The 72,089-nt window shown below is 37.8% G+C and overlaps 2 protein-coding genes and 1 long non-coding RNA gene across 3 annotated transcripts; 1 reads left to right on the top strand and 2 right to left on the bottom strand.

The window, feature by feature from the left end:
• The first annotated feature begins 31,069 nt into the window (after positions 1-31,069).
• On the top strand, positions 31,070-32,005 carry LOC100729494 (olfactory receptor 11L1-like). The gene has a single exon (XM_013152395.2). It carries the CDS (start codon positions 31,070-31,072, stop codon positions 32,003-32,005), a length of 936 nt encoding a protein of 311 aa, XP_013007849.2.
• A 14,514-nt stretch (positions 32,006-46,519) lies between these two features.
• LOC100728653 (olfactory receptor 10A7-like) lies at positions 46,520-47,595 on the bottom strand. The gene has a single exon (XM_003461453.5). The coding sequence runs from the start codon at positions 47,593-47,595 to the stop codon at positions 46,630-46,632; it is 966 nt and encodes a 321-aa protein (XP_003461501.4). The 3' UTR covers positions 46,520-46,629.
• A 2,514-nt stretch (positions 47,596-50,109) lies between these two features.
• LOC111756760 (uncharacterized) lies at positions 50,110-52,282 on the bottom strand. Its single transcript, XR_002791187.2, has 3 exons — positions 52,159-52,282; positions 51,532-51,719; positions 50,110-50,551 (listed from the first exon to the last, which is right to left on the bottom strand). It is a non-coding gene; the product is annotated as an uncharacterized LOC111756760 (long non-coding RNA).
• Positions 52,283-72,089: the final 19,807 nt, after the last annotated feature.

The raw sequence follows: 72,089 nt of genomic DNA, 5'->3' as shown, positions 1-72,089 counted from the left end.
TAAAACAATGAGGCTTCCGCTTTTACAAAGTGAATAACTAACTAATATTGGAAGCCTCTGGTAAAAGAGACAGGCGAATGATACATACATGTTTTGAGATAAGAGTTTTTCATCCTAGAATCCTCTTCATATTAACCCGTGCCTGCACTTGTTCATTAACACCACCACCACCACCACCGCCATCACCCCCCCCCCCAGCGTGCAAAGATAAGCCTGACTACACTGGCCCTGCCCTGGCCTCTTCTTCCCTTCACTAGGATTGCTCTGCAAAACATGACAGAAATACAAAGGCCAGGCTCTATCTCTTTCCCACTCACTCTGCCCTTTCTATAAAAGCAGAGTTCAACACACATTACAAGGATTAAATAAGGGCACTGTGGAGTTTGTCTGGTCCCTCATACTGCCTGAGCAGAATAAATGAGTTCTGGAAATGTCCTATTGGCTCAATACCAATACGGACTCATACCAGCCCCCCTTTTCAATCGTGGGGCCGTGATGCCCTCTCCTCTGCCTCTCTAACGCTGATGAGTCATTAAATTCATCATTTCTAATTGCAATAAATTAAAGTAAAGACTTGGACTTTCTAACGCAGAAAATTATATTTATCCAGTCCCTTATTGAAAAATGCATCATTGACGCCTTGCAGTCCCTGAGCACTCTGGGAATTGTAGATTAATTTTATTAAGTTGTTTTGCCTTCAGGATACCAAGCATCCACTCTCAGCTTTATTAGTTGAGAACCCATCAGGCACATATGTTAATTTTATACACAATCTGAAATTTTCAGCCGCAAATCACCTCTCCCTTTGTCTTTAATGAAGTCACATTGATGCTGCAAAATGTTTTTTGGCCCATCAAATCTCTGGATTCTCTCCAAACACCCTGACCAGTATCGCTTTCAATATGACCCAACTCTATTAAAAATTGTTTCCTTTTATTTATTATAGTCCTGTCTGAGGTTGAACATAAGATTTAGGATGTGTAGAAAGAGGGGAATACTTAAAACTTGGATGCTTATGAGTTTTAATATTAGAACTATGTTTTCCTTTATTCCTCTTAAATAAAAGCTTCAAATATAGGCTTCTCAAGTCAATGTTCCATGAATATAATCAGCTTATGAAGTTGTCCAAAAATTTGGTACAGCCTTCAATGCATGGGGATTTCGGTGTTTAGCATCAGCAAATTTTAAAAGGACTGCAGGTCATGTTTTGTAGGCTATCAGAATCACTCCTAATGCATTCCTCACAATCATCTTTTGAGTCGAAAACTATTGCTCACAAATTCAGTTTGCTAAAGCTTCCTGAGATATTGTTTCTGTGTTAGAGCTCTCTATCTAGTGAGAGAGAGAGAGAGAATGTAACTAGGGCTGGGCTGTTCCTATAGGAAATGAGTGCACTAGGCTTGTATATCCAGTTTCCCTTTGAACTACACGTCCCCATAAATGGCCGAAAATAGATATTTGAAATTAGTAATGTACAACAGATATTTAAAATAAGAAATTAATGTTCATGTCATAAAATTTAAAGAATCCTTTTGGGTTACAATCCTCTTGAGAATAAAATTATTGGAGAAAAGCACAGCACAAAATCTAATAGCAAATGGTAGAATAAGGTGTGTCTGACTCCAGATGATGAAGAAGCCTAAGCTCAGTGACAGGAGCTGGTGGTTGGGACAATATGTGGAAGCAATGGAGGAAAATGTCATTTGTTAGATTACTCACTTTTAAAAATTCAATGAGTCTCTCTCTCTCTCTCTCTCTCTCTCTCTCTCTCTCTCTCTCTGTGTGTGTGTGTGTGTGTGTGTGTGTGTGTGTGTGTGTATGACTAGAGACTGAACCCAGGACCTTTACACTAACCTACATCACCAGGCCCGTTTTATTTATTTATTTTTATTTGAGACAGGGTCTTGCTAAGTGGCTAATTTGCCCAACCTTCTTTTGAACTTGAAATCTCTCTGCCTCAACTTTCCAAACTGCTGGGATTATAGGCATGATACAGTGTCTGACAAGTTTAATGGTTTTTACTTTAATTTTCCTCTCCCTATGTCATAGAGTGGGTAATGTAAGTCTTTTCTCGTGCTAGAATAACTATTATGAATTTTTGAGTTGGAAAAGCAAGTCAGGGACCCAGTGGTAGATTACACCAAAGAGAAACTGGAAGGGTCAGAACCCACATGATGAATTCCTTGCACACACAACTCAGCAGCACACTTTGTCCTTTCTCAAACTCTTAAGGAGTGTGCATACCCTGCAAAAATTAAAATGTCATCTTCAGGCAAAGAGAGGATCTCACAGACCAAAATGATGAGTCCCTAAACCTACAAATACTGTGAGCAAAAGCCACATTACAAAATGGGCTCACCAAACTCAATTATCAGGAAACAAAGTAAGCAAGAAGGAAAGAATAAAGAAAATTAAAGAGGAAATTGATAAAGAATTAATAATCATACAAAATTTCTCAAACACAAAAGTCTTCAAATATAAATCACACATCTGGCCTGGGGATATAGCTCGTTGGTACAAGGTATGCCTAGTGTGTCTAAGGCCCTGAGTTCCAGGCCTAGCTTTCACAAAATGCTCTCTCTCTCTCTCTCTCTCTCTCTCTCTCTCTCTCTCACACACACACACACACACACACACAGAGATTCCAATCACTATGAAAGATAATTTAATAAAATAATTTCCAGTGCTACCAACACAAAGCAGTGATATATGTCTGAGGTGATAAATACTCCAATTACCCTGATTGATCATTACACATTATATTTCCATATTCAAATATCACTGTACCCAATAAATATGTGTGATTACCATATGTCCAAAATATATCTTCAGAACATCCATACCTGAGCTATGTCATGGTAAGATTTTATAAAATTAAATGTATAACATTTTAGAAAGCAGCAAGCAGGACTGAAAACTGAGATAGCAGATTTCTCATTAGCAATACACAATGTTAGGAAATAGTAATGGATTATCATTAAATTTATGAGAAAAATAACTTGGAAGCAAAAACATTATATTGAGAAAGAATAAAATTTAAGTTGAAATGGCAAAGGCTGTTTAAAAATGAAGATATTTTTCACACATGCAAAGACAGTAATTTTACCAACAGTAATTTATCTTCGAATGAATTATTGGAGGATTATACTCTAGCAAAATAAATGAAGCTAAGGGGTTGATTTGGAGTAAAAGAAACAGTGGTAAGTAAAGAATTCAGTAAAACTTATAACTACATCTAAATAATTGTTATTATTGAGTATATGAACTCAATAATTTGAGTATATGTATATGAGTATATGTTATTATTAAGTATATGAACAATATGAAACTAAATCCCAGATGATCTCTGAATGAGAGATAATTGGATTTAGGAGAAAAGAGTAAAGGAAGGAAAAATAGTGCTGACTGCCTTTTTTCAGGATGAGGATATAAATAATCATAAATTCTATAAGTGTGTAGAGAATAAATGTTAGCGTAAATTTCAGGATATCAAGGATTACTACTGGAGTATGAGATCTACTAGAGAACACAAAACAAATTACAGAAATGTTACCAAATCTTGTAAATTTCTAGGAAGGAAAAATTCAAGACTTGACAATAGAACAGGCACAATAGTATGGCAAAAATAATCATAACTATTAGTAGCCACATTAAGTAAGGAAGGTTTGAATTTTCTTGTTGAAAACAGTTAATATCAGATTGGACAAAAAATATTTAACTAAATCCTGCTTAATAGAGACACACTTTAAACAAAAATTTTGAAATAAATTAATTGAGAAAAATACATGAAGAAAATAGGAACAAAAATGTCAGTGTAGCAATATTAATATCAGAAAAATTAGAACAATAACAAACTTACAAGAGTCAAGTGTGATATTTCATATCAAGTGAATCCATTAAGAGACTATATCAGTCATTAGACTATAAAAACACAACTTGAAATAAATATGAATAAGAAAGTAACAGATAATCCACATCCCCTGAAGGAAACATTTCCATCTCTTTCTCTCAGAAACCCCATAACAGATCAAATAGAAAATAGAAATAAAATTGAAAGGAATTCATAAAGCACATTCAATGATTATGGTAAAATAGATAGATATGTGAATATATCCAGCAAGTACAAGACATGCCCATAGTTTGACTGTAACTATGAATAAAGTTATGTAAACAATATAAATAAATTCAGGCAACTAGAAAACATCAAGGTTACATACCCTCAACACACATCAAGACAATCAGAAATTAGCAAATTAGTTAACGAAAGCTCTAACAATTTTTACACAATTTTAATATTTCCTTTTCAATGCACTTTTGAAGTTTGACTCAGAGATCAGATTTTAAAATCACCAAAACTGAAATTAAAAACTTTTTAGAAATGAACAAATATGAAAGCACTACATCACAAAAACCTGTGCAGAATGGGCAAAATACCACTCAAAAATATACAATCTAAATAAATTTATTAGAAACGCAAGATATTAGGAGAACAACAAGATTAACACAAGAGAAAGTAGAAGTGAATATTATTGTAAAAGCATAAATTAAAGGAATTTTTAAAAGCACCATGCAAAGTATCAAAAAGACCATAGTGATTCATGAAAGCTAGAAAAATTTATTTGGAAAAGCTACTGAAATCAGTAACTTCTGTCTAAACAAGTCTAAACAAGAAAATCAGAGAGAAGGCATAAATAGTGTTTGGTACAATGACTAAAATAACTATACATTTGGAAAATAGTGCTGTATAAAATTGACCATTATTTTATTTCAATAATATTTTGAAAACCAATAATTAATTCTTTTCCAGGTAAAGATTGTTAAAATGACTTCAGAGCAGCAGAAATACTTGAAGTAACCAATAACTAGAAAATAGTCAAAGATAAACCTCATAACAAAAGGCAGAGATCCCAAAAGTTTAGATAGATTAGTTGTATCAAATCCTCAGAGAACAAATATTATTCTAGTCTTCCATGAAATATTTGGAAGCATAGAGAAAAAAGAAAATATGCTCAAATCACTTTATAAATCTAGTATAATTTTTGTGTCAAAGTTGGACAAACATAACAGAAAAAAGAAAATTTTGGGGGGATCAATCTTGCTTATAAAGACTGATTTAGAATACTAAATAGAATATCAACAATTTCAATCCAGCTATACATTAGAAACAAAACTATCTCATGAGTCATGAGTAATAAGGCTTTTCACATGAAATAAATATGGTTTAATATTAAGAGGCCTATTATTATAATTCGGTACATTAACAAATTCAAAGATAAAATGATATAATTACTTCAATAAATGACGTATTTCATGAAACTTGATATATTCAACATGTCACACATTATTTGAGCAACTCTGATCTTAGTGTTAAGGAAACACTACTGTTTTCATTAAATATACTGAGATCAAATTTGAAGCATGCATTTTTCATGTCATGTACTTCTTTGTTGATTTCCCCTCTTTGACTGTGTGTGTCTCATATTTCCAGTTAGCTAATCTTAAGGATTTTTTACCCTTTTCATTTCTCTTCCTCCAATGTTCCATTTTTTTATTGTTTTGGAATTTAAATTCTATCTTACAGTTTATCTGATGACACCACTAAATTTTTATTAGCATTTCTTCTGTGAGTCCTCTGAGATCTTATAAAAACTCTTACATTTTTGCTTGGTTACATTATTAAAACTTTCTTCATTTACATTCATAAAACATCCTTAAATATTTAAAACTTTTGATCAAATCAACACTAAATGCATATAACAAAGATACATATTTTCAAGTGAAAAAATAACACTTCTTAAAACTACTTCCTATTAGTGTCAATATAATCCTGATCATTATACTTTCTAGAAATTGATGGATTGTAATGACCCTCGTGAAACTTTCGGTTCAGCTAAATCTTTAGGCATATATTTGAGCATTTTATATCAACCTAATTAACATCCTTACTAGTAAAGAAAACTGCAAATAACGTCAAAAGGGAATGAAATATCACTAATTTGTGAAAGTATCTATCATAAACATAGAGCAAATATCGGATGGCCACGATGAAAGAGCATTCCCGTGAAAGTTAGAAAATGTGTGGAATTATCTTTGTTGCAATTTAACACTGTCTTGCAGGTCCAAGCAATTCAATCTTACAAATAAAAATAAGATATAAATACAAATATTAGGAAAGGACAAAACTATTACTATTTGCCTTATAAAGATCAAATAAATCCATGAGAACTTATTTCTAAATGAGAACAAGCCTTTGTTTCTTTTTAACTCCTAAATCCAAACAGTGTCTGGCACATTGTGAGAATTCAATTAATAGCTTTTTAATGATTAAAATAAAGCAACTGATTAGAAAATTTCACAATAAAAAGCTATCATTCACCATAGGGAAAAATAATTGAATACTTAGAAATAAGTATGATAAAACATATACAAATATTATTAATCTACATAACTGTTAATCTAGATATGTCACCTTCTTTGGATTAAAGAAACACCTAACAGAGCATGTTCCTGGGTCACGGATGTGTGCCGTTAGGTACTATATATGGTCACTTATTTGTTCCCTTCTGGAGCTGTTCCCCTGCTCTGTTTCCTGGCTGCCCTGAACTGAACAACTTTGCTCCACCGCACTCTCCTGTCTCAGTGCTTCTTCCTCAGAGCCAATCAAATATGGACCGAATCTCCTGAAACCCAAAACTTAAGTAAACATCTCTTTGAGTTGTGAGTACTGGCTACTGTATCTCAATAACAGAATGCTAATTAATATCAATCCAATAAGACATATTCAAAGACCCGTCTAAAAAAAATTCTGGCATCAAGAGTGATGGTGTGCACCTGAAATTCCTGATGCATGAGAGGGCAAGGGAAGCAAATTGATTAAACACAAGAATTTCAGACCAGCCTGGGCAACACAGTGAGGCCTCTGAAAGAAATGGAAAAAGAAAAGCAAAGAAAGAGAGAGACACAGAGAGAGAGAAAGAATTGTAGATTTTACAGAAGGGCTTATCATATAAATAAATAAATAAATTTCTAAATGGGATTAATCAGCGTTGCAAAAATGTCACTTCTGCCCAAATAATTCTGTAAATTAAACATAATTACAACCAAAATGCTACTAGGAATATTTATAGAATTTCAAACTGACTTTAAAATTCACTGTGAAAAGAAACTGCCAAATAAAAAAGCAACTATGGTTTTGGAAAAGAAAACCAAAAAGGAAAAATTTATTCTACTGAATATCAAAGTATATTAAGAAGATACAGTTATTCAAATGGTGTAGTACTGATACAAGAATAGTCAATGAATAAATGCTGATGAGACTGCAAGAAAGAGGAACCCCTCTACATTGTTTTTGGGCATATAAATTAGTACAAGAATGTAGAAATCAGTGTGGAGATTCCTCAGTGAAACAAAACTAGAAATACCATTTTCCCAGTTGTTTCTGTTCTAGGTATCTTCCTGAAACAGTAAAAGACATCCAGTGATACTCGGATACCCGTGCTTATATCAGCACAACTTATAATAGCTAAACCATGGAAGTAGCTGTCCATCAACCCATAAATGGAGAAAGAAAATGTGATATTTAAATACAATGGAGTATCACTTGACCATAAAAATGGATAAATTTGAGCCATTTGTAGGAAAATGGATGCACATTGAGACCATAATGGTTAGTGAAATAAATCAAACACAGAAGCTTAAATATCACATTGTTATTCTTATATGAGAAACCCCAAATATAAACAATGTAAAGAGCAAAATAGATAACATTAAGAGGATAACATTTTGTCATGTGGGAATGGGATTTGGAGATGGGAAGAAGAAAAGGAGAAGGGGAAGTGGAAAGGATTAGGATGTGATTATGTTCTTGTACCAAACAGTTACCATGATTAATGTATTCATTATGCATTGTAAACATATATCAATATAAAAAGGTCAGCGATCAATAAAACTGAGCCTAAGATATTAAATCACTTCCATGTAAATAAAAAACTCAGCACATAATTAATAAAGAAGCATCTCAGATAGGCAGAGAGAGTATGAACTCTTCAATAAGTGTTTGGACACTTGATTATAAAAAATACGTGCATATATATGGTGTGTATATATGTATAATATATGTGTTAAACATATTTATGTTATATACATGCATATATGTATACACACATACAGAAACAGGCAAAGGCAGAGATATGCAAAGAAAGAGAAGTCAGACCTCACAACGTAAACAAAATAAATTCTGGATAAATTGAAGAACTCTGTAAAAAAAGCAAAGCTATTATTTTTTAGAAGAAATAGTAAAAATAACTTAAGGGAAAAGAACAACATTTTATGAAAGACCTAAAACCCAGAAATAATAAGGAAAAAATTGCATTACATTAACTAAATTAAAACTTTTTAACTTCTGTACAATAATGTCCTCAAGGATCAGAAATGAGATCTGTTACACAGTAACACAATTACAATTTAGGTATGCTTTTACAGTTTTGGCATATGCATTTATATGAAAATGAAAAGGATAATTTTCAATGTCAGTACCAAAAATGAAAGCAATCTATTAGTATCAGTGGATAAGGAATATGAATGAACAATTTACCAACCAAATAGAAGAATGGACAACACACAAGAGAAAATTTTAGCATTACAAGTAACCAGAGATAACTTTTTCACCCATAAGACTGGCAAATGAAAAAGTCTGACCACATCAAGTGTTGATAAAGTTGTAGTAAAACTATCAAGGGCTGTGTATTTTAGCATTAGAAATTTAGGAACAATTTTACTAAAACTAATAGTTCAAAACTTAGCCAGTCCAAATCAAAGGATGCATCTTCAACAAAACAGAACAAAAAATACTTGTACAGACACACACAGGATCCCAAAGTTTTCTTTACAGAATTGTATCTATGATCATTTGTAAACAATTTAAATGTCTATCAGTGTAAAAATACCTAAACAAATATTAATGTGCGTATACCATGCAATAGATTAAAGGAATGAGATAGATTTATATGAACTTTCATGAAGATATCTCAAGACATGCTGTTGAATTTAAAAAATCACGTTGCAGGTAAATGCACATGGTTTGTTGTCATTTGTTTTTAAACAAATAACTGTTACAGAGCTATACAAATTTCATGTCTTTTACTACATTGCAATCATCTGTAAAATTACACTATAAGCATAATTTATTTCTTGAAAAATATGCAAAATCGGAAGTAGAAGGGAGATCTGGTTATTGTTTGGCATTTTATAATGAAAAAACATCCACATATTACTTGTAAGACTTTTAAAATAAATTTAGAAAAGAACAAAAAATTTAAAACTACAAGAAAGGCAGACAGGGACGCAACCGTAACTACCACATTTTATAAGTGAAAAATTGAATGATTGTTTGTAAGTTACACCAGTTTAATTAGTGGCAGCACTGGAATTGGAGTCCACACTCCCTGTGCCTCAGGCCAGGGAGCACTATATATTAGCTAGAGTCCCACTCGTTCCATTCAACAGAAGTCATTTTGTAATGTTTTCAGGATTGTCATTTGGGGATTATTAGACCAGTGCCTTCTTTGTAAATGCTATATGGGACAAACAGAACCTTTTGCCTCCTGTGGAATGGAACACAACAAAACATCATTTTCTCCAAACACTTATTAACCTTAAGACAAATTACCTTGGTAATCACAATAGTGGATATTTTCTCTGTGACGTGCATGGGGAAAACAATTACAATAGATCTCATCCAAAGTCTCATGGTACTGAATGATTACTTTTATTAAATATGTTTCTATTAGGGTTTAGTGTTTTATTAATCAATGTTCTCTGTAAAATTCTGAAAATATTTCCAGTTAGACATTCTGAAAACTTCTTCAGCTCCTAAAACTTGATCTTTGATAATTGAAAGAGTAGATAAAGGATACAGGATATTTTCCTTGGGTCAACATATGGGCCTCTATGACATGAACCCAGATAATCATTGCAGCAATTCTTTTCTCAGATGGCCCACATGAATTCTTACTTCTAGTCCCTCTTGGCTGGAAGACCACGTTCCCTGGTAACATCTTGTCAGTTCTCATCCCTAAGACATTGTTCACTTTTGTGTCTCTCTCTAGCTCAGACTACTATACCTCATCCATCTACCTATTCTCTTTAAAATACAATGTGGTGGTTGATTTTTTTTAAAAGCACCAGTTTTAGATCAAGACTGAGTTTCAAATTTGTCTTGCATTTTTGATATAATCTTAATTTATTCAACCAATTTCAGATTTTCATCTTTAAAATATTAATAATATTTCATCTTACTTTGCATATATGTGACTCAGCACAGTGTCTGGAACATTCTGAAAAACATTATCTGTCTTTCAGCAATCATCCCACAACCTCTTCATCCTGAAATATGTATAAGAGGTCACCTGCACTTGTGACTGACATCTCGGTTTGCCTGGCCACAGAGGTCTTGCACGAGGAGAAATCAACTGGTTTGAATCACCAGCTAGAATCAAATCAATTGTAATTCAGTGCATCATGATACTGTCTTTTTTGTCTTCTGGTCCCAAAGGTAATGGCAGCTCACTTTCAGTTCTGAACTCCAGTCTGCACAGTCTACAGACTATAAGTGTTCAGTGACAAAGGACTGCGTGATACAGTTAAGGCAAAGATATTTGTGATACAACTACCACAGATAGAACTGTGCCAACTTTGGGATTTGTTAGGGAAGACAGCCCCCTCTACAGTAACTTCTTTCCCCAGGGTTCAAAATTACAGTTGCTTGAAATTTTTCCATTAGAATATTAATTCTACAAAACCTAGAATTTGAACATTTTTTCATGAGATTCTAAAAAATAGATTGATTATGAGCATGAAAATTGCAAAGAGGGACTTAAGTCTCCAAATTGAATGCCTGGTATTTTTAAAAATGCAAATGCTTTCTAAAGTTTACAACATTAAGCTGTTTTCACCCATTCACACCACAGTCTAAATTTTTCTACCAGGTTTGTTCCAAGGAAAACCACCAGAGAAAACAAGCTTTCAAAGAGGGATGTTAGAGACAAACAAAAAAAGGTCGGTGCAGTGCACTTAAGTGCCCACTCCTAGGGAAAAGGACACAGGAAGAGAGTTGTGTAGCAGACAGCATTGAAAAATCATGTTCCGATGTAGGTACACTTATTTACAAAGCAAGTTAATAGAAAATGCATTCCATTTACTTCTTTATGCACAAATATGTTTGTATGAGACAATTTCCGTTAAAGGGAATCACATTAGTTAGATGTGCACTAATTTCCTAGAATATTTTTTCAGAATTTCAATGGGAAAGATCATTTGAGCATCATTATCTTTTTCTTAAAAGACTCCAGTTGATGATTCATATGGTGAATGTACCTCCCTGCCTCCCACCAAAACAGCAAAAGTGTCTTGTTTTGTCTTTATTTTTCTGTAACTGGGGATGGAACTCAGAATGCTCTACCACTGAGTTACATCCTAGGACCTTTTTAGTTTTTATATTGAGACAGGATCTCACCAAGTTGCCCAGCCTGACCTTGAACTTTCAATCATCCTCTCTTAGCCTCTTGAATACCTAGAATTATAGGCATGGGCCACACTACCTATGACAAACCTATTTTAAAAAAACAGTAACTTTGAATATTTGCTACTTACTCATAGGAACCAGGAAAAAGGAAGAGGGAGAGCATATAACTGGGAGGCAGGAAATTTGATTCCTGCAAATATAAACCCTTACCACTGGTCTCATTCCCATTCTGGTCAAAATTTCCATGCTGCAAATCAGTCTGTAGCTCTGTCACTGCTCTTATTATACTAACTTGTCATTATGTACTGCAATTTCTCCATTCCCCAGGAGACCATACACTCTAACAAAGCAGAGACTGTGGCTTTATCATCAGTGTATTTTGAAGTCTTTGCATGGTGTCTGGCATCTAAAAGATACTCACTGAGGCTCAACAAATGAACAAATGAATGAACAAACGGGTGAATGCAAGCATGAAACAATGAGCAAGAATGAAGACATCATACAGAGAATTCCTGGCACAAGTCATCCAAAGACTAGGGCAGGAACAATACAAGACTGAGAATGATCCACACAATGAATGTAATTATTATGTACTGAAAACATGCACTAATAAAAAAATAAAAATTGAAGATTTAAAAAAACAAGATTGAAAACGAACTAGTTATCATTACCCTGAATGGTAACAAATTGGAGGCCCCAAACTAAAGTCCTACTGCAAAGCCTTACCACAAAGCCCCTAGAGTTGTAACTGTCAAGTACAATGAGTCTTCAAAGATTCCCCCACCACTCTCCAGCAGCCTTCAGTAACCAAAAATAACACCTGCTCCTGGAGATGCATCCTGCTAGTCCCCATACTCTGCTGACCAAGTAGAAGACCTAGATTTGGAGCCAGAAGACTGGAATTCAAATCCTGATTGGGCCACTTACAAATTGTAGGCCCTTGGAAGAGGTCACTGGAGTCTTGTGAACTTTGTCTTCTGCAGATCACTGTGAGTAAAAGTCTCCTCTGCTAGGTTATTGTGCAGATGTGGTGGGTCAATGTAAGTGAAAGCAGACAGTAAGAATTTAGAAAAAATCACAACGTCTCTCTTACTCGTGTCCTTCATTGTTACTGTTGACCCAGATTAGGAATCCCATGGGGCCTCTGAGACTCCAGGAACAGACAACAGACATTTCATCAAATGTGACATCTCAGATGTCAGCAAAGGCCTTGAGAGCATGTGTAGGAGGAGGATAGTGGCAGATAGGAGCAGGCAGTGGAACTATGTAAAAGTGAAAATAACTGGAGAAAGAAAATAACAGGCAACTTTATAGTACTTTATTTACAAGAAGAGAGAGAAAGAGGTAGCTTGACAAAGCAAAAATTGAAGTTTAAGAGTGTCTAGAAGAAGCTGCAAAAGTCCTCAGAGTAAGAAGAACATGTCTCTTGGTTTTCATTTGAACTCCTAACCCCTGGTGGGTGTCTGAAATAGGACTTTAAAGAGGATCTAAGAGGAGTGAGCAAAAAGGTCTCAGCCACATCACCTCCTGTTGCATCTCCCTCAGCCACAAATGCCACCAACCAATGATTTCCATAATCCCAAAGTGGATTGGTATGGTGGATTATCAGAGTTCATGGAGAAGAGGGCATATTTTTGAGGAGAAAGGCAAGACTATAGGCATGCTAGGGTTCATTTCACACCCACGCCCACCATGGCCCTGAGCATGCTTCTAGAAATAAATGTCAAGAGGTGCCATACTTCCTTTCAGTAATGTCTTCCTTCATAGAAAATTGGAGAGAAAGGTTCTCAGCCTTCAAAGGACTGGGAGAATTTCTCAGATCACTGAATGACTTTAGATTTACCCCGTAGAACTTCAACCCCCTATGGACTTCATAATGTCCCTAGAAGATAAATCTAATGCATCTTCCCTTTAGAAGCTCATATTCACTCTCAATGCTTCCTCTTCAGAGGCTTCCTTTGGGTCTAAGATAGTCAACTGGTTGCCATGGGAACCTGCCCCTCATTTGCCTCTAATCACCTATTCTAAAAGAATAAAGCTTCAATTCCTATTTCTATTAGATGAGATCACATCAATCAGTTATACTAATTTCTTATACTGTTTGGGAGAATTTCACCTGGAAATAGCCTTTTTGATTTGTTAAAAGAAGCCAGTTGGTGATATAGAGACCGCATACCACCACCACCCCTGCTAGCCCCTGTGAAAACCTGTCTTAATGTACTGGAGTCAGTAACATGATGATTATAAAATTTCAGAGCTCTAAAGTGGATTTAATCCGTTAGATATCAGAGTTGAAACTTCTATATTGTCAAAAGTAGCTTTTAAAAATAGAAACCAGAAAAATAAACATCTTCAAATATTATTTGAGATGAACTACTAGCATACACAGTTGGCAGAGAGTCCTGCCAATGAGGAGCTGGCCTTGGAGCCTTGCATATCACATCCCACAACGCTGTGTAAGAGCAAAAATATACTTGCCTGATGTCCTGGATTTGATCTGAACAGGAGATGGAAATCCCACAGCCTTTCTTTCGTCCCACCCCTTTTCGCACTTAGCTCCCATTACTGGGAACTGAGGTCTTTATGACAGCAAAACTGTGTAGACAAGGCTGCAACCAGAGATTTGGGCTGAGCTGAAAATCACAGCTTTCTCTCCCTGACATGGCTCTCAGCTCTCCAAGCCAACTGACCTTGGCTCCACGATAGGATACTCTCGGTATTTCTTCTTGCTTCTGTCCCCGTCGATCCCTTCTTCTCTCCTCACCCCCATCACAGGCCCGCATAGTGTGCAAAGCATTCTAGCTGCTGCTCAGTCAGCTCCAAAGCCATTCTGCTGTCACAGCCCCTGACATCGTAAGCTTCCCCATACAGGGCATTTTGCCCTGCACAATACCTCTTCTAGAAGCTTAATACATACAGACAATAAGGCAGGCACATTTGCATTTTCAATTTGGGGAGAAACTGGGTTAAGGGAACTTCAATGCCTGAATCATGGACAAGGAACAGGAATAGAGTCAAGATCGGGGTCTACTAGGAGATGCCAAAATCAATGGCACAAAGACACTGGACTCTGGGCACTCTGAGAGATGCAAACAGGGAGGCCAGGGCCAAGAGACAAGGCTCTATAGGCAGGGCGCAGCTTGCATTAACCTAGCCCTTGCTTGTGACGTATTTGTGATTCAGTGTGCAACTCCTCAGTGCTGAAAAATGGCGCTACTCCTATCTTATAAGGACATAAGAAAAAGGAGGGAGACAAACCACGAGAGCTCTGGAACACTTGTAGGAAAAATCTTAGAGGTACCTGCAGTGCAGTGGAATTTTATTAGCGAGCATTATCTCTTTTGCTTTCAGAAAATAACAAATGGCCTTAATAGCTTAAGGCATTGTTACCAGCAGAATATATACTACAACTTCCTTATAACATTTTTCACTGTGGAACAAAACAAGGTAGGTCCATCAAGGACCCCATTAAAGGAGTTTTAGTTACTGAAGTATCAAAAGCGTCTTGCCATTAGATGTCCCCAGGGCTAAGAAATCTGAGGAAGATATTATTGCAATGCTGTAGGTAAGAAAAGCATCCAACAAAAGGAAGGATTTTCTTTCCTTTGCAGCAATGACTCCATCATCTGCCAGCATGACATACACTGGCTCAGACCCCTAGTGACCCACAGCAACAGATCTAAAATATAAAGATGGACCAAGCTTGACTCAAGGGCAGTATCCCTGTCACATTAAACCCAAGGAAAAGAATACGAATAAACTGATAAGCCCACAAAGAAAACATCAGTTATGTCTATGCTTATTTGTGTCTTAACCAGTTTTACAAATACTTGACATAACTTCACAAACAACCAAGGTTATTTCTTGGTACAATTAGACTAAAATCTGTTAACAAAGAATAAAAAACAATGCAAAAAGAAGATGCGGACAAACAAAATACACTGATCTTCCCTCATCCCACCATACTTCCACAATGCAAAAACAGTTAAAACTGCAATTTAGAATTGAGTTTCCTAGCAACCAAGGTGAAAGTCAAAATGTGATGTTTACTGAATCTTATGATAATAACATTCATGCTAGTGTTCTTACAGATTTCTGAAAGATATGACCCATTTGCTTCATAGTTGAATTAAAAGGGTCACAAGAAAATAAAATTGAGCTAGAGAGGATGAGGATCTCGAAAAACAAATATTTCCAGGGCTGAATAAAGGAAGATTAAGTGCACTTTTGTGGAGCCATCAGATCAATAGATCCTTCTGGGTAGCCCTTGGGCAGCTAGGCATTTTATATGCCTGAGTGCCACTATTTCCTAGAGCTTTTCAGGCCTCCAAATCAGCAGCATTTGAGGTAAAAGACTTGCCTGAGGTTGGTTTCTTACATCTTCCTGGCTCTCCTTTAACACTGGTGGCTGACACAGCTCCAAATTTTCTGGTAGAAACCTCTCAGCATGGATCAGCTTGTGCCATCAGTGTTACATGTGTATTCTCCAGATTTCTCATCTGGGCTCGGAATGAATGCTCAGTACTTCCCTTTAGAAGTGGCTGGTCCTGCTTCCCCAATTTTGAGCAGGCTCTGGCATTCCCTTTGGCTTTCTCATCACCTCTGATCTTCTCTAGTAGAATCAAAACTCAGATGGAAGGGGGTGCTTTTCACCGATGTCATTGTTTGGCAGAAGAAAGCAAGCACGTTCATGAAGAGAAACAAACTTTTTTCTGGCCCTGATCTGGCCCTGAGGAGAGTTTGTCCTGAGCTTTTATATAAGATGTGCTGAGCAATAGAATAGATGAAGTTCTGGAACAGGAACCAAATATGGGGAGCCAGCTACTAACTACAAAAAATGTCAATTCATAACCTGCTTCTGTGTCCATAAATCAAAATGTCATGAAGCTGCTGATTCTCCAAGACCATGAAAATTTAGTCTGAGGCCAGGCATGCCACACACTCCTATTAAAATGAGTCCATCCATAGTTTCTAGAATGTGCCCTTCCAAATTTGCCATTCTCCACTGTCTTTACAGGGCTTCAGCCCAGATCAGGCACTAATAATTTGTTCCATTGTGTGAGACTAGGAAGAGAGTCTTGTGGAAAGTGGTTTTTGAGGATTTTCACATACTACGTAGTAATATTCAGTGTCAAGGAAAAATGGCAATGATTATCAAAAACCAGTACTAGACCTGGAGCTTGAAGGAGTGTTAGACAACAAGTTTGCATTAGTTTAAACCACTGAACTAGTGGGCATTAGTTATTGGAGCAACAGGAAAGTAATCCGAATATCCTATGTTCTGCCTATGTCAAGAAATTTTCCCATTCTATTCTCTGTCCCCTACCATGGAAAAGTACTCCATAGTAAAGAAAATGTTGGGGATCTACTTAGCAAAGTGGGAAACTCAAAGAAAGCACAGATTTGACCAGAGAGGAATTCTGGCATGCCTCAAGAGGATAGAGAGAGGCTACGGAAGAGGGAGGAAGGAGTCCACAGAGGACTGGTTGCCTGTGGAGGGACCACATTCAAGCGACGTGGCCTACTCCTCAGGAAAGGCTGTCAGTGATTCAGACGTAGGGACCTAGGAAGTAAAATTTCTCTAAAGCCCTTACTCTCCTTCCAAAAATGAACAACCGTATCCCTGTGTAACCCACATAGATTGGGTTTGGGAAACTCAGATAAACTCTGAGTTAAAACTTCAGCTTTCCAATGTCAGGCAATTTACTTTTTCTCTCTGAGTTTCCATTTCTTTCAACTCTATAGTGAGGACAGAGGTATTCATTTCATAAGGTTGTTTGAGGGACAGAATGTTACTGGGATTGAAAGAAGCAAGCCCTTAATTAGTTTTCACTTTGTAGTCCTAGGCTCCTTGTTCCAGCGAGCTGCTATTAAGCACTGTTTTCTGTTGTTCAGTTCCCTCTCCTTGCTCCTCTTGCCTGTTCACCGTCTATACATAGATGCCGTCCAATTTGGCATGTGGTCCTGGGCTCAGATTTAGGATCATTAGAAAAGCTGAACCCAAAACAAATGTCCTAGGCCTAGAACTAGCTGAAACAAGAGGCTATCCAGCACAGTTCTAAGTTGCCATGACAACTAATTCTCATCCTCTAGCCTAAAACACCTGACTTTGGGGAGAGAGAAAAAGAGAGGGTGGGGAGGGACAGAGGCTTGTGCTGCAAGGTTCTGCTTTGGGAGCACAGACAGGACTGGCAAATGTCAGAGTCTCTGAACCGAGCTGAATGTCTTCCATGCTTGTAAGGTCTTCCAGATCTTGGTCTATCTTGATTACGATCTCTCCTCCCAGAATTGCTTTTATTAATGACTAATGATACAAGGTCAGGAAGGAGGCTCTTCAGGGAGAGAATATCAGTACGTGGGGAAATTAGATACTATTGGCGTAAGGGAGAATTGCAGTCTGAGATATTCCCCACAAGCTTCTAAATCCCTCCATTGAGAAGAGAATTAGAACAGGAGCACATGTGTGTGGAAACTGGATTTTTTTCAATCTATAATTGTAGACTAGATGGCTAAAAGGCCAGGCACTAAGTTAGTTTGGACATGAAGACTTTTTTGAGCATATAAATGTCTCTCTGCAAAGAAATGTTAGATGGTTAAGGAAACAACTTCAGAGATTCATTCATTCATGTGTGTGTGTGTGTGTGTGTGTGTGTGTGTGTGTGTGTGTGTATGTGTGTGTGTGTAAACTCGTGTACATGTGTTAAATATATGTGTCCATGACAGGTGGGAGGATTGAAAACAGAAGTGAATTGCTTTACTGTACCAATATATCTAGAGCCATCATTGGTTCCCAAAGTCTTATATACACAAAACAGTTAAGGTAGTCATATTACTAATTGACATTAGTTCATTGAAAATAAAGGTGTATGTTTATATTGTTTGATCAATTTTTCATGCCTATAGTTTGTAATATGAGCTATTACTCTGAAAATAACAACACACAATGTACTAACCATCGTCACTCTCCTACAATCTTATTTTGAAATTTTGTACCATCATTTTATTGTGTTTTTCTTTAAAACAAAAAAATAAAGATATTACATGCAAAATGAAAAAAAAATCTTTAGAAAAATGTTTAAATTAAAAAATATTTTGACTTTATAAAAAAGTGAGATCACAGATGAAAAACAGAGAAGGACATCATTTGAATGTAGCTTTTGTCACTGCCTCTTAAACAGTGAAGACCTGGCAATTTGGAATTCTTTCAACAATCATTTCTATATTTTCCAAAAACAAGAGCCCACTACATTGCCTTCTTACAACTAATATGTAATCTATTAACAGGTGATTTCTTACTGTTATGTTTTTTTTTGTAGTTCTGTAATATGTGTAACCTTACACTGCTTTGTTTTGTTTTGTGTTTTTCTCTTTTTCCTCTTAAATTAAAGAAAAAAAAAAGACTTCAAAAAAGCCTCCACTTCCTGATGGAACAGGAGTATGGATTTGGAGACCAGGTAAAATTTCACATATCAGATCTCACAAAAAACATACCTATCACTTTAGGCAAGTCACTTTAGCAAGCATTTTTGGCCTTGATTTATCCTTCAGAAAAATGCAAGTGATAATACACATATTGTAAAATTAAGAGGATTAACAAAAATATATGTAATGTACTGCTTACATAAAGAGTGTCTGATAGCCCTTGGAGGCAGTCTGACTCACAAGGGGGAAAAAAAACTGCAGCAAGCTGGCCCTGAGTTCAAATCCTAGTACTACCATTTATTACCTTGGCTACCTCAGCAGAAAATTTAACCTTTATAAGCACATTAGTTTTCTATATATGGCTATGGGAAGTCTTGTTTATGTCTTTTATAAGCTACTCCTCTCATGGCTCTTGAGTCATGCCTACAAATGTAATTACTGGATCACAACACGTGCATGTGGATAGCCTTAGCAGATACGACTGAATGAAGTTTTACTAAACTATTGTACCAATATAGCAGCACGTGAGCAATCCAGTTGTTCCATATCCTCAGTGACTTTGGTGTCATTTGTTTCTCATCCAAATCATTTTGGTGGATCTTGTTCTACAATTCTTTTACTTGCTGTCTATGACATCATAGTCTGTGCCAGAGTGGCTGTTTTAAATCTTTCCAACTTGTTCACTTATTTATAAAAAAAAAACCTACTTATTAACCACTTTCCTTGTGCCAGACACTGTACTTCTGATGCTCTCAGCCCCATTTCTTCTTGTCCTCCTTTCTGAAGATCCTCAACTGCTAACACTGAGAATGTTCAGTGTGTGGTACACCTAATTCTTTGAAATTTCAGACCGTTTCTAGTTTAATATTGGCTATCACCAAATTTCTGTATCTTAAGGTGATTTCTTTTCTCTCATTTCATTTTCCAAGGAAGATGCTGATCCTATTTGCCAAAGCAAACATTCCACGTAGCTCTGGGCCCTTCCTGTTTTCATCCTTAGTAGGATCTTGTTCTAGCCACTGTCACCACTGAGATCATTTTATGACTTCAATCCTTACCTCTACATTAAGGAATATTGGTTCACAAATAATTCCTTTAGCTACCAAATATTTTAAGTTAATCTTCATCCTAAAATACCTTTTAATAGCACCCTCATTGCTTTAATCTCATCACAAAAATTCTCCCAAGCATTTCCCACACGAACTGTCTCCAGATGGTCACCCTTCCTCTTCCTCGTCCTCACTCTTAAAGTCTGGCTTTGTCTTGGAACTGTTCCCTATAGATCACAGAAAACCTTCTACTCACCAAAATCAACAGCATTTTCTCACTCTCCTTTCTCTCTCACCCTTTTATTCCATTTATAATGTTGATCTTCTAGAAATATCTTTTGCACAATTCTCTATTTTTCCCTCTCTCCTCATGATTTCTTGCCTAGGCCTGCACTAACTGTATCCCAACGCCAACTTAATGATGCCATTTCCAAGCGTGCAATCACAACTGTTCTCCTCATTAAATTGATCTCATTTATTTCCATCAGTGTAGGGATCACATTTTAGAGATTTTCCGCAGTTTCAAAGTTCAAAATTCTATGCAGGGTAGAGGTCCTCCCACACTGTGACTAACATGACCATTCCTCTAGTCACAAAGGCTTCAAACTGCAGTGTCCTTTATTTAATTCCTACCTTTTCCAGCCCCTTTATCACTAATACCTGATTCCTACGCCCACAGCCAGTTTAGTCTCAGAAGTCTTTTTCTTTTCTTTTAACTATGTCTCTCCTCTGTCCATTCCCTGCTTTGGCTTTCTTAGTTGAAGTGCTTAATACACTACCCTACGCCCAGACTATTATATTGCAATAGCCTCTTAATTGCCTCTATTTGCTCCTCTCTCCTATCTGTCTTCTGCACTGTTGACAGATTAATCTTCCTAAAGCAACTCTTTGACTGTCAGTCCACTACTTAAAACTTCTTATGGTTTTGTATTGTTTACAAGATGTAGCTTCTGCTTCTGAGGCTTCCAGAAATGATGCTCCAGTTTGTGACCGCAGCTGTCTTCTGATTCTCTCTCCTGCTTGTTCTCCCCACATGGCTGAGGCTCCAGCCACATGATTCTTTCACTCATCCCATAACTTGACTTGCAGATAGTGTATTGGTTATTTGCATGCACAGGCTCTGGACTGAGTTAGCAAAAACTTGGCTGTGGTACTTCGTAATTGTGTGATGTTTGACAATTGGAGTAGCCTCTCTGGCTTCAGGCTCCTCAGCTATAAAATAAAGCAGAAAACAAAATGGAATCTTGCCTCGCAGAGTTATTAAAGAAATTTAATGAGCTACTGTTTACCATATTATGTAGTGTGGATCTAGTGCACAGAAAACAGGAAAACAACAACAAAAAGACTTTTTGCTCAGTCCATTCCTTCTGCCTTGAATGTCTTCTTCCAATCACATCTATTGAAATCCTTTGTACCTTTCAAAGATACCTGAAATGTAGTGCCACTTGGGAAGCCTTCTCTGCCACTTCTAATTTTAGTACTTTTCTTGAACCGCTCTCTTGGCCTTGTTTATCCCACCGTAACAGAAGATCACCACCTTTTGTGCCAGACTCCATAGTCTTTGCCCTCCAGCCACATTCCGATCATGGCCACGTTACCTACAAGGCTCATCACAGTGTGAAGTACAGAACAGGTATTTAGTAAATATCACATGGCAGTCTGTGCCAGGAGGATGCATGCTCAAAGGGTAAAAAGAGAAAATATAGAGGATTCTGAGCTCAATCTACTAGACTGTCAAGTGATTTCACTTGCCAGAAGTAACACCAGCACATCCTTCTTTTCTTCTTTTTCTCTTGTCTCCTACTCCCACACACTTTCTTTTCCATCTTGTTCTTCATTCTACTGTGTGATGCTGAGTCTCGCCAATATGCACCATGGCCATTATTTAATCCTTCTGATGGCCCTTGAAGGGAGAGAGGTTCCTATGACAACCTCAGATCTTGTCCCTTTGTCCTAACCACTTAAGCTCTGATGAAAACCACCCTCCTGTCTACTACAAATTCTTACAAGAGGGGTTCATTAAACTTATGATCCAATTCTCCATCTGGAACCTATGATAAAAATAGAGCAGGAAATTAGACTCTTTCATGTAATGGCACTTACTAGCCTGCCTGGACCCCAATCACCACTCTATATCACTGACGTTCTTCAGCTCTTGAAGGTTGCCTAACCCAAACTTTGCTTTTAGTCTACAAGTAAACTTTGAGAACTAGTCATCCAATTCTCATGCTCTTTCGCCTAAATAAGTCCTGCTAAGTATAAAGCTATTCTGGTGTAAGATCACCTATCATCTTGATTGGTGTCCTCAGAATTTTTAACCATCTGGTGACTCATATAATTACAGTCATTTCTTTGCCTCCAAGAAATACACAGCCTGATAAGTGGAGCTTCTATGGCCTTTGAATTTTACATGCCACTTGATGAAAAATCTTGATTCTCTCAGCCCCTAAATCCTAACCATGACATTGCTTTGGCATTCCAGGTGCTTTTCTTTATGGGAATGAAGGTCAGGTTTTACTTTTCCACTTTGTCTCCAAAGAAACAATAGAAGACATAGGATAGCCAACACACTTTTATCAAGCATTTATTTAGTAAGTACTTTGCATGCAAGGTACTTGCATTTAAACCACACCACAACTTTGTGAAGTAGGCGTTGTCCCAGTTTTAGAGATGTGACAGATGAAGCCTATTGAATTTAAGGTATTTGCCCAAGGTCACCCAACTGGTGAAAAGGCCAAGTTCACTGGGTTCTTTATAACCTCAGAGCATTCAGTCTCTCCACCACACTAACATTCCTGTGTCAGTCAATACCTATACTCCAGAGAAGTCCCCTGGGATTCTCTTGGCACCTGAACCTGGCATTCTTTTAGCACCCTAAAGGGGATTTAAAATTTTTCTTACAATATCAAACCCTGCCACCCCCATTCTGAAATCCCCCAATCAACAATAGAAGTCAAAATGCTTTCCCCAACTGCCCAATCCCCACTGAACATAGTCCTCTTTTGGGGCAGCATCCCCAGCAACCTGAAAGTCTCTGTTGTGTGGTCATCCAACAGAATGAGTACCTTTGGCTTTACTCTAAAAAACAAAGATACAGGAAATGTCCTCAAATGGATATAGCTGCTCCTCGAGGATGCATCCTACGAACAGTGAAGCAGATTTTGCTCCTAATGCCATCTTTGAAATGGTCACATTGTCAGAAATGGAGAAAGAAAAAGAGAGAGAGAGGAAGAGGAGAAGAAGAGGAGGACAAGGGGAAAGCAGAGGAAATGAGAGGGATGAAAAGATCAAAAGAAGGAAAGGAGAAAGAATGCTCTTTGAACTTCTCTTGCCAAAAAGATTTTAGGGGTATAGTTCTTTCCTTGATACTATGTGAAGATGAGAGAAGTCTAGTGTTCCACATTCCCAAATTTTAATAATTGGAAATCAGGGTCACTTTAAAAGACAGGGGTAGCTCACTTTAAAACAATCTACTGCTTGAACATCTAAACTTAACAAGAAGTTATATTACAAAATAGTCTTCTCTGTTCCAAAATTTCCTATAGGACTTTTTTTTTATTAGAAAACTTCCCAAATATACAAGAAATTGGAGTAGGTTTCTAAAAGTTTAAACACAAACACTTTTCAATGAAGCACATATTTAATAATTCTAGGTACACTCATAGTGAGAGATGCACAGATAGAGAATCAAATATTTTCTGATTGAATAATAGGATTGGAACTTGAAAGACAGTTATTTTCCTATTAAATATGTTCAGTAACTTGGATTAACATCTTTGAAAGATTTTCAAAGAGCTAAGGTATCTGTTTCAATGAATAGTTGCAAGTCATGTGTAATCAGTAACACTGATTTATCCTAGGTGTACCCAGTTCCCATGAAGAGGTTAAGTGTGAGCCCTGTAACTTTATTTACCATATTATTTTGTTCAGTGAACTCTTCCTCAATAGTTATTACAATCAACAGCCTCTGTAGCTACTCGTTCAAGGATTCCCAAACTTCTGCAAGAAATTTAACTGCCAATCAAGGCCCGAAAACAACTATTATTTTGAAGGGAATTCCTACGAATGAATGTTTTAAAATTCTCTTTCTTAGCTATTGAACATACTCAAAAGGAAATAATTATATCTCTGGATCTTAATTTTGTTTAGCGTCAACTACTGAATATCTATTGTGTGCAAAGATTCCCACCAAGATCTCGGTGTTATATTCAGAGAGCTCTTTAAAAAGTAATGTGTATATAACTACAAATTAAAGCAAAGGTCATATTTTTTTAAATTCCCAGAAGTACTGAAATAAAGGTAGGAACAGTAGAAAATATTTCAAAGATAATTTGAATGTGATATAAGCAAAGGTGGAATGTGCTAGAGAAAGCAAGAGGAAATATAGCTAGAAACAAATATTTCCCAAATTTGTGTCATTGAGAGTTGCCCTTGTTCATGACAAAGAAGCTGAACTTTTAGGAAGATAACGTGCTCCTCTGAATTTAAACTTCAGAACTCAAGAGTTTGGTGGAGATTTTGTTGGTGCGAGGCAGTATGAATGCTTTTTGGTCATGCTACCGCTTTATTTAACTTTCCCAGTGGAGAGAGAAAATATTACCCTTGGGAAACAGGCTTAAGGGAAATTGATTTTCATGAGTACAACGTATTAAGTAAGCAGGTGGGACCGGAATCCCTAATGGGACGAAGTTATGGCAGGATATTAAGTTGAGCAGTTAGAGCAGCAGCCTGACTGAGAATGCTCTGGAGGTGGATCCTGATTCTCTGTCAGGATGAAAGAAGTATCTAAAAAATGAGCTCCTCTGGACAGGAAAAGGTGAGTGAAAGGTAAGTAAAATCTCTCTGTATCTCTGCTAGCAGTGACCAAAAGTAAAGTTCACATATTTGAGCTGTAATGGCAAAAATGGTTATACCGGTAAACATTTACTAAGGTCCTACTGGGTCCTCACTTTTTGTGTTAGTTGTGTAAAGAAAATCAGGGCAGAAAAATAGAAAAAGCTATGAAATTGTACCTACTTTTGGGGAGCATACAGTTTTGGGAGAGAGACCACATATGGAACAACTTGGGTGTAACTGTATTCTTACAAATACTCAAATACAAATGAGATTGGCTGGGTATCTTGTTAATACTTAAAGTATTATCTCATTCATTCCTAAAGAAAATCTTATGAGTTGGCTTTATAATCATAATTGTTCTTTATTTTACAAGCTGTGAAAAGTTGAAGCAGCAAGGAGTTGAATCACTGTCCCCAAATTGCAGATAGTATGTGATGGAACTCAAACTCAAACTCTAGTCTGCAGGACAGGAAAGCTCACTAACTTGACTACGACAATATGCAAATTTCCTGTGATATACCAAGTGTTCTAGTACATTACCAAAGACACCGTGTTACTGCCACTGGAGTAGCTTCTTAGCAACTCTAAATTTGTCACTGTCAAAGAACTGGAAGATTTAAAAAGAAATGAACAGTGATATTTAGAATCCACGAATGGGCAGAAAATACAGAGTAACAAGTAGGGTGGTTCTGAGGTTTTCTCCATTATCCAAGTCTAAAATAAGATACATTTTTTAAAGCCCCCTTATTTAGATGCCCAGAACTCTGGGGATATGAGAGATGAATATTATAATGTATCAGGGTGTTTCAGTTCAGCTACCTATATGGGAATGCAGCAAGCATGGGAAATCTAGCAAATGCTGTGCCTTGCCTCAGATGGCAAGATGAACAGAAGCCAACAAGAAAAATGTAAATGATTAAAAAGTAAAGTCATGGGCCATGGATTTAGCTCAGCAGCATAAGCATCTTTTTGGCAAGCAAGAGGTTGTGAGTTCAATACCCAGTACCAAAAAAAAAAAAAGTAAATTCCTTCAGACTAGGTTCTGGTATTGTGTAGGCTAATTTGCTTTTCTCCTAGAATATCTACTGAATGAATATTTCCTGAATTTCATCAATTTCATACATTTGTTACAAAGTAATACCCAAAATGAGAGTCTGTATTTATAAATTATAAGCATATATTTACTCAGATTACACAGAGCCCCCTTAAATTTTATACATAAAATTTTAACAGTTGGGACCAAAAGTTTGCACTCCTTATTCTTTGCACAACTTACCTAAATAATTGCTGCCACTCTTCACATTTAGGCTCGATATGTCATATCATGACACATTACATGTTATTTGGTCCAAGATATTTCCTGTTCTGTTTCATTTTGTCGTGTTGACAAATGAAACAGAACAGGAAAACGTATTTGGCATCAAAGAGTATAAGTGAAATAGAAACAACTGTCACTATGTTTTGCTAATACCTTCCTCCAAGTCTGTTTTGGGGTCTCAATAATGTTAGTGTGAGGCATCTCAGCAATGCCTGTCTCTTCAGGTCTCAAGGTGCAAAAACACAAATAACAGAATCAATCCTCTGGACATTAGGGGGTAGCACACATTAATGTACAATTCCTCTAAGATGTGAGCTGTCTATAAATGTTCCACAAGTTGTTTTCAAAAGAAAAAGAAACTTGTCTCCAAAATTCCCTGCTGCATAGTCAAGAAAAGCACTACTTTTTAGAGAAAATTAACCAAAATAATCAACTTTCTCCTATTAGTAAGTGCAATATAGCACCTGTTTCTTCTCTTCGTTGTCCTCTCAAAGACAGTGTCTCTGGGTAGTTTCCCACTCACTAGTCTTGTGTCTCTCAGATGTCACTGCCAGGAACAGGTTAATATATATCTGGAATGAGGTTGACCTAAATAGTGAGACTTGGGCTGTCAAAATAATTATTTTTTCATCTTCCAAAATATCCTGATCGCTATCATTGAACAGTTGCTCTGAGAGCAGTTTATATGGTGAGGGAAATAAAGATCCAAGTCCAAGTCGAAGTATTATGTGTTTGTTGCTTACATTTTGTCCTACTGAATAGAGACAGGTGTAGGAGAGAGAGAAAGAAATCCCTGGGTACTTGACTGATACTGTCAGATCACTACTGCCTTACCAGCTGGACCTTTCTCCCTTCCTGAGGTCAGCCTACAGCTCTTCTTCAGATTCCTCTTCATGGTTCTCTTCTCCAAGAGTTTCTTGTATTTTCTCTTGTTTTGGAGCTTCTACAGCTAGTCATTCCTAAGACTAGCCGTGATGCTTTCAATGCAGCAGTTTTACTGTTATAGTTATTAGGTGGGGGTGTTGTGCATTTGGGGGGTAATTATATATCTCCCATCAAACTACTTTTCATGCTAATGAATACCTTTTAGTGAATCTAACAACATGAGAGAATTAATATTGAGACAAATGCTGATTAAGGGAAGACGGGGGAAATGGGAGGGCGGACAGATGTGGTTAATTAGGTTTTCTGGGTAACTGGAAGTTAAGAACAAAGCCATTTTACATTGTTCACGTAAAAGGGCCATTAAGAACTTCAAGTCCACTGTCCCTACTTAGTGAGTTGAGTGCAATGATACACTTGAATCACTCTTTACTAATTGAACATCTTTCAGAGCCTCTAGCCATCATTTTAAGGATTAATTTTGATTGACCATCTACACAAATGCACAAGAGAGAAATCGTAAGACTGAAAGCATACTTACCCCAAAAACAACCCCGGAAAATTGTTTTATTGACTGAGCTCATTTTATTATCATCTACTTCTATCATGCAAACGCAAAATGAAACAAAATAAATTATTTGAAAAAGCTTAGGTAATTGAAAATTCTGGGTAGTTGGATGGTCATTAATAAAGGACTTTAAATGACTCACCTGGAAGGGATTCTGACGGTCTCCATCAAGTTGGCTTTTTCAGGGTTATGTGCAAAAAGGTTGTTCTTACACGCACTTGCTAATCTAGCACTTTGAGCAATTTCCATGGGGTGAAAAGGACATGCTGACCTATTCACCCTGTTGCTCTCTTCCTTGGTCTTTTGTGAGACCAAGAGCAAGGTTTATGAGACTTTTGCTGAAGAGTTTGTGTAGTGGGCTCAGTGAGAGCTCTGTTTCTCAGGGCCAGAGCTTTATCTGTCCATATGAGAGTTGAAACTGCCATCCCAGAAATGGATCATAACTCACCAAGCCTGACAAAAAAGAAGAGTGAAAGAAAGGATGGAAGAGATAAAAGAAGAAAATTTCCTGTAACTAAATTACCCACTTGATTTTTCCCACGTTGGGAAAAGCTATGTAGCACCTTAAACCAGAAACCTGAGATTCATCGTGAATTCCTTCTTCTCCTTTACGCTCTCTTGACCAAAGTCATTTGCAATCCATACCATTTTGGTAAACTTTTTAATTAAACTATAACAGTGCACAATGTTATTATAGAGCCACTATGTAGAAAGTCTTAAGGTAAGGCCATCCTGCTCCATTTCAACTTCAAATTAGCCAATATCTCTTGCTTGAACTACTGCATTAGCTTCCTCATCAGTCTCCGCACTTTCCCTCTTAGCCCTGCACAGTTCATTCTTCACAAAAAAGCCTCTGGGATCCTTGCAAATATAAATGAAATCGTGCTTTCCACAAACTCACCTTCTATCACTCTTTCCTTCCCCTGCCTCACCTGTTGCTCTCTAGTCTCAGTGGCTGAGTTAAATATTGTTCTTTTTGCTTTTGTTTTGCATGTGTATGGTACTGAGATGCGACCCGGGAAGTGCTGCAATTTTTATTTTAAAACAGGGACTCACTAAGTATCATCGCAGGCTAGCCTTAAACTTGCAATTCTCCTGCTTCAGGCTCCCACAAGTGTGAGGCTAAAGTGTGCCACTGCGCCCAACTCACAGTGGATGTTTTATTGTTATTGTTTTGTTGTTAATTTTAATTTTTCTGCTGGTCCAGGTGTTTATCTTACTGAGGGCCTTTGCATTGCTGCCTCTCCACCTGTGTTAGCACTCTTCTGATTCTTCTCCATAGCTGGGCTATTTTATCTATATTTATGCTTTATTTCAGCATAAATATTACCTTCTTGTACAGAACTTCCCTGATTCTCGAGCAAAATTCATGATTGGTTCTCCACATATATTATCTTCGTATCATGACCCTGTTTTCCCCATATAGTTTTTAACACAAGAGTACTTTTATAATTATCAGTAAAATCATCTATTTAATTTCTACTTCCACCCTAGAACTTGAGCTATAGAATTATGAGAATGAACCCATGGCACACGTGTTACTGTATTTTGCCTTTAAGGCAAAATATCTTAATGTAGAGTTGTGTTTTTGTAAATTAAAACCTCAGTATTCAGGTTTAATTGCAGTGTGAGCCCATTGTGTTAAATAAGTGGCTTTGGGTTGCACCTTGGTACTAGGTCTCTAAAAGGTTCACCATCACTGCTCTAGAAACTTGAGGCCATGACTTCTTTGTTTATGGTTTTATTCCCAGTGTTTACCTATTTAGTACTCCACTCCACACACAGTAGGAAGACAATAATATGTAGTATTTGTATCTGAAGACGTGGGTGAGTGAGTAAAGCAATGAAATTACAAAGAGCCTCAACTGAAACCTCTCTTTTACATCTACATTAACTTCTCTTCACTGCAATAAAAGACAAGATGAGAGAGGATTTAGACAGGCTGTGTGCTTTTGAATTTGGAGGCACCAAGGAACATATCTGCAAGCCAAAGGGGAAAATCAACTTTATTCCATTACTAATTAATGAGACTTGGGATTGAATGATAAAAATCTAATGATGTTAAATGTTGGTTCTGAATGCTGACTGACAGTCTCTGAAGACAACATAAAATGCTAAAAGGACGCTGCAGTTTGATCCCCCAATTAGGATAGAGCTGTGTCCTCCGGGACAGCCTTAGCTGCTGATTGACTTTTTCTTATCCATTATAATCATAATCAGTATTACCCCAGGCAATGCAAAACTTCCAGATCCCTCCACTCGAGGTGGGTCTCCCTTCCACAAGCCATGGTACTAACAATCCAGACTGGTGCAAAGGGCAAATTATGGGGAAATTCTTTCATATTAGAGAAGCATTCTTAATAAGATTCCTTTGAATACTCAGCTCCCTGCGTGCATTGCAACCAGAATTTCACTGCAAAAATAGGACTTGTCTGTAACCGTTAAGGACACATTGCCATTATCCAAAGTAAAGCAGCAAACATGACTTTGCTTGATTCTCTAGCCACAGACCAAGCTTCTGCCTTGAACAGTCACTGAATAAAGCCCTTACCTCTGGTCTCACATTTACCCCTAATTTAAACCACAATACAAAATAATTTCCAATCCTCCCATAGCCCAGCCATTAGACCAGACAACCATCTCACAAATATGAGGCTTTGAGCACCCCAAGGGTATGTGAGGAAGGGCAAGCAGCATCCATGACTCACTGCTAAGCCATTCCCGCTGCTGGAAAAAAATAACTCTAAATGCGCATCCTACTACTTGTGAGTCAGGAATGTCATTTTCATTTATGAAAGATGAAACATTATTTTTCTCTAACATTTCAAGTGAATAACTTTACATATATTTCCCCCCAATTTCCATAGGAATTTGATGCCATGGAAGCAATCAGCTACGCATCCCCAGAGCCTGGCAGAAGCTCCTATTTCTCTTACAGTCACTTTAAGATCAATAATTCTGAATTCTCCTCCTCCCTTCAATTACTATCCTGGTAAGATCCACCCTAGGGGTCCAGTGAGGGAGACAATTGTCTGAATTCCAACATTATTTTAGGATTTCAGACTCAGTTTTTTACTGAGTGTTAGAAACTGACTTTCAGAAATTCAGGCACTATTACATTCAGAGAAGCTTCTAAGCCTTCTCCCTGTGAAAGAGTGTTTGCCTCCCACTGTGAGATTCCCTAAGGCATTCATCATCGGTTATGTCAAGGAAAAGAGTGGAAAAGAGCATAAGAGACGCCCTCTTTGTTCACTCTCCAGGGTATAATGTTTTATTTCTTCAGCTATTAGGTAAATACACCTAGTAGAACAAAATAGAAAATACATTCTGGAGAAGAAGAGACAGAGCATTTGAGTTATGTTCGAGGTGTATTTCTGGTGCGATTGCTTTCCATCAGTAACGCTGTCTTTTGTCAACTGGCTATACTATGCACTCTTTCTTTTTCTCAGATCTGGTTCCTGAATCTCAAATATATGAGTAATCAGACCGCCATCAAAGAATTTCTCCTCCTGGGATTTGGGAGTCTCCATGGGTTACGGTTTTTCCTTTTTGGAATATTTCTGGGAATCTATGTAGTGACCTTGCTGGGGAATATCCTCATCCTTACAGTCATTTCCAGTGACCACAGCCTCCAAACGCCCATGTACTTCTTTCTGTTCAATTTCTCCTTCCTTGAGATCTGGTATACTACATCCATTGCCCCCAAGATGCTGCAGCTCCTTCTCTCTGCTCCTAGAGCTATTTCTTTTGCAGCCTGTGTGGCCCAGTTTTATTTCTTCGGTTCCATGGCAGTAGTTGAGTGCTTTCTGCTGGCAGCCATGTCTTACGACCGCTACCTTGCTATCTGCAGCCCGCTCCGGTATTCAGCCCTAATGAACATCCGCACATGTGTCCTGTTTGCAGGTGGGTCTTGGTTGGGTGGTTTCTTAACTCCTGTGGCCACTGTCACTATGACTTTCCAATTGCCATTCTGTGCTACCTATGAGATTGACCACTTCTTCTGTGATCTGGCCCCTGTGCTGAAGCTGGCTTGCTCTGATCTTGAGACAGTGGAAAAAACTACTTTCCTCATGGCTTCCTTTGTCACTATGGTGCCTTTCCTGCTCACCATAGCCTCCTATATCTACATCGTGGCTGCTGTGCTCAGGATACCTTCATCTTCAGGAAAACAACGGGCCTTCTCCACCTGCTCCTCTCACCTCATTGTTGTAACGCTATACTATGGAACACTGGGGACAGTGTATGCCATTCCCACAGCAACTCAGACTGCTTCTCTACACAAGATCTTCTCGTTACTCTACACTGTGATCACCCCCATGATCAACCCCATCGTGTACAGCCTGAGAAACAAGGATGTTAAAAAGGCAACGAGGAGACTTTTAAGCAATTGGGTATACACCAAGATCTAAGGGTCCTCACCATCATGAAGAAGGCCCACTTCTCAGCAGTCTGGGCTTCTCCAAAGGAGGCCAGGCATGGGCTGAGAACTTGGAGGGTTAGGCCACTGCTGCTCCCTACTCTCTAGGAAATGGCAGCAGATCAGGGGGCCTTCCTCAGGTCATACAGTCTGATGTCCTTATGCTCTCCAGGTTAACCTTTGCACAGTAAGATTAAGTTTAACAAGACACATATGCCTCCACTGGGCTATACTACCAGATACAGATGCCTTTTAAGGGGGAATTAGAGAGATCTTTCCTGCAGCTACACTTTTGTGTCATAAAAGCTCCCTTTTTTCTCTTTCTCTTTCTCTATGTGTGTATGGAAGTGTATGATACAAATATCTGGTGGTATTAAGGTTTTTGGTTAAATTATAGACTTATATTCATGCAAATAAACACAGAGAAATACACAGAGAGGAGTTTGCCTACTTATCCACATAGTCCCAATGCCCTATGTATCCTGACCTATGCTTTAGTATTTCCTGTGCTACCCTTTAGCTTCTGCCCCATATGCCCTTCACTGCGTGTCCCCTCAGGACTCATGCACATTCTAGCTGCTGTATCTTACCTTCTTCTCATTCTTAAACCATATACCTCTCCATGGATTTTTGACTAGTCTCTAAAATTCTAGAGCAGCTATTGATTGTTCCACTCCCTGAAGCAGTTGATGAAGACCCTCAAAGTTCGAAAGAGCATTGTCTTTGTTCCTCATTTCCCCTAGCATGGTGGTTTGCACAGAGTAGATACAAAAGAAGTATTTGTTTATTAAGTAAATAAGAGACTAGTCAAAACAATAGGTGTGTAGTGGATAAAGACAATGAAATAAGTCACTTTTTAATGCCTATTCTGGTCTTTCCTGCCCAGGTCCCTCATCCTATACCCACACTTCCTTCCACAAGCAACCCCAGTGGAACTACCCTAACCTTCCACCCTGCCATGCCCTCCAGGCATCCTTCCCACAGTGTACGGATGAATATTTTTACAATACAAACCTAAACTTGCCTTTTCATTGTTTATTCCTGTCCTCCCTAGTTCCTCACTGTCCTGGGGATGAAGTCAGAACTTCTGAGCTTGGCCTCTGGCATCCTTTTTTCTCTCCCTCTTATCCCTCTTCATGCATTTTGTGCTCCAGCCACACCAAACTTTTCAAACAGATTTGGAAGCTCCTTAAAGTTACAGTCATTTCCTTGCCATGTCTTTCTTCCCCATAGTACCTAGATCCAGGGCAGGACAAAACAAAACAAAAAAATAAATAGTGGCCCAAATCAGATATCTTAGGTGAAGTTAATGTAGTCATTGCCTATCTTTCCCCTTAGTTTCTATTTATTGGTTTCTAGCCTAAGAAGCCCTTTAGTTTGAGGAAAAAGTTAATGATGACTGACTGTCAGTGTTGTGTGTGTACATGTGGTTTTGCCTCATTGTACTTACTCATGCTCTCTAGTTATAAAGAGACACTAGAATCATAGACAGACACCCCAAAAATCTCCACTTACAAAATGAGCCAAAAATGCCAAGTAGTTTCTGAAATGCTTTCCCAGCTGGCTCTTCCTACGCCTTTTCCAACAACCTACAGAGCACCCTGTTGCACAGGGTCTAATTGTCTATGACCTAGTTTTAACTTCCTGGAATTATCTATGGTTATGAAAAAGAGCTGCTGAACACACTTCTTGTGCTTAAGACACGCGATGTAGAATGGAAGTGGAATTACTTCCCAGGCTCTTACTGTTGACCTCGCTTGTTCTGTAAATGCACAGTGGAAAGGCCTCATCTGCTTCATCCAAACAGGTCTTTGGTTTTTTTTTAAGTACAAAATTCTAAAGCACTTTTAGTGTGTTGGCCACTAGGAAATTATAAAATTATCCAGCAGGCCAAGATCAATTAAACCTAGAAAGCTTCAGTGATTTTCCATTGCCTTTAGGATAAAGTCTAAATGCTCAATGAAAGAGACCAATATCTATCGCAATATTGAAGGGCCTGTAATCCATCTCAAGACCATTCATAGACTATGATGACGTATAACTCTTACCTAAGTCCTGATTTTTTTTTCATTGCTTTCTGAAATTTTGTCTTCCCAGCTTTAAATTCCTCAAACTTATTTGCCACCTCAGAACTTTCCTAATGCTGTTTTTTTTTCCTCCCTATCCCATTTACCGTCTAGCTAATGTTTTGGGTACTATTCAGTCATTTTGTAATATGCTTTTAGAGCACTCTGCTGGTTTTTCATTATAACTTTTCCATGACCACAGTCAAATAATTATCTGGATATACAATATATAATCAAAATATATGTTGAATGTTTATCTTAAAAATTAATACAATTAAAGACAAAATTATTATTAATGCCCCTCAAAGTACACCCTCATTATTCTAATACACTTACTCCATGATCATTGCCTCTTTCTGAAGCAGTTCTGGAAAATGTCTTTTGTGAGTTTTTATGAGATGTAATAAAGAACACAGTGAATGCTGCTGCAGGATGTCATCCAACAGAAAAGCAGACTTATAAAAACAGTAGGTGCATCCTTATCTACCTTATTCACTGAATCTGGCACTGTGTGACTTGTGGCTATTCCTCAAAGTCAAGATGATCACAAAAGGTAAGTATTTGAATTGATTCCAGGACATCTAGGCAGTCACTATAGGCATTCATTAAAAAGGAGTCCCAGAACTGCTTCAGATAGTGACACAAATGATGGAACAAGTATGTGCTAAGTGAGAGGTAGCATTTTAAGGGAATATGAAGGCCTTGTGTGTTTTCGTATAATACGTATTTTTTATTTAAACATTCATCAAATGCTTCTATTGGATCTTGTGTGGGTGTCGGTGGGGTGTGGGTGTGTATCGACTATAACCTTCACAATTGGCAGGATTTGGGTTAGTTTTGCTTGAATACTATGTCTCCAGCATCCAGCATAGCACTTAGCACTGAGTAATTGTTCAATAAATGCTTGTTAATAAAAGAATGAAAAAGAGTTATCTACACTCATTTCATTTATTTGACAATCCATTATGCTGCTCTCATTCAAGATGCTGTTATTTAGTCTTGTGAGGCCAATTAATTTCGGTTTCTTCCCCAAACCACGGTGTACTTCAATATCTTCTGCCACTTGTCTCACTAATGTGTGTGTGATGCTCAAGAGGAAAGTAGAAGTGTGTAGACAGCACAGGACAGCCCATCCTGGGTACTGGAAAACGTGGCGAAATGTGTCTAGGTCACAATGGTAGTCAAGCTTCCCTGATGAACCCCAAAGATGACACTTTTCTATCATTGTGTTTTGATTGATGCACTTGCGTCTGCAATGTGAATCAATTTCCTCTATTTGGTGAAACGTTATGTTAATGATTGGACAGAATAATTAATAGCAAAACAGATTAAATTTTCATGTATCTGTGCAAGCCAAAGAGAAATTATCCCATTAACCTGATAGTACAAACTGTCATACTAGATTAGAAGAGTTGTAGCTTCAATTTGTACCTTAACTCCCACTGTTTTGGCCAGATGGCTTGCCAGTACCTCAACAGCTGCTCAGGAAAGAGAACAAGGAAAACTGGAATGGGCAAGTCTGAGAAAAAAAGAGAGAAAATGAGTTTCAGGCCTGATCTAAAGGAAAGTTGCCAGCAGTATTTGTCCCAGCCTTAAAGGTTTATTCATACCCACATTTCTGTGCAAAGCAAACAGAGTAGGAAGTAAAGCAGGTGGCGTTCTCAGGACAGTGGCACAGACTGTGTCGAGGTAAAAGGCTGTAATTGTGTTTCTGAGGAGTGTGAATGGAAGTAGAACTCCAGAAAGAGACAGAGTTTGGGACTTTAGGAAAAGGGGATTGCCACAAGCTAGGTACAGTGTCAGGAACTCAGTCAAATAAACTGGGCTTCAAGGGTTAATCATAATACAAGCCAATAACAGAGACAAGCTATATGCAAGGCCTCTGGGCAGGGTCTCCACGATTTCTCACCTTTAACTGTTCTGTCTGTTCTGTCTTTTCAAACTCCACAGACTGCTCAAGTTCTCATTCCATCTTCAGCCTCATCAGTGGTGCTAGGTCAGTGCTGTTATGAAAATGAATGAATCTGGGGACAGGATGTCAAATCTCAATACTCTTTTGGTTGATCATAGTTATGGTTTAGCAAAGCTGATATCAAACTTTTTTTCATCATACTAGTGAAGCCATGGGAGGGGTTATGTGGCAAATGGACCAGCATTTATATATCCAAATGAAAATTATCCTTTTCACAGAAGTCGCCTGGGAATCTATACATTTATGGTCTGATGCTTTGGCATGTTTTGTAGATATTTTCTTTGGATCCTTAGATAAGTCTTTCAGGTCTATTTAACTGAGGCTAGTTTTTATCTTTTAAGATTGGACTTAAATTATACAATAGCCAAAAGTTTTATTGACCTTTCTCTACTCCATAATGTTAGAGATTAAACTGAGTGGTACCATTCAAACAAGGTAGCTTTTCCAACTATTATTTTTAGAATTACAAACTCTTAAATGTCATCTAGCCCTTTGCAATAAACCAGAGACAGCCAGAATTTCAGGGGACGGACTCAAACAAAATATCAGAGGTGACATGGATTTTAAGATGACCTTGAATATTATGTAGCAAGTACATGCAGGTGACCACAATGTCCTTAATAGTAGGCTAAGTAGTCTGCTATTGCAATGGCAATTATACAAGTCAAGGCAAGAAATAGGTAGGAGGAATATGGGAGCCTCAAGAACAGATGGAAATATAATATTAAAGTAAATGTTAGAAAAGCCTATAGAGAAGCAATTTGGAATCCTGCTGTAGGGAATCTAGAAGATCACTTGGGGAACAAAATCTAGATATGCATTCTAGAATAAAGTGATAGGAAATGAAGTAGGACTGCAATTTAAAGTCATATCATGACAAACCAGAGTAAGCCTGCATTTCTGTTATTTCCCATATATCAGACTAAGATTTCTCCAAGGGCCTAGGTCAGACCTGAACTCTCAGAGCAAATGAGTGCCTCAAAATCTTCTTTTTAGTTGGGAAACCAGTATCTATTTTACTAGCCTAATTGCCTTTGAGAAGTGGATACTATCACAACTGTTGGCAAAATAGCACAACTCTACTATCCTCAACAGTAGTTGGAGTTTGTACCCATTTGGAGATCTGTAGTATGTAAAAGTTTGTTCTCTGATGATTCTAGCACTTTTTCTTCTTGATCATACTAGAAAAGCCATTTCCCATTCTGATCAAGAATACCTTGCTTTGTTGTGCTTCCCTTGAAAGTTCAAAACAAACGTCAAATCTTCCCTGTTTTCATTCAACAGTCAAAATACATTGACATCTTTATAGAAACTTTATTTGTATTTATATAAAAAGTTTAGAGTGTATTTATTTGTATTTGTATTTGTATCTTTATTTCCTCCAAAAAATCAGCTTCTTAATCAACATTGATTTCTTCAGTCATCATTCTTACTGTCGCAAGACATAAAGAGGATTACTGAAGCCAATTTCTGACCTTTTCAATATTTCCATTGGCCCCAGAGATGACTAGATGACCAATTTATGCACAATCATGAGTGTCTTCACTAGTCTTCTGTGGTAGTCCCAATGCTTCCTCTTGATATTATTCATTCCCTCATAAGCATCCCTTAATATATCTCATTTGCAAATTTATTTCACACAATATTTGATATTGATCCCCTCATTTTAAATCATAGCCAGTCATTAGCCTGGTATGGTGGTACAACCTAGCACTCTGAGAAGCTGAGGCAGGAAGATCCTAAGTTCCAGGTCAGCTGGGCAACTTAGCAACTGAGGGAGGTGCTGTCTCAGAATTTTTAAAAAATTAAAACGATAGAGATGTAGTTCAATGCAAAGACCATGAGTTGAGTTCCCAGTAATGCACACACACACACACACACACACACACCCTCACTGTTGCCGTGACACGAAAGCAACATTCATTTCAGTGCCAGTGCTAACTAACACCAGACTGATTGGTTGACTTTGAAAGTTTTGGTCTTGAAAATTAAAGCATGCTGCCAGTTTGGCCTTGGTTACAGTTTCAAGTATTGAGTAATAGCTTACTTTTGGGCAGTATAGATGTAATCTTAAAGATGACTATTTTAGAAATTACAATACTTACGTTGTTCTTTGTTTTTCATGTATTTTGTGACTATCATTGCAGTTATGGCTGAGTGTTACTGCCATATGGGATTGAAAGGCAGGTAAGTAGATTTGAGGAGACATCGCAATTTAAATTCCATGTACTGTTATGGCACCCTGGAATATATTTCCTAATGAACCTCTTGAGCAATTACAGTATTTGGTAGAGATTAACATAACAGCCTCAGGAGTAGGAACTGGATTTGAAGCCTACTAAGACAACTTACTTAGTCACATGAATCACTCAGTTTCATCAATATCCAGGTTCCTTATCTACACAATAGAAATATTCACCCTCAAAGTTTACAAGCGTTAAGTGAAATAATACATGCAAATAATGAACATGTTACTTGGTGTATGCTGAGCTCTTCACTATTAATTGATGGGAAGAGCTGTGAACTTAGTGAAAAATCACAATTCCAGTCAGTGTAGAGTGGAACACCTCTGTGCATAGTAACTCTTCTTATCCAGAATTTCCCTTCTCAGTGCAACGACCAAAACAATATTCCATTCCAGGCATATGCCAAGGAGCAGTGGGACTTCTCTCAGGCCTGTGGGAGAGAAACTTCTGTTTCCTTGGGACATGACCCTGCACTGGTTATTCCTTTTACCCTCTCCACTAACAACCACATGGCTCTCGCTGTCTTTCACTTGCCACTGCTGCTAGTCAAGCTTTCATTAATCCTCCATGATTCCATGCGCCTGGGCTGACTTTGTCAACTAAATTTGCCCCTCAATAGGTTGATTAATTGAAGTGTTACTGTTTGCTACGGTTACTTCCAAATATAAACAATGAACTCTAATTCTAAGTGAATAGCTTCATGCCGTCGATATTAATAAAAACCTTAAGTACCGTCAATGTTAACACATGTAAATGAAACCTGTAATTTTGTTGGTGGTATTAGTTTACCAAACATAATATTTTCATCGTGGTAAAATGATTAAGTTCCAAAGCATACCCTATAAATAAGGAGGTTTCATATCATGAACTTGTAAACTTCAAGCTAAAAAGTTTATTTTATGTATAATAACCGTAGCTACGATGCATTCCATATCTAAAGGTGTCCTTCCTGAAAACCATAATTGTCTAGTATTCACAGAAGCAAACACTCAGAATTAAGCCTCAAAAGTCCTTGGGCAGCCAAAAGAGATACTGCAAAATTTATCAACCAAAACTCATAGGAAAACCCCTAAGGCTCTCAGTGCTACTTTATACACAACTGTAACTCAGCTTGTTTTCTGAGCCCGAGGTAGAACAGAGAAATGGCAGAGGACTAGTGTGGGCATAAACAGTGTTATCAGCAAGCAGAGACTTTAGAAAGACAGGATGCTCTAAAAATTGACAGCCTGCAGTCATTCAGTGGGTGATTAAACAGTCCGATACTTCTCAAGACAGCTCTTAAGGATACCTCTACATTTAGTGCAACCCAATAATTAGTGTCCATGAAGACAGCACGGAATCAATGTGAAAGGGTAACTTATGTCAGGTACGCCTGGCGTGAATAGACAGACTTATCCATTTGAAACAACTGAATGCAAACGACATTTCTTTGCACAATTCCTTTACAAAGAACATGTGTTTGTAAACAGCTTCTTCCTGGTCCATACCAAGCAGATCAGGTGTTACAGTATCAGCCAAACAAGGCAAGTCATGCTCAATTCTGCCAGCCTGGTGTCAATGAATAGATAACAGTTTGTGACAAGCCCTTTATTTATACGTACATAAGACAGAGGTCAATAAAATGTTTGTGAAATGTTTTGTTTCCCCTCTGGGTGGCACACAAGTAAATATCACCAGTCTGATTGGCACATGAGTTATTTTCAAGTTTGAGTTAATGAGATGGCTATTTTGCCAGATCTCTCTCTCTCTCTCCCACTCTATCTCTCTCTGTCTCTGTGTGTGTGCACGCATGTGTTTACGCATGTGTGTGTGTGTGTGTGTGTGTGTGTGTGTGTGTGTATTGGGAGAGTATTACGAAGGGTTGGGCCCTGAAGCTGCAGAGAATTTTTAAAGGGTTTTCTTTAGATAAAAAGGATGTTTGGAGCAGGTCATTTCACCATAGCATCTTCCAGAAGAAGTATGTTCTAACAAGAAAGGAAAATATTGGCAAGGAAAAGTTATTTTTCCAGGTCTCTAATGAAGTCAGGGAATTTCTTCTCTCTTTGTTACTAACAATAAACATTACTTGGGAAATCACAAAATAATGACCTGCTAAGGAGTTGTTAGTGTACTTACTTTTAATAACCCCCCTGAGCCCATCTCCCAGTGAAGTTCTTTGTAGTTAAAACACCTTTTTAAGTATGTTTGGTATGACCAATTAAAACTATCTTTTCTGCAGTAAATGCAGCACTAACTCTAATTCCAATTAGTGTGCAGAAGTAAAGAATATGATGAAATGATCAGGTTATTGGCTACAAGAAAGGGAGTTACCAAACTCAACTGCAAGGTGCATAGATAATTTGTAACTGCACTGTGTATGTATCTGTACAGTATGATTTGTGTGGATAATTTGTAGGAAGACATGTATATGAAAGATGGTATGGATTTGAGCACATATTTGTATACATACATATCTCTTCATAAATGAGATGTGTCTCTGTGAGATTGGGATCCTTTGGTGGAAGATAATTTCTAAGGGTACCATGTCTCTCAGCCTCACACTCAGTAGTTCATGTCCATAAAATGGTCTAGGATTATCCAGGAAAGGGGAAACAGCTGGGGATTTCACTCAGAGGCAAGAGTGCCTGCATGGCAAAGGCAAGGTCCTGAGTTTGATTCCCAGGTGAGAGAGAGAGAGAGAGAGACAGAGAGACAGAAAGATAGAGAGAGAGGAAAGGAGAGGAGAGGAGAGGAGAGGAGAGGAGAGGAAGAGAAGAGAAGGCAGAAACTGTATGAAGTTTACTTGGTATTAGAAGACAGAAAGCTATGTATGAGACAATTACAGTGAAAAGGACATGGTCATTAGACAAGGTTCTTCTCTTATTTTGTACACAAACTTGTCTAGAGAATCTCTTCTTCTTCTCCAATGACACACAGATGAGGTACTATCATATCTTCCAACAAAAGCATGTCACTTGTATTCTGCTAGTGTCCACACAGGCCTGCATGTCATCATTTTATGTCTGTGGTCTGTGTACTTGTGTATGTGAGAGCATTCAAATTGGGGTGTGTTTATACCTGTTGAAACGGCAAGTGTGAAGGATATACATTTTAAAATGAATTCAGTGTAATTCAAACATATTTCTTCTCTACTCACCTTGACCACGGTTCTTCCTGGTTTCCTGGTCCAGTGCCCTGTTTTCCCTTCAATGGGGAACCCATCGGGGTAAATTTGGCTCTGTTAGAGATTGCTCAGATTACCTGACCCTGCCCAGCTGTCCATCCCAGCCTCCCCATTGCCCCATCCTCTAGTTTCAACTGCATTCTCTTGCCAGATCTGCTACCTGTTCTTTGGTTCATTCTGGCCAGAGCAACTACTTCCTTAAAACTTAATGACCATGTTTGGTGCTAAGGTAAGCAATAATTCTGGTTGAACCAGGGGATAGGAACAAGGTGATAAGATTGGACTTCAAGACTTTAAGTGACGTGAACCAGGTTTCTAAGGAGAGAATAAAGATGCTTGAGGGGCTGCCTGAAGTGGGTGTTGCTAATTTGGGGTAAGAAGAAGTGTCCTTGAAGCTTTCAGGAGCCTTGGTTCCAAGGAAAAACCAAATGAGAAAGGAAACGAGAGCGAAGTGTGAGGGATTCATCAGTGAGGGGACTAAAGAGTGGGCAGAAAATATGGAGTGTCTTGGAGTCTCACTCCAAAGTGAGCCAGAAAGTCTCAATCCCCAAGAATAATCTGAGCAGTTCTTTATTGGAGGCCTGGTATGTGTCAAGTATATGTCACTGGGCATACTTCAGCAAGCTGGATATCACTGCTCCCCTCCAGGCACTCACTGTGTATGTAAAGAAACTGAGAAGCAAGTTCTTGCTGACAATTATGTATGAGAAGTGGCACAACAGATGTGAGAGAAGGCTTCCCAGAAAAGCAGAGTTAGGCAGGTTAATAGTGGAAGAGATGAATGAATATTTAAAGGCCACCTATTTGGCTTCAGAATAAATTCCAAATTCCTTGGCTTTGAATATAAGGGCTTTAATGAGTTGGCAGCAGCTTCTCAGGTCTCAGTTTTCACCACTATGGCCCACACACTGCATCCTGCCACATTGGGTTACTTGCAACAGTTTGGAGATCATATATATATATATATATATATATATATATATATATCCTTTGACTTCTGAGCCATTGCAGATGGTGACTGCTTCATGTGGAATGTCCTCACCAAGCTCCACCCTTTATCTTGATTCAGTTCAGATAATATCTCCTCTTGAAAGTCATTCCTTAACCTGACCACTACTTTCCAGGGTGCTTTGGGTGCCTGAAAGAATTTTCTAGGGCTAGAGTAATCAAGTATCACAAAATGAGGGGATTAAATAATAAAATTTACTGTTTTGAAATTCTTAATACTGGAAACCTGACACCAAACATTGTTGGTTCTGTTGAGAAAGAATCAATCCTAGTAATTACTCTTGACTGCTGGTGGCTTTCTGGCAATCTTGGACATGCTTAAATGTATAACTCTGATTTCTGCTTTCATGTTTACATGAAAGTCTACCTGTATGCATGTCTGTTCCTGTGTCTAAATTTTCCCTTTAATGGGGACAGCAGTCATATTGAATTAGGGCTTACTCTCATGAACTCATTTTAATTTGATTACCTCTGTAAACACTGTGCCTTCAAATAAGGTTTTATTTTGAGGTACTGAACATTAAGAATCCAACATATCCTTCTTGGAGACATAATTCAATTTATAGCTCTGCCTCTTCTTTGGTGCTTCCATAAGACCCTGCAGTTATCATAGTATTAATCAATCTAATTATAATTGTCTTTAATTGTCTGTCTTTCTCTTCAGGCTGTGAGCTCTATGCAGGCAGGGAATATAATTTATGCACTATTATATCCCAAGTACTTGAAACAAAACCAAGAATATAGTAGTCATTCAGTACATATTTGTCACAGTTTAAGTGTTACTTCTTTGATCAGAGGCAATTTTTTTACTTTTGCTTTTGCATTTGCAGGGATCCTATCCCTGTAGACTCCAACAACTCCAACTTCTTCCTCTCTAATAGTAATAAAATACTTTCCATGTTTTTGTGTTATAAGACTAAATCTTTCCTTTGAGCTTCCTTTTACTACTCTATGTCTATTATAAGACCAGACTTCTCCAAAAACATTATCTCTTCATGGCATCTCATCTTCTGGACTACCAGGTTACCAGATACAATGCACTGTTCTCTGTCCTCAGTTTACTCCTCTCTTGGCAATTTTCCTCATAGTTCATCAAGCCCTCCTTATTGAAACATTCTCTTATCTGTATTCGCATGTCTTTTCTCCAACCACGCTACCTTCTCACTTGCTAGCTAGTTGTGAAATGCACAATCTCTAAGTTACAGAATTTCAAAGGTTCCATTCTGGCCTCTTTTCTACCTCTAAATTGTTTCTCCACAGGCTTTCACCCACGTTCATACATTTAAATGCCACCTACAGCTGATGGACCTTAAATTTATATTTCTGGACCAGTTATCTCTTCTGAGTTCCAGGTAAGTATATTTAACTACCCGCTTAACATCCACTTCCATATCAGAATATTATTGTACAAGATTTCTATCATCCTTCCTCCTTTCCTCGCACATACTCAACTTACAAATCAGAATCAGAAAGTTATTGATGCTTTACTCTATAATCTAGCATCAAACTATCAACTCCAATTTTGGAATGTATCAAGTTCAAATCATTTTTCTCCATTTCTACCACTACTGTCCTAATCCACACTGCCATCACCTCTCGCCAGTAACATTATATCACATCCTAATTGTTTTCCCAACATCTAGTAGCCCTTCACTCCCACAAGCAGCCAGAGTATTCTTAAGGTATCAAATAGATCATGTTAATCAACTAAAAATCACCCAAAAATCCCAGTCACAGTGACAAGGAAGTCCCATTCACTGATTTGCCTATCATCCCAGCTTACCTATGATGCTTTCTCTTTTGATCACTATATTCTAACCACACCAGCCTTTTCTTTGTTCCCTAAACACTCTAAGATCTTTATCATTGTAGACTTGTTGCTAGCTGCACCTTCTATCAAAATACTCCCCCATCCTACCTCATTTTATAATCTATCTTAGCCTCAATGACTCTCAATAACCATTCAGGTGTTGTATCTCTGATACTCCTAAAACAATCCAAATCTAGTAGCCTTGTTGTATGTCTTCCTAGCATCCTGAACTTTTTCTTTGTAATGTCTATCATAAAATTAAATTATTTAGGGATAGAATGGGTACAGGTAGCACTCAAAACCAAGGAAGTAGTAATAGTTTGGTACTAATGAAAGGCATATAACCATTCAGATATTCATGACAATTATTATTGTCTCCTATATGCCCAGCATTCTTCCAGTTGCAGAAGACGGAGCGATAAACCATTGTGATAATTCCTTAAACCAAGTCCACAGTGAATGAATCCCTCGGAGTATAGAAAAGCAGCATTTGGCTCTGGGTATTGGATGGGAGAAAGCAAGCAAAGCTTCCTGTGGAGAATGATGGTGGAGCTAAACACGAAAAAAAATGAAGGGTCATTATCTAATTGTGTAAATGTGATCAGAATTTTTCAGCCAAAAAGCATGAATCAGGCTGAATAGGTTGGTGTGGTAAATGATGAGCTGGGGCCTGATGGGAGATGAAATTAGAGCAGGAGGCAGAATCAGGGTCATAAAAAGCCTTGGATTCCATGGTGAGGAGGCTGGACTTTTGTCCTGTGAAGATGGGTATCAAATATCCACTATGGGCTGGACATCATAGCCTGGCTATTTGAGGGCACAACCGGAAGTGATTTTCTGTTCCTGTCTTCAAAAGATTTACAATATCATGGGAAAATAAGACTTATGCATAAAAAGAGCAGAACTATTAAAGGCCGTACTGAGCATTTCTGTTTGTTCATGAGCTTCACTAAAAATTTTGTTAGGCCTTTACATTAGGTTGCTTCTCATTATTATATAATGCTTTTAAAACTAAGGTAAATGAGAACATTGGAATTTTATTTGCAGAGATTCTTTTTATAGGTAGTTCTTTCCGGATCTACATATTTTATAAACAATGTGAAAACATACATTTTGAGCAACTAAGGTCATCAGCCTACAATATCATCATGCTTGGAAACTGTCCACATTGTTTATTATTTTATTCCTAGCACCTAATATAATGCATGAATAATATTAGGCTCTCAATAAGTATTTTTGATTGAAGAAATGAAGATATATATTTTCTCCCTTTTCAGAGAAAAATCGTTTTGCTCTGCCTTTCTCTTTGTCTCAGAGTATACCTTTAATATGCCAATTAATTATGTTAGGTAGCTGGAAAGAAATATGAAAACAAGAAACAGAAATATAATTGAGGCAGCACGGCAAACTCAGGGACTCAGCAGAAGGACCTGGGATGAGAACACAAAGAAAGAAATGAAAACACAGTGGGAAGCTATAAATGCCCCAGAAAACTCAATGTAGGAAAAAACTACTGGAGGCAACCCACACGTCTAATAAATTGCTGTAAGTGCTTAATGCACATTTCTCGAAAACTACTCTACTAGTGGCTTTCCATATATTATGTTTAATTTTGTCTTTATTTTTGTTATTCCAGGCTAAGGGAGGTACAGTAATATAATTAACCATTTAACAGAGTCAGCTGACTGACCAGAGCTCTAGATTAAGTATGGAAGGAAACACAGCCTCTTCACTTTGGGAGCACCTCCATTTTCATGGGGGGCGGGGGGTTGTAACTATCACTTCTCCTCCAACCCCAGAATTTTCCAGTATGACTTATTTATTTTCTCACTTATTTCACTGATTGAAGTTTTCAATGGTCTCTTTCAAAGTATGTGTTTATGGTGTCTTGCTTTTTATTTTCTTTTCAAAATCAGAGCAGCATCTCCCTAATTGGACAAAAACAAGAATCACCTAATTTTGAGCTTTGGATTAACATTTATTACTTGTACATATGAATGAGATTCAGTGTGATATTTCAAGACGGACACAGCTAAAGTGTACCTGCAAATTCTTAGTTCCATGGTTAAGCTCTTGGAGGGATTATATGTAGTCCTAATTTATTGTGTATCCCAGAATGGTTCCCCTCCCATTGACTAGGAACTATTTTTCTCCTCTCACATTGTAAATAAGCTTAAGGAAAACCAGTTCATTCCATCAGCATCTTGGGACAAATTGTCTCCTGAAAACATTGGATTTGGGGATTAGTTTATACTTGGGGTTATACAAATTTTATTCTATTGTGTACTGTCCTAATCCAACCAGAACTTCCTTGAGGATAGGAAAAGCGCTTTGACTTCTTGATAACAAGATCAAATCCCAAGGTTTCTCAGAGCCTCCCTGACATCTCTATTTTTGAGGCTGTAGATAAGAGGGTTGCACATGGGAGTAACAACAGTGTAGAGCAAGGAGAAAGTCTTGTTGACAGCTGGCAACTGGCCAGCTAAAGGAACAGCATAGACGAGAATTAAGGTTCCATAAAACAGAGTTACTACTACTAGATGAGACGAGCATGTGGAGAATGCCTTTTGCCTACCAGTATTAGAAGGTATATGCAAGACCACTGAAAGAATCCTCCAGTAGGAGCCTAAAGTTAGTCCAAAGGGAGCCAGTGTCACAAGGGCTGTAAGACTCATGCAGACTATGTTGACCAGATATGGATCTGAGCAGGAAAGCTTCTGCAGAGGTTTCAAGTCACAGAAGAAGTGGTCAATCTCATTGTCACCACAGAAGGTCAAGCTAGATACCATGGCAGCCTGGAATGCAGCTGCCACTGTGAAGCCAGTAAACCATGAGCCAATTACTAGCCCTCCACACATGGCTCTGTGCATCAGTGTTGAATAATGCAAGGGTCGGCAGACAGCCAGGTAGCGATCATATGACATCACAGCCAGCAGATAACATTCAGTGCTGCCCAGGGCTCCAAAGAAGTAGAGTTGGATAACACAACCCACCATGGAGATCACTTTATTTTCCCTCAACAAGTCCACCAGCATCTTGGGCACAATGTTGGATGTATAACACACCTCCAGGCATGAGAGGTTCGCCAGGAAAAAGTACATTGGGGTCTGGAGTCTCCGTTGTGTGATCACCAGTGCCACAAGAAGAAGATTTCCGGAAATGGTGGCTAAGTAGATACCACCAAACAGCAGGAAGAGCAAAGGATTCAGTTCCTTGAGGTCTCCAAACCCCAGAATGATAAACTCAGTTACCATCATAGTGGTATTTCCTGGCCCCATATAAAGCAAAAGGTCCCCAGGAAATCTTGGCTTCTCCATAGCAATGTATCAGGTCACTCTATCACTTAGATTTCTCACAATCGAGTTCTAGCACTGGTGACAGCTCTGCAGTGTTGAGGGCGTAGCCTGGGGTTTGGTCCTCATCAAGGCCGATTATATTTGCCTTCAGAAAACTATTTCTTGCAATTAATGGAACCTGTCACGCAGCTAGGGTATGAGATAAGGAGGATGAGACTAAAGGAACAATCCAGGGTACAGTCACACTACCAGCAAGTTTAGACCACCAAACTCACATACTAAACAAACTCACATATGTAGAGCCCACATCTGGAATCCTTTATGGGAATTTGGACAGCAAAAATTTCCAAGGAAATTCTTCACCAAACATATAAAATTCCAAGAAATGGCAGGGCAGACAGCAAGCCAGTCTATTCCCCCTTTTTAGAGCACTGACATCAGGGCTGACATGATGTGGGAGATCATTCCATCGGTGTTGCTGGACTGCTTGTCCTCCTTAGGAGCTCTGTCTCTCAAGCAGAAGGACAGCAGTCCCTGGGAACAGTAGATTCTGTGAAACCAGAAATATTTCTTGAAAGAGAATAAAGGTTTCTGATTTGTAAATCTTGGTCCCTTAAAAGACTGGAATTTAGGCTTCAAGGAAGAAAGCCCAGGAACTGGCATGTAAAACTACTGGTTAGACTCATCTTGCATGCATACACACATAAACACACACACACACACACACACACACACACACACACACACACACACACACATAAACACACACACACACACACAAACACACACACACACACACACACATGCTTATAGGAACTCACATATACAAAGAGAAAAGGAATGTGTGTTATAATTATTGCTATTCTTTTGTATCTGGATTTTCCTGGATCAGTCTTTAGAGGCATATTTCTCTCATACAAGGACTTTGTCTGTGCTTCAAATATGTTGATATTGGAGAGATAATGGCCATAGTTTAGATCACAAGTACCAAATAAACAGGCTTTCCATATCATCAGTGAAGGAGAAACTAGCATGTTTTTCCCTTCAATTTTCCTAGGCAGTGTGGTGTACCAATTAAACACATAAACTTCAGAGCTAGACTGCCTAGAATCAAATTGCAGCCTCTCAAGTTGCTGGCTGTGTGACCTTGAACAAGTTACTTAACCTCTCTGAACATCAGTTTTCTCATCTGGAAAACGAGGATAAGAAGAGTATCTCCTCACAGTATTGCTTGAGGAGAACCTTTAAAGTAATTAGAATAATGCCTGGCACACAGTGAACACTAAAGGACCATTAAATATTTTTGCTTACAAAATAAAACTTTATCAAAACATCCCCCATAGAAGCATTAACCAACATTACTAGTCATGATGCTGAAAAATAGAGAAAGCAATATAAATGCACAAGAGGAAAATTGTACCTTTCTCATTACTTCTTAAGAGTTACCTATCACCACTTAAACGTTTAATTTGAAGATAATTTAAAAGAATATTAATATCTATAGAGTTAGGTAAGGATTAGATGAGATCATGTATGTTAAGCACCTACCACACTGAAAGTGCTCAATTAATCATGGCTAATGACAGCACTAACAACATCCATGAAGTTATCAAAGAACTCTGGGACAGAGGTGAGACTCACAGCTCTGCGTGATTCCAAATGCTGCTCACGCAGGCAGCTATTATCTGTGCTCGTGTATATGCATATGTATTTTTTTCTGTGCGCCTGGGGTTTTGGAATTCCCCTAGAAAGGTTAAAGGCAAACTCTCCACCGCAATTGTGTGTCTTTTAGCGACGCTTCTTCTTCCTTGCCCACTATGTACGGCTCCCCACCACACACAAGCCACACAAGCCGTGGACATCCACACTGCTCTCTTTGTTCTTTTGACTCCTGTTCTTGTCCAGCTCCTGGCCCTTGCTGCGACCTCCTCTGTGAGGGGGAACTCAGGCCCCTTATTGGATGGTCTCAGCTCAGGCTCCCACCTCCTCCTCAAGAGCTTTGGCTCAGGCTCACTCTGTTTGTGGTCCCTAATACTGAGGCCATCATGAGCCGGTTCGTTTGGAAATCCATCCCTACCCCCACTCTGTTACTGGCTTCTCTTCTATCCTGATTCATTTTTATGTGCAGCACCTAAAACCCATAGCATGTAACACATTTTATTGAATTCTGTCTACTAATCTGTCTCTTTTAAAATAGGTTCTGTAAGAGCAGGGATGTCCTCTCTTTTATCCACTGCTGAATTCTCAATTCCTGGAGCACAGTTTGGCACAGACCAGACACAATAAATATTTGCTGAGTGATTTAATGAGGCAATATGATACAGTGAACGATGCCTTGTCTCTGGAGTCAAATAGAAGCATGTTCCGCCTTGAACTGTGCCACTTACCAGTACACAATCCTGGGCCATTTAGGCACTCTCTATGTGCCTCTGTTTCTTCATGTGTTAAATAAAAATCTTGACAGAGTTTGAGGTGGCCCCAGATGCCTATCATATGCTTCTACTAGCAAGCTATTTTAAAGGCCAGAGAGCAATATTTTAAGTTTTATGGGTTATCCAATTTTATCAGAGCCATTCATAACAGTGGCAATAACAGTGGCATAATATCCAGAAAGCAACATAGACAACATAAATGAATGGGAGTAGCTATGCTACATAAAAGTTAATTTACCAAGAAAAAAAGTTGATGGATCCCAAACCACAGTCTTCCAACTCTGGTAGCTGGGCAAATGGCAGCCTTGCTGAAGTTCACAAAGCCTTTGCTGGGTCGAGCCACCGGGGTGTGAATGGAATGAAGCGTGTTACTTGTAGACTGTGCCTTTAAAAGAAAATTACATACCATCACCTTCCTGTTTGCATCCTTCTCCCTGGCTGGGATGCAAACCAGATAGTAGAATGGGAAGCTGCCATCTGGGATCATGAGGTGGGAAGCCAGGTATTCAGGGGAGCAGAGCAACAACACTCCACCCAGCCTTCGCCTGCAGAGAAAGACATTTGTAATTCGCCTTCGTTACTGAATATTTTTAGTCTTTTGTTATGACAGCCTCACCCTATCTTAACTAACAAATGATTATAACTACCTCTAGGGTTGTTGTGATTAGTCAACATGATAGTCAGAATAATACATTTATCAGAGTGGTTGGCACAGAATAGATGGCAGTTTGCATTGTGATTTTTCTGTTAGTAACTTCTCCCCTCTTTTCCATTCTTCCTCTTTCCCCATGTCTTTAAATATAATCATGAGCTGCGAAATGACATTTCAGACAACAAGAGACCACACATATGACGTTGGTTCCATAAGATTCTAGCACCTAATGATGTCGTGGCTACCTTGGTGGTGTAAGTTCATTCTGTGATGTTTGCAAAATGACAAAATCACCTAATGGTCCATTTCTCAAAACACATGCCAATGTAAGTGACACTTGACTTTTGGTTTATTCTAAGTTGATTTTGATTCTCTCAAGATCCAATGTTCGGTCAGGCACAAATACTTTTGACATAGATTCAACAACTTCTTTACCCTATGAATTCAACAACTCCTTATTTTTGAGAGAAGAGAATTCAAGCAAAAGCAACCAGTCTTGCCTTTTCCCAAATAAAATTAAAATGATACATTTGACTGATTTGAGCCTTTTTCACAGTCTTAAACAAGCTAAATAAAGAATCAGTCTTCAAGATAGCATATGCATGGTCCCAAATCAAAGTTTCTCAATTTGAAATGCTTCCCACACCCACTGGGCCTAGGTGGCATTCAACAATATCTGCAGACATTAGAGGTCTAGGATGCTACCACAGGCTCTACGATGCCCAGAACAGCCTCAATAACAAAGAATTATCAGGCCTAAAATACAACATGAATAAAGCTAACCTGAAATAATTTTGCCCCAGAGGTGAGCAATGACTTCCCAAAGAGATAGGTAAGCAAAGAGATTTTTAAGAGTATTAATTTCCAACTTACATATGGACTGTTCTGGAAAACTGATCTGTTTTCCTGAGCCTGAAAAGTCATTCTGGCTCTCCTTTCCCGCCTTTCCTTTCACAATGATCTTCAAAATACTTTCCAGGAGAAAAGAATCTTGAATCTCCTCATGACTTAGGGCTTCTTCTCTGACATTCCAGAGTACTGCAGGGTAGAATGGATAAGACCTGGAGGCCAGAGCACAGTCCCAGGTTCCCATTAGTACTCTATCATTTACTAGTTGTATACCATGCTTTTACTTACTTATTTCAATGCTTTTATTTACTTATTTTAACACTCTGGGCACACTAAGGTTTTTGCATAAAATTTCATTTTGCATATTGTTAGGACATATAATAGCATGATCAAGAGCAGACTTTCAATATAAAAATGTTTGACATTCGAATAAAATTCCATAGGGAATAAGAATGAGAGTTCAAGAAGAGAAGATAATGGTGTTAAATGTCTCTCTGTTTGAGCACTTGTCCATTTATATTTTAATGAGTGACAGTGGATATTAAAATACCATAGCCTTTAGTTAGAACTCATCGAAGCTGTTAAAAGAATGATGCAAGAGTCTCATTTTAAACTGTCAGTATTTACAAGGTTACAAAAAAATATGTTTACCTCTCTTTGAACTTACGATGATAAATTTCCAGATGTCAATCTAAAAATGTGCAAAGGGCAGAAAAAAGCAGAAAGTTTAAAGAGCTACATTCCTGCTGAATCCCCTCTGTGTCCTTTTTCACTTGATGAAAAAACAGAACGAGGAAAAAAACCAGTCACACAGAGATGTGATTAAAATGCAGCAGCGAGTCCCACCGCACAAGACCGGTTTTCTCCGGTCCCCGCTCATCCTGCCAGCTAGCTTCCAAGTGGTTTTTTTTCCCCTCTTGTTCAAGAAGTTCTTCATGCTTCCCCAGCCTTCCTTTCAACCCAATACCTATTTTTTCCCTTTTTATCAAATAATGACTCTCTTAGTCATCACTGCAGGTCTCCTGGACTCTTACAACCTGCTTATGACTCAACCTGCTTTTAGCGAGTGGGCCTCCAGATATAATCCGTGATTATCAGGCAGAACTTTCAGAAACGTATTAAAAGAAAAAAGTTTTAAAACAGTGCTATAAGGTTGTCTGCATGCACACACTCACTCACACAAACAATGCCATTTTAGCTCATAGAGAACTTGCTGTCCCCATCGAGAGACCTATTGAGAAAATAGACGAGTCAATCAAGTGAATTCATTTTGTTTCTTGTTTTTATGCAGGGAACAGTGGGATCTGCTTCTTTTTCTAATGGCAACCTTTATTGTTTTAGGCAAATCTTGAAAACCATTTGTGTTCACAGGTCCAGGAGATTCACTGAATATGCACACCCAACAAAAGCATCGGAGTACACAGGAGATGGTGGGACTGTTACAGCCATGAGAAAGAGGGGTATACTTGATGTCACCCACCAGGCCAGACCTGCCCTTTCACACTGAAGTCAGAGCACACAGCCTTGACACAGAAATGGCAATAACCAAAATGATTTGCCTTCATTCACGTTGCTTTGCAGGGCATTGTTGAACACTGGACTCCAGCCTGATAAATGTCTCTTCTTCACCGAAGGTCTAAGTCTCCAATTGATTCTTTCTTGTGGAAAGACATCTTATTTATTGTTTGAGCCAAACCAAAGAAGAGAATCCTTCCTTAAGCGCTCCCCCAAGACCAGTCAACAAGTACTGATTTTAGTTTTCCTGCTTGTCTCATGTTAGCTGTGTGGCCTTGGGTGATATTTTTAACCTCTCTGAGAAACATTTTCTTTATCTCTGAAATAGAGATGATGCAATCTACCTGGACTCTTTATCTCTCAAATAGGGATAATGCAGTCTACTTTGACTCTATCTCTGAAATACTGATAACATAATCTACCCTGACTCATACACAAAATGGATAGTGCAAGTTTTAATGAGACAGTATTTTAAAATACTATACACACTATATTAAAATAACAATAACAATAATTTATAGTTTTTGTTATTATTGCTCCCAAGACCACATATTCCACATTTGATTACCTATAATTATTAAAAAATAAAACAAAACCAGAATCTGTTTAAATTCTGCCTGTTCTTCTCTGATCTGCTCGTGAATTCCATACAACACACATTTCACTCTTCCTGTATGCAGCGCTACAGATCATTGAGAAAGGAGATCATTGAGATCTACACCCTCAGCTGGATTTTCTCCTTTCTGAGCTAAAATGAAATCAATCCCTTGAAAACCAAAGAATAGGGAAAATACAACACCAATGGACTTACATTTCTCATCAGTTTTGTTTCTTGACTGATGGCTATTGTCCCCCTTGGAAATTGTTAACATATTAAAATAATGTTTTTGAGTCTGGCAAAAGGAAAGATGTTTGGGTTTACTTTTCATTCCCAGATGTGCTCTTGAATAAGTGGATGAAATTTCACAAAGATTATTTTTCCTAAATAAGTAGCCTGAAGTCCACAAGTTCTGCCCCAATGTACCAACATGAGCCCCAGGCCCCGTAGCCTTGATTCCAACCTCCACTGGCTATACCTGCTTTGCCTGTCTATTCTTCCTGGAGGCTATTTCACAGATGTTGGGGAAATGAGTGTCAATAACTGATGTCAGTGTAAAGTCTTTTCTCTACTTGTTTTTGGTAAAGGAGGGGACTACTGGGCAGCAAGTAGGCTGGTCATAAATTCTCTTTTAAATGAAGCTGGTGAGTTAACCACATTTGCTTCCTAAGTGTTAGTGCTGCAGCTTTAATTTTCAGTCAATGACTAAAAGCAAAGTGGATGGAGCACTTCCAAGCCAAAGAAATTTCTATGGGACCAGCTAGATAGAAGAGTATGTGTGCCATTTTCTTTTTGTTTTTTGTTAGGTTTGGTATTTTGTTTTTCTTTGTGACTCTGTTTGTTTGTTTGCTTCCTTGTTTTTTTTTAATTAATCACACCTCACCTCTTCTCTATAATCTAGGTGAGCAGTGCAAGCAGGAGGGTCCTGGAGCTGCTTAAGCCTTGAAACTGTGTCAGGGACACTCCAGTCCCATTCTCTGCCCTGTTAAGCTGATCCTTTGGTTCCAAAATATTCCTTTTCTCTAAGATCTTAAATCTTCCAAGCCAAAAAAGATAAAGAAAAACTTACTTATAAGGCATTATGTAGATATCAGTAAGATAAAACCAAGAATGACTGAGGAGCTATCTATCCATCAGGTAAAATATATCCTAGAAATCCTAGAACATTATAAATGGTCAGTCTCATGAGAGTAGGAATGCCCACCATCTTGATTACGCTGATGCCTAAAACAGCAGCTAGGCAGATGATGTGCACTCAAGAAATACCTAGGGAAGACAGAATATTTGCAGACAGTGGCATGAGAATATGGAAAAAAGAAGGTAGGGAGAGAGGCAGAGAGGAAGGAAGGAAAGAATGAAAGGAGAGAGTGAGAGAGGGAAGGAAGAAAGAAGTTTTCTAAGAAAACCATCTAAAAGAATAATGTTGGCAAGGCTCTGAGAATCCTGAGGAAGAAGGCCACTATAAAAAGATCACTAATACTCAACCTTCTGCATTCACAAAACCTATTTGAACTATTCAGCATTCCATTTTTGAGAGTTCATTGGATAAAAATTTCTGTGGTTCCCTTTGATCCCTACTTTTATGGCCATTAAAGTTATGCTCACACGTTGGTCCATAGCTGAACCAAAAATTTCCAGACTACACATTCAGTTTAAGATTGCCACTCGAGCTATCAGTGAGCTATTTAGGAAATTTACCTGGATTAATTTAGTCTCCAGAGCAGCCAAACCAACTGGTCAGTATCAAAAGAAAAAGAATTCAGTCAACCTAGCTGTATTCCCTTCTTCCCTCTTCCTTGAATATGCATGGCACCTGGATAAATTTCCATGTAGAATAAGCTTTCTAGTTTATTTAGAGATAGAGAAAATATTCTTTTGCAAATTATGAGCAGTTGATACTCAACAAAACTAAGAAAGGTTAATATACTCGTGTGGGGAGAAAGAAAAATTAAAATAGAAGTGATCATAATTCAAATGAAGAAAATTGTCAAGGGCTTTCCTGCATTCAAATTACATTCAGCCCCCTTTCCCACACCTTCTACAGTTGAAGTTTGGCAATGGTACGAAGGGTATGAGTGACCTCCCTGTGGCCCTGAAAGTGCATCAAGATTCAGAGATAAGCCCATACTTTCCATAATAACTTAAGTAGTGTGGGCATAGGCCCTTTAAAATGATTTCAAATACGTGGGATGAAATCAATAGTTTTCACAGCCCACTCTTCAGGGGTCGGTTATGCCTCATGAGACAGAGCACCCATTTTTTAAATGTTTCTGCAATCTTGTGCCAAATGTAGCAACGTCTATATTATCACTGTAGTGCTAGAGGTGATGGTGTTAGCAATCACTGGAGTGACAGTCATTAACATTTGTTGAGCTTCAAATGCATAGTGAACCTCATGATTAAGAATTTACATGGATTAACTTATTTATTTATTGTCTTATTTAATCTGCAAAACTGCCCTATCAGGTTAAGAACTGATATCACAGTATATGCATTTTTCAGAGGATGAAATAAAGGGTAAAACTTGTTAAGGAGCTTGTCCATAGAACATAATTATTTCACCATAAAGCTTTCTGTTTCATAAGTACCACCCACTCTTTGGTCCTCCAAATCATATTCTAACAAACAAATCAGTAGGTGTTAAAGCTGGTATGGGAAACTCCGTAAGACACAAAGTTAAATTTAGAGGGACTCAGCCAGGAATATAGCTCAGCCACACAGTGGCTGACTGGCAAGTACAATGTCTTAAATTTGATTCCCAGTCAAAAAAAAAAATAGAGATTCAATGTATTATCCAACCAACCCTCAGTTCTACAAACCGATCGAAAACTTTCTGCTCTCATGGACAGTAAAAAGCACTCTTTTTATATGCTAAGGAAAACCTGGAATTAATTGTAAAAGTATAGTTTCTATGAGAATGTTTTCCTAATGATTGTTATATTTTGTAACATAAAATTAATCTACTCATAACTGACTACATTAAGGCAAGAATCAGGTAAAAACTTCATGTCTATGAACTCTCTGAGCTTTTGTCTACTTATTAAAATCAACATAATCTCTGTTATAGGCCAGGTGTCCAGACTGCCTTTTAAATTGTTAACAATATAAAATTAACAACTCATTCTTTAAAATAGTCACATAGTTTATGCAAAAACATGGTTGTTGACAGAATGATAGTTGATATAATTAAGGAAAAAAACGGGGAAAAATAAACATTTATTGACCACTTGCATCATATCATATTTGGAGTCTACACATACATTACGTTATCATAATGATAACACATATTTCATATGATTATTCTGAGACTTAAATGAGTCACGTATGTGAAAGTGACAGGGTAGACAGAGAAAGGCTTCTGGCCTTATTGATCACTGACCCTGTTCCAAGTGCTGTGCTATCACATACGCTATTCCTTTTCAAGCTTCAAAACAGATCTGCACACTTGGCTTTATTATCTAGGTTTTATGTATAAGGAGAGTAAGGCTCAGACAATTGGTAAATGCTAAAGCAGACCCTGAGCTGAATGAATTCTATATCCCTGCTCTCACCACTTAAAGGATGCCAAAAGCCCTCCTAAAAGCACTTCATCATGCTGAGGGAGGGAAAGCAAGCACCAGGATTCACTCACTCATCTACTCAGTCATCAGCTAGGCCTTCAACACGTACTCTGTGCCAGTCTGGACTAAATTTTTTCCATAATTTATCTCTGAATCTTCACAAGGCTCTCGTAAATGAATACCAGGGTTATTTTACCTTTGCAGAGGAAGAAAAGGACTCAAGGAGGTGAAACATTTTTTCAGCATCACAGAGCTAGGAAATGCACAATATAGATTCAAAATTAATTTTGCTTGTCTTTAAGACCTGCACTTTTTCCACAATACTATGGATATTTCTAGGAAGATCCCCGTATACAAAGTTCCATAGTTTATATGGTAGGGTTTGGCTCCCAGCATTATGAGTCCATTAAGTGGACTGATCTCTATAGCCAAAAAAAGTGTATCCTCTGGCTTTGTAACCAGAGGGAAGGGAGGGGAAAAACGGAACTTGACAGGAGGAAGAGTTTGGTACCTCTGGTCACTCTAGAGTTTGAAAGAATTGCAAGTGACCATGAGCCAACTGTCATGCAGCAGCATTTCTGACCTATTTTATCTCCCACTAAAGGTACATTGAGGCATCCTCAACCCAAAGAAGAGCAACCTCCATGAAAATCCATCCTTCAGCACTAGAAATAGTCTTCTAAGGTCCCCTTTGATGAATACAGGGTAACTTGAGAAAGGTTACTGAATCTCATATGAAGATTATTTTCAAGCCATAAAGTTACCTGAAGATCAACTTTCTTTCTTTTTGCATCAGCAGTATCCTCTGTTTAACCCTATTGATGAGCGGGCCAGTGACCATACCTCACAGCAGGCAAGCCCCAGGCAACCTCCTTCCTGACAAGGAGCAATAGTCAGTCTCCTGTCTGGTCATAGCTACTCCAATGCTCTCCATGCTTGCTCCAGTTCCCTGTTTTCTGCCAGCTAAAGAGATGCTTTCCTAAATTCTATGCAAGCAAACTTACTGTTTATCTTATTTGCAGTTGATCCCTTTGACTATTTCCTTATAAGACTATCTTCCATTACCTGTACCAGGGCAACAGAGATGGGAGTCAGGAGTTCCAGGGAATTCTAGCCTGGTTGACTGGAGGACTCCCTTAGGGGATGGTTGGCCCAGAATAGGGGTGTGATATTAATGAGGCCTAAATTGAAGGTTCAAGCTCTGTGGGACTAGTTATTATCTTACATAGGAAAACCTGTGCCATGTCTGAAATCTCTGTGCGACCGTCTCTCAAACATAGGGCCCGGTTCATACAGGACCTGGACCAGAGAATAGGAAGCCTACCCATCAAGTTCATCTGCTAATAAAGCCACAGGGGAAATAATTGTAGGATTCACTGTTTTTTGGCAGTGTAATACAACAGGATACAAATGGCCTTTGGAACTAGAAGCTTGAGGGACTGAAGTCACTTCGTCCCCTCTGAGATTTTATTTCTTCATTTTCTTAAAGGGTAGTGAGCTGGATGAAGAGGAGGCAAAGAATGAGACAGTAAATTAAATTGATTGAATATGTCCTTTCCTCCAGACATTGTGGTCAGTACTTCACATGTACATTCACTTTATTCTTCTCAAATTTCTACAAGTTATGAATTGTTACTGAGATAATAAAGTACAATATAAGAGAGTGCCTGGCTCATTGTGTACTTAATAAATGTCAGCTTCTCTTCCAAATCTATAGAAAACTGACAAGGACTCTAGTCTTCAGAGAAGACAACTATTCCACATTCTCGCTGGTGCTTGGTAATGCAGTTTGAAGAGGCTTGTATCATTTCCAGAAGTAATCATAGAATGTCAGGGAGGAAGGAACCTCACAGATCGTTCAGGTCTAACTCTTCGATGGATAGAACAAGGAAATTCTTGCTTGTCATCGATGTGGCAGGAAGAACTGGAAGAGAACCAAAGAGTACTGTGTCCCACACATGGATGTTTTTCTGCCTTTTTAGGGACTGGCCCAGAAAAAGACCCTTCCAACCCTAGGGCACAAGAAGTGAAGGGTAAAATTCAGACCTTGTGGCTGCAAACACCTTGAGGTTCAGGCACTACCATTTCCTGAGAGTTTCACAAAATGGCTTTGGGGTGTAAGAAGGAGGGAGGAAGAAAGAGAAGTTAGAATCCACAAGAGGCATCATGATGGGGTGGCCAACTTGGAAACAATAGCAGAAACCAAAGCAGAACAATGACTCTCCATAGCCCACTTTGGGAACTACGGAATGTCACAATGTCCCATCTTCTCTGAAGGGTTTTCAAGTCCACTACACTCCGCTGTGCATTGGTTAGCAATCCCTACAAACTCTCCCAGCCATTGTTTCCCGAAGGACCCTGTTAAAGGGGTGTCCTGATGAAGAAAAATTCTACTCCAGGAGCTGGAGTTATTCAGAGTATATATTTCACAAAAGTTTGCTGAATGAATGAAGGAAAGTACAAGTTTACCTAGGGAAGTCTCCTGGTCTCTTGTTGAAGCACCAGGGTAGGACTGAGTTCCTAAGGCAGCACATAAGCATTGACGGCTAGTTCAAATTCTCGCCTTCTAGCCCATAACCAGAGCCTTTCTCTGGAGGAGACTACAGCAACATTTTTCCAAAAGCAAACAATAGCTACTTGTTTGCAAAACAGATTAGAAGCAGATGTCCAGGCAGTCCAACTTGAAAGGATTGAAGCCAAAACTGAAGTACTTCAGTAACAGGGATAGAGGTGGGGGAAAAACTCCCCACTGTAGCAATAGGTATTCTGCTATTACTCAAAAAATATTTGAGGAGTAACCCCAATCATCTCTGCCATAATCATAAATTCTGGAGAGAAATGGCCTGAGTTGAGGCTACAACAATCAAAAGGCCACATGGGCTATGGAGGTGAGAACAGAAAACAAATATTTATCAAGAGGATGATTTTGAAGTGTCAGAGAAAATTCCACTGTAGTTTCCAACTTTCTTTGAGTGAATAAGCACCTCATTTTGTTCACAAGATTAACCTTGTAGGATAAAGAATCCATAGATTAAAAAGGCATAAAAGAATCTTGGTATATGGGTATGTACACACACACACACACACACACACACACACACACACACACACACACACTCAAATATTCATAAGATAGATACAAAAATTCAAACGCAGGGAAAAAATAACAAAAACCCAGATAAAAACATATAAACAATCATACACAGAAACACAAACACACAGCATGCACATACACTTCAAAGACAATAGTCATACTTCTTGGGAACACTGGAGAAACCAATGATCACTGGAGAAACCAATAAACACAAAGTCATAGTTTTCTATTACTCCCAGCCCTTTTTCTACCTGGCCTATACCATGCAAGATTTTCCTTAACTTAATCAATTAAAAAAGTTGTAACAATTTTCAATACAATATACTTCCTGTCCTTGGCAATTGCAGTTTGAGGACTACTAGAGTGATTACTTGAAAAATATCATTCTCAAAATAATGTAAGACTCAGAGCTGGAAGTAGAAAAATATCTCCACAAACAAGACTTTTTTCTTTATTATATTATTTGATAAACTATCATCCCCACACTGCATTTGATAGCTCACAGATTATCTAGGTTGGACTCAAATTTTTCTGAACCAAATTTTCCTTTGGAATTGACATTTTAAATCTTTGTCCTAGTCCTGTCTTTCTTGAGGCAATTTCTTAGTTTGTTCAAGATGTGATAGCAAAACACCTTTTACGTGGTTATTTATAAACAACAGAATTTCTTTCTTACAGTTCTGGAAACCAGAAAATCTAAGATCAAGGTATAAGCAGATTCCGTGTCTGGTGATGGCTCACTCTGTGTTTCAAAGATGCACCTTCTGTTGTGTCTTAACATGGCAGAAGACCAAGAGCAAACAAGTACCTTAAGGCCTCTTGTAAAAGAACTAATCCCATTCATGAGGGTGGAGGCTTCATGCCTAATCATTTCACGGGGACCCCACATCTTAATACCATCTCATGTATGAATTTTGAAAGCACACAAACTTTCCAACTACAGCACATAACTTCATATCCAGTTTCCCTTAGGCAACACTAGATCTGAGAGGATTAAAGAAAGATCCGAGAACTAAAACTCTAAATCATGTCTATGATCACTGTTCCAAATCCCACTCTACAGGAAAATTCAACAGGTCGGGGCTGGGGATTTAGCTCAGCGGCATAAGCGCCTGCCTTGCAAGCAGGCAGTCGTGAGTTCAATCCCTGGTACCGGTAAAAAGGAAAAAGACCAAAAAAAAAAAAAAAAAAAAAAAAAAAAAAAAAAAAAAAAAAAAAAAGAAAATTCAACAGGTAGCAATTTGACTTATGTGGACTTTGCTAAGAACAAGGTAGACGGTACAGCAAATTGGTTTCCTTTACTTTCTGGGTCACCATAGTTATATAAACCATTTCTCGTGCATTGCACTTTACAGTTTATAAACATGCTATCAGAATTACGTTTTATTCCCTTGAAACAGCTCTCTGACTCTTTAAACCATCTGCAATGGCTAATATTTCTTTTGCTTGTGTTTTGAGACAAGGTCTTGCTCTGAAACCCAAGTTGGCCGCAGATCCATTATCCACCTCATTCAGTCCCCCAACTGCTGGAATTACAGGTGTGAGCCACCATACCCAATTTATGGTGGTTAATCCTGATTATGAAACTGATTGTGTTGATAAATATCTAGGAAATCAATAAAGCATGCTTCTGGGCAGATCTGTGAGGGTATTTCCAGAGACTATTGGTATGTGGAATGGCAAACTCAAGGGGAGAGATCCGCTTTGACTGTGGGAAGCAACATTTAATAGGGTAGGTGCCCAGAAAGATGGAAAGAGGAAAAAGTAGGAAGCCAGTTAGCACTGCACAGGTCCCCCTACTACTTTCACTTAGCACACTTAACCTGTTTTATATCTCCTTACTCTGCCTCATTTTTTTCTATGCCCAAATACATACTATTATCTCATTCAATCTTCAATAACTTCCCAAAAGTCCTACAGACAATGAGTGGTAGAGCCAAGATTACAGTACAAAGCCACTGGGCTCTTAATTAATGCGTATCCTCTTTCTACAATGTTACATTGTTCTTCAAAGTTAATTTGTCAAACTATTCTGTTAATTGGCTAATATCATATACCCCCTAATTAAAAGCCTATGAAACAGCTGTTTTGTTATTGTACTCAGTGTGCACAAGACGAGCTCAAAACCTTTTGTAGCCAAAATTTATTGCTATTGAGCATCTACTCTATTTCTGGCAAGATCTTGTTGATATAGGGGAATGAAACTCCCAACCTACTAGATGTCTGGTACAAGTTTGTGTTCTCTAAAATCAAAGACCAAATTTTAGGAACAATGGAGGTTAGGAGTAGAATATATTTATTAAGAAAAAGAAATCCTGTCTGAAAGAGAGAGAGAGAGAGACCAAAGAGGTCTCAAGTGGTTTTCCAAAGACTGTAGATGAGAGGGATCCAACATAGGGACAAGTGGGAACTTGCAAGGCAGATGGGCATGAGGTGGGACAGAACTACGGTCAACCAATAAGATTAATTGTTCAGGTAATACTGACCAAATCAGGGACAAATGGGAAAGCGAGTCAGGAGCATGAAGGCCTTCTTAAGGAGCAGTGACTCTTTCTGTAGGATGTTGGGATGGTGGCTCCTAGCTTCATCAAGGTGATCCATATCTATTTAGAATATCAATCCTTGTTGTTTATATTTAAGGGTGTGGTTGCATTTGTTTTACCTTTTGTATTGCGATCTGGCATGAGGTGTCTCTCTCCTCCAAAGACACAAGACATCTGGCCCTCAGTGCTGCTCCCTCAAAGGCCTACCCTTGTCTGACTGCCTATAAATATTTCTATCTAACTTGGCTGCCTGTAACACTGTGATAGAAATAAAACATAATGTAGTAAAGCACTATGTGGTACACATTTAAATGTCTACTTATAAACTGAGAGCAGTAACAGATTAAAATTTAGTTCTAAATGGTACCAACAAGGAAGAAATTAACATTGGCTAGTATTATCAAGGAGGAAATAAATGCTGAGCTTGTCTACAAAGAACTGGGAATTTTGAAGACAGAAAGAGGATTTTCTATGCAGGAGGACCAATGTAAGCAATGACAAAGGCAGATGTAGATATTCTATGTATTGGAACAACTGAAAAGTCTTGTTTCACTTCAATATATGTGAAAGAGCTATGTAAAATACTGGGCCAGTTAGAATTGCCTGGTTGCCTCCTAATAGGGAAGGGGCGGTTTGCATTACACATATGCTGTTTTCTGCATGACTACACTGGGTGCTCATGAAAAAGTTTTTTTTTTTTGGGGGGGCGGGCTTTTCTAACTGCTTCCTAGGATTGTGTGTTCCTATGAAGCAAAAACCAGGAGTGGGGCAGTAAGTCTACTGACAGGTGAGAATTTATTATTTCTGAGGAAGTATAGAACTCAAACTTCTTTGCCTCCAAAGGAAGGATAGAGAAATCTTTTTGCACCCAGGACTCAAAAAAATCTTCCTCTTGAGAAAAAAAAAAAAAAACATAAGCAAAATCCTCTAGTTCTAGAAGATAGACAAGGATATTTCTTGAGCCCAACATCATATAAACATACTAAACACAAAGTTGTTATACAACTGCAAGAGCGACAGTAAATTCCTGCCTAAGATCAAACAGAGATAAGAGTTTTGTTGCCACTGTGAGGACAGCCAGGTGGATTAGGAAGCTGTTCCTAAAGCCCAGGTACAAAGAATCTGCCTGCAATTGAGACTGGAGCATGAAAACAGAGAAAATGTCATGCCTCTGTGAGCAGTCTGGTATCAAATAACAAACAACATCTTACCACTGGAAGAGGAGCTAGACTCCCCTCTGTGGCCCAGGCATGCAAGGGCAGCAAAATCTGAGGAGGATGCAGAAAAACCTTCTAGAAACACAATTCCCATTCTAAGCATATGGTAGCAGCAACCTGCCACTAGAGGAACTCAAAACCTGTGGTACACTAACAATGATAGCACAAATGTTTGCTCACTTCACGAGTAAATTGACCCAATCTCACAGTGACATAGTTGTGTACAATAGGAAGCAGGGCAATTTCCAGGCATAGGTACTATTTACCTTAGTCTCTGCTATCCTTCTAATTACATTAAGATCAAAAACAAAATTGGAAAAAAAAAACATTGGCAAAAATAATTCAATCCAGCAAATCTGATTGGAGTATTGGCATGATTAGATACAGATTTCTTTAGATGTAGAATTTAAAATAACCACACTTCGTATTATAATAACCTAGGGGAGAAGATGGAAATATATTCATCAAAGAGTGGAGAATTTCAAAATAGTGATTCAAATAATATGCAACAATGAAATAGAAATACTAGAAATAAAAAGTATGCAATAAAAAAGTAGTATAATGAAGTTACACAGATAAAGATTGTCTTGGATGGTGTAATAGTTGCCTTAGAACTAGCTGATTATGGACTTAAACCTCCACAGATTGTAAGCTTTATAAACTTTTCCTTCCTTAGTTTTCATTGCTGAGTATTTTGTCTCAGCACCCCAAGAAAAATAACTACAACAGTTACTTTTCATCTACTTCATCTTTTCATCTACTTCAGCATAGATGCATACAACCAAAGAAAAAATCAGTGCCTTGAGAATTATTCAAATTATAATATAAAAGAAAGATAAATAAAAACATGAATAAAGTATCCAGAAGTTATGAGGCAATTTAGAATTGACGGAAATACAAGAAGCTAACTCTAAGAAACAGAAAACAGAAGAAATTGGGAGAAGAAAGAATTATTTAAAAGACATAATGGGTTAGAGTTTTCCAAAAATGATAAAAGATTATAAGCCACATATCCAAGAAAAGATTTTTAAAAATTATAAAACAAAAATCGTAATGATTAAAAACAAAGTAAGTGCAAGAAAAGAAAAATTAGAACTGCAGTTAGGTTTTGACTCAGAAACTGTACAATCCAGAAGACAAATGGATGACATATTTAAAGTATTGAAAGAAAAAAACTGTCAACCCAGAATGTGCAAGCAATGAAGGAAAACTTAAGATTTTCTCAAATAAAAGCTGAGTTACATTACTTCCAGCAACTGTGCTATAAAAATATTGAATGATTTCCAGTTAGAAAGAATATACAAGATGGAAAGTTGAAAGAAATGAAGAATAGTAGAAATGGTAAAGATAAGGAAAGCATACAAGGCATTCTTTAAATATTTTATCTATGAAAAAGATAATATGTGTAAATGAAATACGTGACAATAGTTTTGCAATAGACATGAGGAAGGAATTGTAAGTTTCTTGTGGCTGTTAGGGTGGAGTGCCAATTTGGATTAGCTTTGGGCTCTGCTCACCGACTGGGTAGGCATGGAGGTGCACCACTAGGGTACTGCATCTGGCCCCTTTCTCTCTAACACTGTCCCCTGCTCTGCTTCCCAACCACCATGAAATCCGAGGCTTTGCTCTACCTCACTCTTCCACCGTGATATTTCTGCCTTAGAGCCAGCTGACTCTGACCTGGAAATCGCTGGAACTGTGAGCCAAATTGAAATTCTCCTCCTTTAAACTGTGGATCTTGGGTATGGTGTTCCAGTAAAGAAAAACAGATTAATAATAGTTTTATATTATATGTGAATCTGGGCTCTGATTAAAGATACATATTGTAAATGATAATGAAACCAATAAAGTATAATTTGAAAAGAAGCATGTATAGGTCAATAAAATAGATAAAATGCAGTCGCAAAGATTCTTCAATTTATTCAAAAGAAATTGTAAAAACAAAGAAAAATGGATGAGATCTTTAAAAAGCCAATGAGATGTTGATTTAACTGTATCATTAATTCCATTAAAATTAAGTGGCGTGAACACTCACAGAAAAGATAAGTCCTGTCAGATTGACTATAAAAGCAATAACCAGCTATACATGATTTAGAAACATTAGTATATGATAAGTAAAATAAAGAAAAATAAGATACATCATGCAATCCTTAACCAAAAGAGTGCCTACATTGATTCTTAGACCAAAAATACATCAGAATAAATAATATTTCTATAAGAGATAAAGAGAGATAATATATAATGATAAAGGATTTTGTTTAAGAAGAAAATAATAATCCCAAATGGATATAGAATTATAATAGAATTCCAAAATACATAAAGCAAAAATTTTTAGAACTTAAAAGATATATATATATATATATATATATATATATATATATATTACTGCAGTTGTTTTCTTCAACATTTTTCTTTCATTTAACTACACAGCAAAATGAATAATATATGAATGTATAATACTATTGGCAACTTGACCTGCTTGACCTTTATAGAACACTCCATTCAACAACAGACTATAAATTCATTTCAGGTATATTTGCTATATTCACAAAAAATTGTTATCAACTAGTGATTTCTTACTGTTTATTTTTTTGAAATTATGTATTATTTCTACCCTTTTTCTGTTTTTTTTTTTCTTTAAATAAAATTTTTTTAAAATGCATACTTTGGTCATAAAAGGAAATACAAATTTTTAAAAGATTAGCTTCTGAACACAACAGAATTAAACAACAAATCAATATTTTGGAAAATATCTAATTATGTAGAAATTAAGCAATGTTATTCTTTTTTTTAAAAAATGGACTCTATGGAGACAGTCCCTAGTGAGAGTGCAGTGAGAGACAGAATGCAGCCTGCTCCCCTAGGACCCTCCAGTCTCACCCTGCCCCAGTGAGGTGGGTGACCTGGAGTGACCCCCAGGAAAGACCACGTAGGTCCTGGACCCCTGAAATACCCCACTGTGACTGCCCATAGGCTGGGCCCAGGATTTGAAGCACAGAAAAACAGCTCCCCAAGCTGCAGGCTCTCCAGGCTCAATCTTACTGGTCTAGGCAAAGCGCTCCACAGCTGTGGAAGACATGGCGTCTTGCAGCAGCTGCAGCATGGCATGATGGGAGAAGTGGCATCTTCTCAATCTCTAAGAGGCCTGCTGCATCAAGGGCCCAAGAAAGTTGCTCTGGAAGCTTGGTTCCTTGGGGCTGTAGAACTGTGCATACTCAGGTCCTAGAGTGACTTCTGTGTCCCAGTTGGTGGGGACAGTATCTTCTTGCTATGAAGAATAAAGGCTTCATTCAGCCCTCAAGATGGGGGAGCCCAGACCTACCTAGGACAGGTGGAATGGCTGGCAGGCCACGGTCCCTTGCCAAAGTGAGAAACAATAAAGTAGCTTTTCACATTTAGCTAATTGGAAATGCTGTCTACTCTTTGGGAAGATTTATTGGCCATTTTTAGAAGCCCTGTGTATATAATACGAAAAGCTCTTAGCATTGCCCCCAATCTTTTAAAATATGACTCACTGCATGCGGACAATATAGATGCAAAGAAGTTGCCAACATATGCCAAAGTTGTTAGAAAAACCACATGTCTTGAAAATCGCCATCTGTTTGAAAAAAGACAGAAAAGAAATGTCTTCTGGAAGTGACTTTTTGAAATGGAGTTCACTAAGACATCTGGAGAAGGGACCCTAGGAGTGACACCTGTCCACATGGGTCAGAGGACACAGAGCAGAAGACAGTGAGAAGACAAGAAGGTCCACTACTGAATTTGTTTTATGTAGAAGACATTATTAATATTATAGCCATTGTTTTATGTAAATAGTTGATAGATAGATAGATAGACACATAGATCAATATTTAACCGTGCTAAGTACTTCATTGATAGAACTGATCTTTCAAGTAATTTCAAAATGCCTGATGCATGTTAAAAAGTATAAAGTAAAAATAATGCTTTTTGTAAATTTCTTTTTTTGTTAGAACTTACATAAAGTGTTATTTTGTGGGAGGAGTAGGAAAACCTCCTGAGTAGCACACATTGTGTTTATGCACTGGTTCTCGGAAAAGAAGGAAACGCAGTACTGTGCTAATGCACTCTCAGCAAGACAGCTTACAATTGACCCTTATTATCTGTGCATTTTGTTTTATTTTGCTGTGTATGTAGGTATATAAAGGACAAATGAAATCTTTTTCAACATGTAGTCTTTCTAGGTGCTAAAGAGGTGGCCAGTTTTGATAAAAAATAGTTAATAAACTAACAAATTTTACACATTTTGTGTTAAAATTCCTATGAAAGAGTGTCTTCTGAAAATCTGAGCATTTTAGCTCACTGGATTAGTGGAAACAGGTAGGATCTTAGACTAGAATGCTCATATTTTCAGAAACAGTTTTAATTATTGTTACATGTGTGAAATTCTATCAAGACTACTGTGTATATACAATGCACAAATTGAATTCTTATTTGAAATATCTAGTCTTTTCTAAATGTTTAGAAAAGCCCAATGTGTGTTACATATGGAGGAAGTAAAAACACACTTTGTAAATATCTTTTTGCTCAAGTTCATATGAAATACTGTTTTTGGGAATGGAATAGTTAAACCACTTCTTGAGCAGTATGGTGCTCTCTGTATTTGTGCAGTGCTTTGTTGGAGGCGGGAGGGAAGCAATTGCAAGTGGTATTATGGTAGTAAATTTGTAAATGGACATTTTGAGACATAGTTTTTCTGTATGTTTTGTGGGTTTTGTTTTGCTGTGTATATAGTATATAGTATGGGCAAATCGTTCCAAATTCTGAACATCTAAAGCTCAAATGTTAAAGAGGCATATGACAAAGTAGTACAGTTAGGACATTTCATATACTTTTTGTTGAAATAGACAAAAAAAAAAGCTTATTCTCTGTAAACGAATGTTTAACCCAACACATCTCTAATATTACGTGTGCCTGTACTTGTCCACTGGGCTGAAGACAAAGTGAGACAAGTAAGACCAAAATGGTCACATTTAGAAGATCGCTCAGATTACAATCATTGCTATATGTGCAGTTTTATTTATCAGTGCTGTACGATAGCATTAAGTTCCTCTATGAAAAATCTAGTGCTAGATATGTACAACTACTTGATATATTAAAATCTGACACTTTAAATAGCTTTTAAAAACTGAAAGGAAATACTACATTTGGAAATAGAATGGCCAAATCACCTCTGAACATTGTACTGTCTGTGTTCGTGCACTGGGTTGACAGAGGTAAGAGGGTTAGAGAAAATTGTGAAAGGCATTTAGTTAAGTGTATTGTATAAAATTTCAGTGTACCCATTAATTTTATATTACATGCATTTCTTTTAGCTTTGTTATACTTTATATGTAGTGCATACAATGGTCATATAAATCTTAATTTTATAACACTCAAGCTCTAGATATTAAAGAGGGAGCCAGCGTATGACAAAAGTAGACTTAGTAAACTAATGCGCACTTTGTATTAAAACTCATAGACTGTCTTCTGAAAAGGACTTTTGGAAGTGTAATTGTAAAATCACATTTGAGTGACACGTGCCTATATCACATGTGACAAAGAGAGAAGAGACTGAAAGAAATGAGGATTCCTAGGCCCAAATGCTCTACCTAGAAGACGCCTTCACATATAACCACTGTTATCTGTGTATAATTTATTCAACACAACTGTGTATTGTAGTGGACAAATTTAAACCCATATTTGAAACATCTAGTTTTTCTAGATGTTTAGAAGTACACAAAGTACGTTAAAAGAAGAAGTAGTAAACAGCACATTGTGTGGATATGCATTTGTTAAAAGTAATGAAACACTGACTTTAGGAGATGGAATGATCTGAGCAGTAAACAAAGTTGTGTTAGTTCAGAGAGGGGCAAAGAAAAGAAAGTACGCAGGGCTCTAAATCAATGTGATTTAGGTGAAACGAGGTTGACCACTGTCCCTTCTGTCTGTGTATTTTGTTTTGCTTTGTTGTGTATATAGTTGTATGTAAAGGACAAAGGAGTCCTAATTTGCATCTAGTCTTTCTAGATGTTAACGAGGTTGCCAGTGTATGACAGAAGCAGATTTAGTAAATGTCTTAGTTACTTTTCTCATTGCTGAGACAAAATACCCAATGCCCAAACTTAAAGGGAGGAAAGACTTACTTAGGTCACAGTTGGTAGAGATTTCAGTCCATAATTGGCTGGCTCCATGGTGGGGTGACACATGGCACAGAGACAACCATTCATGGCAACAGGGCAGAAGATCTCAAAAGCAACAATAGAAGGAAAGACAGGCCTCTTTCTGCTCTTTTGATCTTATCCAGACTGCTGAAATTAGGGCAATGCCCATCCAATCAGTGGACTGGCTCAGCAATCACCCACCTTTAATCCTAGCATTGAGCCATGAATCAGTCAAAAACTCGCAGCTACCTCCAAAACGGCCTCATCTAAAAGTGCACGAGGCTTTGGGGGTACGGGGAAATACGAAGAGAGGGAAGTTAGTGAGTTCAGATTGGCTCACCATTGTTTTTTATGTACATTTTAGTTAATAATTTTGTGTATTAAAGGCTAAGTCTTACTACCCAAATTATATTATAAGTAGCAAAATAAGCTCCATTTAAATGCCTTCTTGGTAGTTTTTAGGGCAGATTGTCTTCTGGAAGTGACCTTTGTCAAAGCCACCTCTTAGAGCTACACCTGGTCCTGAACTTAGCCGCTGAAGTGGTGGAGAAGGAAGAGGGCAGGTGAGGGTGGTAAGGGCTCCTTGTTAGTTGTTCCCTAGCTGCATGACAATTATAGATTATAACCATAGGCTTATGTGTGTATTTTTGGTAAAGTACTTACTTGGGCTTATTGTGCACAAAGTTCATTCAGCATCTAATTTTTGTACATGTCCTGAGGTGATAATGTATGATAAGAACTAGAGGTAGTGATTTCAACAGCATTTAAGTATCTTTTTATTAGAAATGATAGAAAAGATGCATCGTGCACTTGGAATTGTTATAACATGTCTTGGTGGTGTGTATCAGGACTTGTTGTTAGGCAGGAAATAAGGGGTAGAAGTAAGCGTATAAGGAAAGATGTGTGTAAGGTGTAAGGCATTCAGATTTACCTTGTGGTGAGATGAATCATTGTGTGTGTCTTCTACCTATACAATCCAAATGCGTTAATAATGTAGTGGGAACATGTCATCTTGCTAAAATTTTAATAGAAGAGATCTGTTTAACTCTCAGATCCTTGGTTTAATGTATACTGTTGCTTTATGTCTCATTTTAAATATTTAGGAAATGTAGTAGTGTAACTGTAACTTTGCGAATACTTCCATCTAGACGCCTGTTGCCATTTTCATCTTCAGTGAAATTTTTGTTCCCAAGAAAGGCAAGATGACAATTTTTTTCTAACAGATTGAGTTGGTGTAGTGTGTTCTTGGTTTTCAAAAATATTCTTGTAGTTTTGGGATTTTGAACTGTGAATATTCATGATGTGTGGGAAAGCATGACACACACTGTACAAACTCAGTCACACAAATGGTATGCCATGTATGCACATATTGTACTTAGAATGATTTCAAATAATTTTGCTTTGTGGTTCTTGTGTTTTTTGTTTTCTGTAATATGTGTTAGCTTTTAAAAATTGAAGAATATTTTTAAAACTAAAAAAATCCATGCAATGAAAAAAGACAATCATAAGATATTTTGTTTAGTGAAAATGAAAACATATCAAATATATAGGACAAACTTAAAACATGTTTACAGGATAATTTAAAACAGAAAAACTTATGTTGGGAAAGAATAAAGATTTCAAATCAATTATCTTTAGCTAAAAAAACAAGAAACTAGGAAAAAAGAGCAAAATTAAACATCCCAAAGCAAGATGTTAAGAAAATATGAGGTTCACACATCAATGGAAAACAGAAAAATAATTAAAAATTAACAAAATGATGCAAACAAAATAAAATTTAATAATAAAATTTAAAAAATAAAACCAAAGCTTGGTTTTGAGATACGAACAATAATATTAACCTCAAGGCAGATGGATCAAATATCTCCCATATTTGCTATACTGCATATGGTCA

Source organism: Cavia porcellus, unplaced genomic scaffold (genome assembly GCF_034190915.1).
Source record: "Cavia porcellus strain 051 isolate PalLab524CR breed Dunkin Hartley unplaced genomic scaffold, mCavPor4.1 scaffold_3, whole genome shotgun sequence".
Taxonomy (NCBI): domain Eukaryota; kingdom Metazoa; phylum Chordata; class Mammalia; order Rodentia; family Caviidae; genus Cavia; species Cavia porcellus.
Note: the sequence above shows the minus strand (reverse complement) of the source record. Positions and strands in the feature narration are given on the sequence as shown.

What these genes read in the sequence shown, in the direction of transcription:
- LOC100729494 (XM_013152395.2), top strand. Translation starts at nt 31,070, where the DNA reads ATGAGTAATCAGACCGCCATCAAAGAATTTCTCCTCCTGGGATTTGGG.
- LOC100728653 (XM_003461453.5), bottom strand. Translation starts at nt 47,595, where the DNA reads ATGGAGAAGCCAAGATTTCCTGGGGACCTTTTGCTTTATATGGGGCCA.